Source organism: Bombina bombina, chromosome 4, assembly GCF_027579735.1.
Source record: "Bombina bombina isolate aBomBom1 chromosome 4, aBomBom1.pri, whole genome shotgun sequence".
In the NCBI taxonomy this organism is placed as follows: Eukaryota; Metazoa; Chordata; class Amphibia; order Anura; family Bombinatoridae; genus Bombina; species Bombina bombina.
In genome coordinates this window covers 384,044,321-384,116,409 of record NC_069502.1, presented here as the reverse complement: position 1 = coordinate 384,116,409, position 72,089 = coordinate 384,044,321, and positions in this window count along the sequence as shown.

Genomic DNA, 72,089 nt, shown 5'->3' with positions numbered 1-72,089 from the left:
TATTTAATAGCTACCTAGTTAAAATAATTACAAAATTACCTGTAAAATAAATCCTAACCTAAGTTACAATTAAACCTAACACTACACTATCAATAAATTAATTAAATAAACTACCTACAATTACCTACAATTAACCTAACACTACACTATCAATAAATTAATTAAATACAATTCCTACAAATAACAACAATTAAATAAACTAGCTAAAGTACAAAAAATAAAAAAGAACTAAGTTACAAAAAATAAAAAAATATTTACAAACATAAGAAAAATATTACAACAATTTTAAACTAATTACACCTACTCTAAGCCCCCTAATAAAATAACTGAAAAGGGCATTCAGCTCTTTTAAGAAAAGCCCAAACCCTAATCTAAAAGAAAAACCCACCCAAAAAAAGTTTAAAAAAACACTAACTCCCGAAGATCCACTTACAGTTTTTGAAGTCCAGACATCCAGGCGGCGAGAAGTCTTCATCCAGGCGGTGAGGTCTTCATCCAGGCGACGTATTCTATCTTCATCCTGGCGGCATCTTCTATCTTCATCCTAGCAGCATCTTCTTTCTTCATCCCGGCAGCGCGGGTCCATCCTGAAGACATCCGGTGCTGAGCATCCTCTTCATATATATATATATATATATATATATATGTGTGTATATATTTATATAGATATATATCGGTATAGATGTATATTTTACAAAAATATAATCAGCTATATATAGAAATATATATTTAAAAATAAAAAAATAAAAAATTTCAACGTGAATGTAAAATATTCATAACTACCTTTGGCTTTAGCGCAGTTGGTCAATTGTGGTGTTGAGTTAGCTTGCAAGCAATGTGTTAGGCTTTTTTTGAGAAGCCCGCCTCATTGAAGTCTACCAGAGAAGAAGTTAACATGGTCGTGATATCCGAAGTCTTAAAGTTAGCAAGCACTGGACTTTTACATGCGCGACAACTTTTTTATTTTCAACTTGTAATACATGTGCTAACCCGCATGCGTTAAAAGTTTACTTTTAGAGCAACTAGCATGTGAACCAATGTAAACGTTAGTGTGCAACTTGTAATCTAGCCCTTAGTGAGTTTGATATCTTTGAATCAATACAAACCTATGCCTTATCTTTTCCTTGTCTGTGCCAGTTTAGAACTCTCTGTAGAACTATTGAGTTATAGCAGTGGTTCCCAAACTTTATCAGCTCCTGGCGCTCTTGATGTTTCAAGATTTTTTCAAGCACCCCAAGTCAAACCATAGTTCTATAATCTATATTACATACCTGACAGTTGCAGTGTGGAGTTGGTGGTTTGGTGCGATTAGTATTAAACGCAAAGTACCTTATATGAGGCTAGCAGAGCATTGTTTGGTATTGACAAATGCTGAGAAAAAGTACCTTGTTGTTGTTTTAATTTTTACCTTTTTTACGATATTTCCACTTCTTCACACACCTGCCACTAGTTTGTGGTAAATCCTCTTCATTTTCAGCTCTAGTGTGCTTATTAAATAGAAACTTGTCCATTTTTAAGCGTATAATAACTAACTATGTACTCACAGATAAAGTCATATATTCATGTGATAACATTGTGCATCGTACGCATATACTCTTGTGAATCTGGGTACATTTGGGTCTCTTCTCAAAACGATACGGTCTCACCAGTGGTCTTGTCAGTGGCATATAATTTATGAGCACTTTTATGGTTGCAAAAGATTAATATTTTGCAGCACCCCTGTAGGCCAGGGTGCCGCGGCGCACAGTTTGGGAACCACTGATTTATAGGGGCCTATCTATCAAGCTCCGAAAGGAGCTTGACGGCCCGTGTTTCTGGCAAGTCTTTAGAATCGCCAGAAACAGCAGTTATGAAGCAGCGGTCACAAAGACCGCTGCTCCATAACCTGTCCGCCTGCTCTGAGCAGGCGGACAGACATCACCGGAAATCAACCCGACGGAGTACGATCGGGTTGATTGACACCCCCCTGCTGGCGGCCCATTGGCTGCGAGTCTGCAGGGGGCGGCGTTGCACCAGCAGCTCTTGTGAGCTGCTGGTGCAATGCTGAATAGGAGAGCGTATTGTTCTCAGTGTTCAGCGAGGTCTGGTGGACCTGATCCGCACTGTCGGATCAGGTCCGCCAGACCTTGATAAATAGAGGCCATAGTATTTAGTGATGTAATACCCGCCCCCAATTGCCTGAACATGTTTTTCTTGTTTACCTGCGTTTTGTTCTGACTGCAAATGAAGGAGTCAATACGCAACTGCAATTGATGTAGATAGGAAGCAGAAAGCCTTATGGAAACAATTTGGAACATGTATAAAAAATTTCATAGAACAGACATTTTGATATATTGAATAGAGCGTCACCAGGTAATTTCTTTATCTGAGCACAGCCAGTATTTTTTGAAGTAGTGGCTTGTAATTTTAATCACACAATAATAATAAAACATAAATATATATCTCAAAAGAACATCACACCATTTTATATTCAATTAGAATTAAGTTGCAATATGTTTATTTATGTAAAAATGCATTCTTGCATAATTATGACAGATTATGTGATAACTTTTCTTCTGCTTGTGATCAATCCCTAATAATATACAAGTTGATGGGTCATGTGCCCACCCATATACCACTCCCTTATTCTTTATGTGGAATTTGAAAAGCATGCTTATCAATAACAAATTCACTTTTATGTTCTTTTAAAACAAACTGGGTAGTTTATAGATAGGTGCTGAAAAACAAATCTGTGCTTGCATTAAAAATTAATGCCTGAAAATTGTTTAGAGCATTATGTATTTTCAACAGAAATACACTCATTCATTGATTTCTTCTGTTGTTAAAAATATTTTATACCTGCATTTCTTACATTAAACTAATGAACCTCAGATTTACTTAAGTATCCAAAGCTTTTTTTGTGCATGAATATTATAATTCATTTGCTATGTAGATCTCTATGGATTTCTAGTGATCTCTTGCTTATGATCCAGCACTGAAGGCTCACAGCAAGTGCTCAAGACCTAGTGATCAAGAAAACGTCTTTAAGCAGAGCATTTGTGATGGTACTCAGGGAATAAAGCTGAGTTTGTCTTTAATACATCAATCTAGCACTCAAATGGCTAACAAGATTATTAATATAATCAGTAAAAGTAATAGAACGTTGTCAGCCATATGCCAGAGAGAAATCTCAGATTAGATAGTTGGCCACTGCAGCCCCCTTTATGCAGACACTTAAATGTTTGCTTCAAACAACAAATCCTTGGTTGCTAGGTAGAAATAACTAGTTTCAGTGTGCAGGGTCTTGAGTCTTGCACAAGAATATAATATATATACTGTGCGTACATGTGTATATATATATATATATATATATATATATATATATATATATATATATATATATATATATATATATATATATATATACAGGGAGTGCAGAATTATTAGGCAAGTTGTATTTTTGAGGATTAATTTTATTATTGAACAACAACCATGTTCTCAATGAACCCAAAAAACTCATTAATATCAAAGCTGAATATTTTTGGAAGTAGTTTTTAGTTTGTTTTTAGTTTTAGCTATTTTAGGGGGATATCTGTGTGTGCAGGTGACTATTACTGTGCATAATTATTAGGCAACTTAACAAAAAACAAATATATACCCATTTCAATTATTTATTTTTACCAGTGAAACCAATATAACATCTCAACATTCACAAATATACATTTCTGACATTCAAAAACAAAACAAAAACAAATCAGTGACCAATATCGCCACCTTTCTTTGCAAGGACATTCAAAAGCCTGCCATCCATGGATTCTGTCAGTGTTTTGATCTGTTCACTATCAACATTGCGTGCAGCAGCAACCACAGCCTCCCAGACACTGTTCAGAGAGGTGTACTGTTTTCCCTCCTTGTAAATCTCACATTTGATGATGAACCACAGGTTCTCAATGGGGTTCAGATCAGGTGAAGGATGCAGACTTCTTCCTGTACCACTGCTTGAAGAAGGTGTCTTCCAGAAACTGGCAGTAGGACTGGGAGTTGAGCTTGACTCCATCCTCAACCCGAAAAGGCCCCACAAGCTCATCTTTGATGATACCAGCCCAAACCAGTACTCCACCTCCACCTTGCTGGCGTCTGAGTCGGACTGGAGCTCTCTGCCCTTTACCAATCCAGCCACGGGCCCATCCATCTGGCCCATCAAGACTCACTCTCATTTCATCAGTCCATAAAACCTTAGAAAAATCAGTCTTGAGATATTTCTTGGCCCAGTCGACGTTTCAGCTTGTGTGTCTTGTTCAGTGGTGGTCGTCTTTCAGCCTTTCTTACCTTGGCCATGTCTCTGAGTATTGCACACCTTGTGCTTTTGGGCACTCCAGTGATGTTGCAGCTCTGAAATATGGCCAAACTGGTGGCAAGTGGCATCTTGGCAGCTGCACGCTTGACTTTTCTCAGTTCATGGGCAGTTATTTTGAGCCTTGGTTTTTCCACACGCTTCTTGCGACCCTGTTGACTATTTTGAATGAAACGCTTGATTGTTCGATGATCACGCTTCAGAATCTTTGCAATTTTAAGAGTGCTGCATCCCTCTGCAAGATATCTCACTATTTTTTACTTTTCTGAGCCTGTCAAGTCCTTCTTTTGACCCATTTTGCCAAAGGAAAGGAAGTTGCCTAATAATTATGCACACCTGATATAGGGTGTTGATGTCATTAGACCACACCCCTTCTCATTACAGAGATGCACATCACCTAATATGCTTAATTGGTAGTAGGCTTTCGAGCCTATACAGCTTGGAGTAAGACAACATGCATAAAGAGGATGATGTGGTCAAAATACTCATTTGCCTAATAATTCTGCACTCCCTGTACATACATTCAGTTTTCCACAACCTCAGGTGATTTGGGATGTTAACTTCTCATCTGGGGTTAAGAAAAAACTATTGCAAAAAGATACTGCAGCAGAACTTAGGTCACTAGCAAACTAATGGCTAGATTTGGAGTTTTGTCGGTAACGACCCGAAAAACTAACGCCGGCTTTTTTCTGGCCGCACCATAAAAATAACTCTGGTATTGAGAGACCACATAAAGGCTGCGTTAGGCTCCAAAAAAGGAGCGTAGAGCATTTTTAACGCAGCTTCAACTCTTGATACCAGAGTTGCTTACGGACGCGGCCAGCCTCAAAAACGTGCTCGTGCACGATTCCCCCATAGGAAACAATGGGGCTGTTTGAGCTGAAAAAAAAACAAACACCTGCAAAAAAGCTGCGTTCAGCTCCTAACGCAGCCCCATTGTTTGCTATGCGGTAACCCTTCCTACGTCTGCACTTAACACTCCAACATGTACCCCAAGTCTAAACACCCCTAACCTTACACTTATTAACCCCTAATCTGCCGCCCCCGCTATCGCTGACCCCTGCATATTATTATTAACCCCTAATCTGCCGCTCCGTAAACCGCTGCTACTTACATTATCCTTATGTACCCCTAATCTGCTGCCCTAACATCGCCGACCCCTATATTATATTTATTAACCCCTAATCTGCCCCCCACAACGTCGCCTCCACCTGCCTACACTTATTAACCCCTAATCTGCCGACCGGGCCTGAGCGCTACTATAATAAAGTTATTAACCCCTAATCCGCCTCACTAACCCTATCATAAATAGTATTAACCCCTAATCTGCCCTCCCTAACATCGCCGACACCTAACTTCAAACATTAACCCCTAATCTGCCGACTGGAGCTCACCGCTATTCTAATAAATGTATTAACCCCTAAAGCTAAGTCTAACCCTAACACTAACACCCCCCTAAGTTAAATAGAATTTAAATCTAACGAAATTAATTAACTCTTATTAAATAAATTATTCCTATTTAAAGCTAAATACTTACCTGTAAAATAAATCCTAATATAGCTACAATATAAATTATAATTATATTATAGCTATTTTAGGATTTATATTTATTTTACAGGTAACTTTGTATTTATTTTAACCAGGTACAATAGCTATTAAATAGTTAAGAACTATTTAATAGCTAAAATAGTTAAAATAATTACAAATTTACCTGTAAAAGAAATCCTAACCTAAGTTACAATTAAACCTAACACTAGACTATCAATAAATTAATTAAATAAACTACCTACAATTACCTACAATTAACCTAACACTACACTATCAATAAATTAATTAAATACAATTGCTACAAATAAATACAATTAAATAAACTAGCTAAAGTACAAAAAATAAAAAAGAACTAAGTTACAAAAAATAAAAAAATATTTACAAACATAAGAAAAATATTACAACAATTTTAAACTAATTACACCTACTCTAAGCCCCCTAATAAAATAACAAAGCCCCCCAAAATAAAAAAATGCCCTACCCTATTCTAAATTACTAAAGTTCAAAGCTCTTTTACCTTACCAGCCCTGAACAGGGCCCTTTGCGGGGCATGCCCCAAGAAATACAGCTCTTTTGCCTGTAAAAAAAACATACAATACCCAAGCCCCCCAACATTACAACCCACCACCCACATACCCCTAATCTAACCCAAACCCCCCTTAAATAAACCTAACACTAAGCCCCTGAAGATCATCCTACCTTGTCTTCACCTCACCGGGTATCACACCGATCCGTCCAGAAGAGCTCCTCCGATGTCCTGATCCAAGCCCAAGCGGGGGGCTGAAGAGGTCCATGATCCGGCTGAAGTCTTCATCCAAGCGGGGCAGAAGAGGTCTTCCATCCGATTGAAGTCTTCATCCAAGCGGCATCCATCCGGAGCGAAGCGGCAGCATCCTGAAGACCTCCACAGCGGAACATCCATCCTGGCCGACGACTGAACGACGAATGACGGTTCCTTTAAATGACGTCATCCAAGATGGCGTCCCTCGAATTCCGATTGGCTGATAGGATTCTATCAGCCAATCGGAATTAAGGTAGGAATATTCTGATTGGCTGATGGAATCAGCCAATCAGAATCAAGTTCAATCCGATTGGCTGATCCGATCAGCCAATCAGATTGAGCTCGCATTCTATTGACTGTTCCGATCAGCCAATAGAATGCAAGCTCAATCTGATTGGCTGATTGGATCAGCCAATCGGATTGAACTTGATTTTGATTGGCTGATTCCATCAGCCAATCAGAATATTCCTACCTTAATTCCGATTGGCTGATAGAATCCTATCAGCCAATCGGAATTCGAGGGACGCCATCTTGGATGACGTCATTTAAAGGAACCGTCATTCGTCGTTAAGTCGTCGGCCAGGATGGATGTTCCGCGGTGGAGGTCTTCAGGATGCTGCCGCTTCGCTCCGGATGGATGCCGCTTGGATGAAGACTTCAATCGGATGGAAGACCTCTTCTGCCCCGCTTGGATGAAGACTTCAGCCGGATCATGGACCTCTTCAGCCCCCTGCTTGGGCTTGGATCAGGACATCGGAGGAGCTCTTCTGGACGGATCGGTGTGATAGCCGGTGAGGTGAAGACAAGGTAGGATGATCTTCAGGGGCTTAGTGTTAAGTTTATTTAAGGGGGGTTTGGGTTAGATTAGGGGTATGTGGGTGGTGGGTTGTAATGTTGGGGGGCTTGGGTATTGTATGTTTTTTTTTACAGGCAAAAGAGCTGTATTTCTTGGGGCATGCCCTGCAAAGGGCCCTGTTCAGGGCTGGTAAGGTAAAAGAGCTTTGAACTTTAGTAATTTAGAATAGGGTAGGGCATTTTTTTATTTTGGGGGGCTTTGTTATTTTATTAGGGGGCTTAGAGTAGGTGTAATTAGTTTAAAATTGTTGTAATATTTTTCTTATGTTTGTAAATATTTTTTTATTTTTTGTAACTTAGTTCTTTTTTATTTTTTGTACTTTAGCTAGTTTATTTAATTGTATTTATTTGTAGCAATTGTATTTAATTAATTTATTGATAGTGTAGTGTTAGGTTAATTGTAGGTAATTGTAGGTAGTTTATTTAATTAATTTATTGATAGTCTAGTGTTAGGTTTAATTGTAACTTAGGTTAGGATTTCTTTTACAGGTAAATTTGTAATTATTTTAACTATTTTAGCTATTAAATAGTTCTTAACTATTTAATAGCTATTGTACCTGGTTAAAATAAATACAAAGTTACCTGTAAAATAAATATAAATCCTAAAATAGCTATAATATAATTATAATTTATATTGTAGCTATATTAGGATTTATTTTACAGGTAAGTATTTAGCTTTAAATAGGAATAATTTATTTAATAAGAGTTAATTAATTTCGTTAGATTTAAATTCTATTTAACTTAGGGGGGTGTTAGGGTTAGACTTAGCTTTAGGGGTTAATACATTTATTAGAATAGCGGTGAGCTCCAGTCGGCAGATTAGGGGTTAATGTTTGAAGTTAGGTGTCGGCGATGTTAGGGAGGGCAGATTAGGGGTTAATACTATTTATGATAGGGTTAGTGAGGCGGATTAGGGGTTAATAACTTTATTATAGTAGCGCTCAGGTCCGGTCGGCAGATTAGGGGTTAATAAGTGTAGGCAGGTGGAGGCGACGTTGAGGGGGGCAGATTAGGGGTTAATAAATATAATATAAGGGTCGGCTGTGTTAGGGGCAGCAGATTAGGGGTACATAAGGATAACGTAGGTGGCGGCGCTTTGAGGTCGGCAGATTAGGGGTTAATAAGTGTAGGTAGGTGGAGGCGACGTTGTGGGGGGCAGGTTAGGGGTTAATAAATATAATACAGGGGTCGGCGGTGTTAGGGGCAGCAGATTAGGGGTACATAAGGATAACGTAGGTGGCGGTCGGCAGATTAGGGGTTAAAAAAAATTATTCGAGTGTCGGCGATGTGGGGGGACCTCGGTTTAGGGGTACATAGGTAGTTTATGGGTGTTAGTGTACTTTAGAGTACAGTAGTTAAGAGCTTTATAAACCGGCGTTAGCCCAGAAAGCTCTTAACTACTGACTTTTTTCCTGCGGCTGGAGTTTTGTCGTTAGATTTCTAACGCTCACTTCAGACACTACTCTAAATACCGGAGTTAGAAAGATCCCATTGAAAAGATAGGATACGCAATTGACGTAAGGGGATCTGCGGTATGGAAAAGTCGCAGATGAAAAGTGAGCGTTAGACCCTATTTTGATTGACTCCAAATACCGGCGGTAGCCTAAAACCAGCGTTAGGAGCCTCTAACGCTGGTTTTCACGGCTAACGCCAAACTCCAAATCTAGGTCTAAAGAAATTGATTAAAAAAAAAAAAACTGTAATAGCTGCTAATACATAACAGTAAATCTTGTTTGCAAAATATGGAATCAAAATGCAGAGAATGTTCATCCTTACAAGTGCCCTGTGCTAGAAACAAATGAAGTAGATTTTTTTAATAATGGTCAAAACTATAAATGCGACAATAAACATCAACCAACAAACAGAGCAAGTATTTTCTAGGTATAGCTAAATATGCACTCAAAAGAATGAATAAAGTATAATCAGAAAACATTGCATGTAACTAACTGCTTTGTCAGAAGCTATTGTATTTTCTTGGTTGTAACACTTAGAACATACGGCCCCCTACACTAGTTTTTGTGGCCTCAGGAAAAGCAAACTCAAAAGTACCCGGTGGGGAGAAGTGCAACAGATAAATGGGACCCCACAACTCTACCTTTATCTGGTCTTGTGCCACGGGATGTTTTTAGTAAATATATTATTAATTTTGTGTTTCATAGCCATAAATTTATATGCTCTCCTTAAAGGGACAGTCTACTCCAGAATAGTTTTTTTTTTAAAAGATAGATAATCCCTTTATTACCCATTCCCCTGTTTTGCATAACCAACACGGTTATATTAATCTACTTTTTACCTCTCTGATTACCTTGTATCTATGGGGGATATTTATCAAGCCGTCAACCGCAAATTCGCTGGAATTCTGCAGCGAAATTGTTGCAACCTTGATCCGACCTAGTTATCAAAGCATACAGATCGGCAAAAGTTTAAATTTGTGACATAACATACGATCCGTCGGTCTCAATCCGAAGCAGATCGATGCTTACATCATTACAGATGTTCTGAATACACATTCAGCTCTATCTGACACTTTTACCCATTTATGAAATTTCTAACAGGTACGCTCGCGGCTATTCCGGCCCAGCATACCTGGTTTTCAATCCGCCACCCTGGAGGCTGCAGATGCCATAGGAATCAATGGGAGTCTGAAAGCAGCGAAAGCTTATGTTTCGATGCTGCCAGATATCCCATTGATTTATATGGTTTAAAACAAGTAACGTTTACACCTAACACCCTAACATAAGCCTCGAGTCTAAATACCCCTAATCTGCCGTCTCCAACATTGCCGCCACCTACATAATGTTATTAACCTCTATTCCGCCACTCCCGGACCCCGACGCAACCTAAATAAAGTTATTAACCCCTATCCCGCCGCTCCCCGATCCCGCCGGCACTAAATAAACATATTAACCCCTAACCCTCTGGTCTCCCACATCACTACCACTAACTAAACCTATTAACCCCTAAACCGACAGCCCCCCACATCGCCATAAACTAAATTAAGCTATTAACCCCTAAACCTAACAACCCGCTAACTTTAAATTAAAATTACAACATCCCTATTTTCAAATAAATGTAAACTTACCTGTAGAATTAAAATAAACTAATTTTAAACTATCAATTAACCTACCCTAACTATTATACTACAATTAAATTAAACTAGCAATTAAATAAACTAAATTACAAATTAAAAAAACCCTAACCCTACTCAAATTATTTACATCTACTATTAAACCTTATTAAAAATTACTAAATTACCAAAACAAATAAACGCTAAGTTACAAAAAATAAAAAACACTACATTACGGAAAAAAATCAAGCACATTATCAAAAATAAAAAATAATTACACCTAATCTAATAGCCCTATCAAAATAAAAAAGCCCCCTCAAGTAAAAAAACCCTAGCCTACAATAAACTACCAATTGCCCTTAAAAGGGCCTTTTGTGGGGCATTGCCCTAAATAATTTAGCTCTTTTACCTGTAAAAAAAAAAAAAAAAACACCCTCCAACAGTTGTATTTTTTTTACAGGTAAAATATTAGGTGTAATTCTTTTTAATTTTTGATAATATGTTTTTTTTTCTCATAATTTAGTGTTTTTTATTTTTTGGAACTTAGCGTTTATTTTTTTTTGGTAATTTAGTAATTTGTATTAAGGTTTAATAGTAGATATAAATAATTTTAGAAGGGTTAGGTTTTTTTAATATGTAATTTAGTTTATTTAATTGGTAGTTTAATTTAATTGTAGTATAATAGTTAGGGTAGGTTAATTAATAGTTTAAAATAGTTTATTTTAATTCTACAGGTAAGTTTACATTTATTTGAAGATAGGGATGTTGTAATTTTAATTTAAAGTTAGCGGGTTGTTAGGTTTAGGGGTTAATAGCTTAATTTAGTTTATGGTGATGTGGAGGCCTGGCGGTTTAGGGGTTAATAGGTTTAGTTAGTGGTAGTGATGTGGGAGGTCAGAGGTTTTGGGGTTAATAGGTTTATTTAGGTTGCGGCTGTGGTCCGGGAGCGGCAGGATAGGGGTTAATAACTTGAATTAGGTTGCAAAGGGGTCCGGGAGCGGTGGAAGAGGGGTTAATAACTTTATTTAGGTTGCGGCGGGGTCTGGGAGCGCCGGGATAGGGGTTAAACATTTTAGTATAGTGGCGGCGTTTAGTGACAGGGTATAAATAAAGTTGGTAAAAAGCCAAATAGACGCAAGATCGATGACTGCTAGTTAACAACAGTCCAATGTTCATTGCCCCGTACTTGGTACGCGTCTTTTTTATATAAATATGCAGATCGTATTCAGGTCCGTGGCCGCAATGTTAGGCGAGCATATTGGTGCCGTCGAATGCAGCACAGTTGACAGCTTGATATATATCCCCCTATGCCTTTGCAGACTGCCCTCTTGTTTCAGTTCTTTTGACAGACTTGCATTTCGCCAATCAGTGCCCTCTCATTTGTAACTCCACGAGCGTGGTCACAATGTTATCTGTATGGCACACATGAACTAACTCCCTGTAGCTGTGAAAACTGCCAAATGCATTGAAATAAGGGGCAGCCTTCAAGGGCTTATAAATTAGCATATGAGCCTAACTAGGTTTAGCTTTCAACAAATAATACCAAGAGAACAAAGTAAATTTGATGATAAAAGTGAATTGAAAAGTTGTTTAAAATTGCATTCCCTATATGAATCATGAAAGTTTATTTTTTACTAGACTGTCCCTTTAAGTGTCTATAGTGGTTGGGAGGAGCTGCTGAGGGGTAAAATGACTGCAGATGAAGATCCCGAGCAAGAGATCCCAGGAGGATTAGATACAACTGCTGCATCTTTTAAAAGGCTATTATATAAGCATAAAATGTCTTTAGTATTTGTATTTTGTATTTAGTAGGAATCTATGTTTAAAACATTACATATTGCAATTATAAGGACAACACGTAGCTCTTCTGTTGTAGCGAGACACATCTACTAGATAATTAAATAAATCATTTTTTTTAGTTTTTGCAATACATATAATCAAATGCTTCTGGTCCCTTGCTGAAAGTTCTGATGATCCAATCAGTAGTGCTAGTCACACAATTAAGCTGAGTGACTAGTGCTGCTGATTGGGTCAGCAGCAGTTTCCACTCAGGACTGTCAGTTTTGTGTGGGTACCAAGGAGTTCTACTACTATGTGCTCAATTCCTTTGTTTGAATAAAACATAGAGCTTCAAAGATTCACAATTTTTACATTTACATGCTCAAACAAGTTTGGTTAAAATTGCACTGAAAAAAGATGCCTACTCCCCAAATCAATTATATGCATCAATAGACATGTGCTGTGTCATTTAGATTTATAAAATTTTCTAGGATTTAAAACATGTTTCTGGTTTCTTAATATGTATTTATAATTTGTTCACTTGCTTTAAAGTAAATATTTATGCATGCTCACCTTGGGACAAGATTCTGCACGGGCCCTTTCACATCAGCACCTGGACCTCTCCCATCCCTCATGATTGCATCAGCCAATAGGATTTTTTCTACCTTAATTACGATTGGCTAATAGAATTCTATCAGCCAATCGGAATTCAAGGGACGCCATCTTGGATGATGTCATTTAAAGGAACCTTCATTATTCATTTGGACGTCGATGGAAGAGGATGCTCCGCATCGGATGTCTTGAAGATGGAGCCGCTCCGTGCCGGATGGATGAAGATAGAAAATGCCACCTGGATAAGGACTTCTGCCCATCTGGAGGACCTCTTCTGGCCGGCTTGGATGAAGACTTCTGCCTGTCTGGAGGACCACTTCGCCCGGCTTCGTTGAGGACTTCGGCCCGGCTGGGTGAAGACATCTCAAGGTAGGGTGATCTTCAAGGGGTTAGTGTTAGCTTTTATTAAGGGGGTATTGGGTAGGTTTTAGAGTAGGGTTGGGTGTGTGGGTGGTGGGTTTTAATGTTGGGGGGTATTGTACTTTTTTTTTCAGGTAAAAGAGCTGATTACTTTGGGGCAATGCCCCGCAAAAGGCCCTTTTAAGGGCTATTTGTAATTTAGTATAGGGTAGGGCTTTTTATTATTTTGGGGGGCTTTTTTATTATTAGTGGGATTAGATTAGGTGTAATTAGTTTAAAAAACTTGTAATTATTTTATTATTTTCTGTAATTTAGTGGGGGGGGTTTCGTACTTTAGATAATTGTATTTAATTGTATTTAATTGTAGTTAGTTTAGGGAATTAATTTAATTATAGTGTAGTGTTAGATGTAATTGTAACATAGGTTAGGTTTTATTTTACTGGTAAATTTGTCTTTATTTTAACTAGGTAGCTATTAAATAGTTAATAACTATTTAATAACTATTGTACCTAGTTAAAATAAATACAAAGTTGCATGTAAAATAAAAATAAATCCTAAGCTAGCTACAATGTAACTATGAGTTATATTGTAGCTAGCTTAGGGTTTATTTTATAGGTAAGTATTTTGTTTTAAATAAGAATAATTTATTTAATTGTAGGTTTTTATTTAAATTATCTTTAAGTTAGGGGGTGTTAGGGATAGGGTTAGACTTAGATTTAGGGGTTAATAACTTTAATATAGTGGCGGCGATGTTGGGGGCAGCAGATTAGGGATTAATAAATGTAGGTAGGTGTCGGCGATGTTAGGGCAGGCAGATTAAGGGTTAATAATATTTAACTAGTGTTTGCAATGCGGGAATGCAGCGGTTTAGGGGTTAATATATTTATTATAGTGGTGGCGATGTCCGGTTCGGCAGATTAGGGGTTAAAAACATTTATTTAGTGTTTGCGATGTGGAGGGGGCCTCGGTTTAGGGTTCAATAGGTAGTTTATGGGTGTTAGTGTACTTTTTAGCAGTTTAGTTAAGAGTTTTATACTACAGCGTTAGCCCATAAAACTCTTAACTACTGACTATTAAATGCGATATCAGTCTGGACAGGAGAGGCTGTACCGCTCACTTTTTTGAAGACTCATAATACCGGCGTTAGGCAAATCCCATTGAAAAAAGAGGATACGCAATTGACGTAAGTGGATTTGCGGTATTTTTGAGTCTGGCCAAAAAATTGAGCGGTACACCTGTACCTGCAAGATTCGTAATACCAGCATCAGGAAAACATAATTTATGTAAGAACTTACCTGATAAATTCATTTCTTTCATATTGGCAAGAGTCCATGAGCTAGTGACATATGGGATATACATTCCTACCAGGAGGGGCAAAGTTTCCCAAACCTCAAAATGCCTATGAATACACCCCTCACCACACCCACAATTCAGTTTAACGAATAGCCAAGAAGTGGGGTGATAAGAAAGGAGCGAAAGCATCAAACAAGGAATTGGAATAATTGTGCTTTATACAAAAAAATCATAACCACCACAAAAAAGGGTGGGCCTCATGGCCTCTTGCCAATATGAAAGAAATTAATTTATCAGGTAAGTTCTTACATAAATTATGTTTTCTTTCATGTAATTGGCAAGAGTCCATGAGCTAGTGACGTATGGGATAGCAGATACCCAAGATGTGGAACTTCCACGCAAGAGTCACTAGAGAGGGAGGGATAAAATAAAGACAGCCAATTCCGCTGAAAAAATAATCCACAACCCAAATCAAAAAGTTTTAATCTTATAATGAAAAAAAATGAAATTATAAGCAGAAGAATCAAACTGAAACAGCTGCCTGAAGTACTTTTCTACCAAAAACTGCTTCAGAAGAAGAAAAAACATAAAAATGGTAGAATTTAGTAAACGTATGCAAATCTGATCAACAGAAGCTTCATTCCTAAAAGCCCAGGAAGTAGAAACTGACCTAGTAGAATGAGCCATAATCCTTTGAGGCGGGGATTTACCCGACTCCACATAAGCATGATCAATCAAAGACATTAACCAAGACGCCAAAGAAATGGCAGAAGCCTTCTGACCTTTCCTTGAACCAGAAAAGATAACAAATAGACTAGAAGTCTTTCTGAAATCTTTAGTAGCTTCAACATAATATTTCAAAGCTCTTACTACATCCAAAGAATGTAAAGATCTCTCCAGAGAATTCTTAGGATTAGGAGACAATGAAGGGACAAAAATTTCTCTACTAATGTTGTTAGAATTCACAACTTTAGGTAAAAAATTAAATGAAGTCCGCAACACTGCCTTATCCTGATGAAAAATCAGAAAATGAGATTCACAAGAAAGAGCAGATAACTCAGAAACTCTTCTAGCAGAAGAGATGGCCAAAAGGAACAAAACTTTCCAAGAAAGTAATTTAATATCCAGAGAATGCATAGGTTCAAACGGAGGAGCCTGTAAAGCCCTCAGAACCAAATTAAGACTCCAAGGAGGAGAGATTGACTTAATGACAGGCTTAATACGAACCAAAGTCTGTACAAAACAATGAATATCAGGATGATTAGCAATTTTTCTGTGAAAAAGAACAGAAAGAGCAGAGATTTGTCCTTTCAAGGAACTTGCAGACAAACCTTTTTCCAAACTATCCTAAAGAAACTGTAAAATTCTAGGAATTCTAAAAGAATGCCAAAAGAATTTATGAGAAGAACACCAAGAAATGTAAGACTTCCAAACTCGGTAATAAATCTTTCTAGACACAGATTTACAAGCCTGTAACATAGTATTAATCACTGAATCAGAGAAACCTCTATGACTAAGTATTAAGCGTTCAATCTCCATATCTTCAAATTTAATGATTTGAGATCCTGATGGAAAAATGGGCCTTGAGATAGAAGGTCTGGCCTTAACGAAATTGTCCAAGGTTGGCAACTGGCCATCCGAACGAGATCCGCATACCAAAACCTGTGTGGCCATGCTGGAGCCACCAGCAGTACAAACGAACGCTCCATTAGGATTTTGGAAATCACTTTTGTAAGAAGAACTAGAGGCGGAAAGATATAAGCAGGTTGATAATTCCAAGGAAGTGACAACGCGTCCACCACTTCCGCCTGAGGATCCCTGGATCTGGACAGATACCTGGGAAGTTTCTTGTTTAGATGAGAAGCCATCAGATCTTTTTCTGGAAGTCCCCAGATTTGAACAATCTGAAAGAGACCATTCGCCCAGATGTAACGTCTGGCGACTGAGATAATCCGCTTCCCAATTGTCTATACCTGGGATGTGAACCGCAGATATTAGACAGGAGCTGGATTCCGCCCCTACAAGTATCCGAGATACTTCTTTCATAGCCTGAGGACTGTGAGTCCTACCTTGATGATTGACATACGCCACGGTTGTGACATTGTCTGTCTGAAAACAAATAAACGATTCTCTCTTCAGAAGAGGTCAGAACTGAAGAGCTCTGAAAATCGCACGGAGTTCCAAAATGTTGATTGGTAATCTCGCCTCCTAAGATTCCCAAACCCCCTGCGCTGTCAGAGATCCCCATACAGCTCCCCAACCTGAAATACTTGCATCTGTTGAGATCACAGTCCAGGTTGGACGAACAAAAGAGGCCCCTTGAATTAAACGATGGTGATCCAACCACCAAGTCAGAGAAGATTGAACATTGGGATTTAAGGATATTAATTGTAATATCTTTGTACAATCCCTGCACCATTGGTTCAGCATACAAAACTGGAGAGGTCTCATTTGAAAACGAGCAAAAGGGATCGCGTCCGATGCAGCAGTCATGAGACCTAGAATTTCCATGCACAAAGCTACCGAAGGGAATGATTGAGACTGAAGGTTTTGACAAGCTGAAACCAATTTCAGACGTCTCTTTTCTGTTAGAGACAAAGTCATGGACACTGAATCTATTTGGAAACCGAAAAAGGTTACCCTTGTCTGAGGAATCAAGGAACTCTTTGGTAAATTGATCCTCCAACCATGTCTTTGAAGAAACAACACAAGTTGATTCGTATGAGATTCTGCAGAATGTAAAGACTGAGCAAGTACCAAGATATCGTCCAAATAAGGAAATACCGCAATACCCTGTTCTCTGATTACAGAGAGAAGGGCACCGAGAACCTTTGAAAAGATCCTTGGAGCTGTTGCTAGGCCAAAAGGAAGAGCAACAAACTGGTAATGCTCGTCTAGAAAAGAGAATCTCAGGAACTGATAGTGGTCTGGATGAATTGGAATATGAAGATATGCATCCTGTAAGTCTATTGTAGACATATAATGCCCTTGCTGAACAAAAGGCAGAATAGTCCTTATAGTCACCATTTTGAATGTTGGTATCCTTACATAGCGATTCAATATTTTTAGATCCAGAACTGGTCTGAAAGAATTCTCCTTCTTTGGTACAATGAACAGATTTGAGTAAAATCCCAGACCCCGTTCCAGATCTGGAACTGGCACAATTACCCCAGTTGACTCCAGGTCTGAAACACATTTCAGAAATGCCTGAGCCTTTACTGGGTTTACTGGAATGCGTGAGAGGAAAAATCTTCTCACAGGCGGTCTTACCTTGAAATCTATTCTGTACCCTTGAGAAACAATTTTCTGAATCCAAAGACTTTGAATCGAATTGGTCCAAACATCTTTGAAAAATTGTAACCTGCCCCCTAACAGCTGTGCTGGAATGAGTGCCGCACCTTCATGCGGATTTGGGAGCTGGTTTTGACTTTCTAAAAGGCTTGGATTTATTCCAGACTGGAGAAGGTTTCCAAACGGAAACTGTTCCTTTAGGGGAAGGGTCAGGCTTCTGACGAAAGGAACGAAAATGATTAGCAGCCCTATATTAACCTTTAGATTTTTTGTCCTAAGGCAAAAAGGCTCCCTTCCCCCCAGTAACAGTTGAAATTATTGAATCCAACTGAGAACCAAATAATTGATTACCTTGGAAAGAAAGAGAAAGCAACGTTGACTTAGAAGTCATATCTGCATTCCAAGACTTAAGCCATAAAGCTCTTCTAGCTAAAATAGCTAAAGACATATACCTGACATCAATCCTAATGATATCAAAAATGGCATCACACACAAAGTTATTAGCATGTTGAAGAAGTTTAACAATGCTATAAGCATTTTGGTCTGACACTTGTTGCACTAAAGCCTCCAACCAGAAGGTGGAAGCTGCAGCAACATCAGCCAAAGAAATAGCAGGTCTAAGAAGATTACCTGAACATAAATAAGCCTTCCTTAGAAAGGATTCAAGCTTCCTATCTAAAGGATCTTTAAAAGAAGTACTATCTGCCGTAGGAATAGTAGTACGTTTAGCAAAAGTAGAGATAGCCCCATCAACTTTGGGTTTTTTTTCCAAAAACTCTAATCTATCAGATGGCAAAGGGTACAATTTCTTAAACCTTGGAGAAGGAGTAAATGAAGTACCCAGACTATTCCATTCCCTAGAAATTACTTCTGAAATAGCATCAGGAACTGGAAAAACTTCTGGAATAACTACATGAGGTTTAAAAACTGAATTTAAACGCTTATTAGTTTTAATATCAAGAGGACTAGACTCCTCCATATCTAATGCAATCAACACTTCTTTAAGTAAAGAACGAATAAACTCCATCTTAAACAAATATGAAGATTTATCCGTGTCAATATCTGAGGCAGAATCTTCTGAACCAGAAAGATCCTCATCAGAGATAGATAAGTCAGAATGATGGCGGTCATTTAAAAATTCATCTGAAATATGAGAATTTTTAAAAGACCTTTTACGTTTACTAGAAGGAGGAATAACAGACAGAGCCTTCCGAATAGAATTAGAAACAAATTCTCTTACATTAACAGGAACATCCTGAACATTAGATGTTGAAGGAACAACAACAGGTAATGGATTATTACTAATGGAAATATTATCCGCGTTAGATAGTTTATCATGACAACTAACAGAAACTACAGCCGGAGGAACAGTTACCAAAAGTTTACAACAAATGTACTTAGCTTTGGTAGAACCAACATCAGGCAGCGTCTTTCCAGAAGTAGATTCTGATCCAGGGTCAGGTAGTGACATCTTGCAATATGTAATAGAAAAAAACAACATATAAAGCAAAATTATCAAATTCCTTAAATGACAGTTTCAGGAATGGGAAAAAATGCAAAACAAAACAAGCCTCTAGCAACCAGAAGCAACTAAAAGGTGAGACTGAAATAATGTGAAAAAAACTGGCGCCAAGTATGACGCCCACATTTTTTGGCGCCAAGTATCACGCCCACGATATTTTTGCGCCAAAAAAGTATTGCGCCAAAAATGACGCAATAAATTGTAGCATTTTCTGCACCCGCGAGCCTAACAGCCCGCAATTTAGAAGAAAAAAGTCAATTAAAAATTTTAAGGTAAGAAAAATATTTATTCATATACATTTTCCCAAAAAATGAAACTGACAGTCTGAAAGAAGGAACACTGATTATCCTGAATTATGGCAAATATAAGTTTAAAACATATATTTAGAACTTTACATATAAAGTGCCCAACCATAGCTTAGAGTGTCATGAATAAAATAAGACTTACTTACCCTAAGACACTCATCTATATATAGTAGATAGCCAAACCAGTACTGAAACGAGAATCAGTAGAGGTAATGGTATATAAGAGTATATCGTCGATCTGAAAAGGGAGGTAGGAGAAGAAATCTCTACGACCGATAACAGAGAACCTATGAAATAGATCCCCTAGAGGAAGACCATGGTATTCAAATAGGCAATACTCTCTTCACATCCCTCTGACATTCACTGCACTCTGAGAGGAAAACCGGGCTTCAGCTTGCTGCGAAGCGCTTATCAACGTAGAAATCTAGAACAAACTTACTTCACCACCTCCATGGGAGGCAAAGTTTGTAAAACTGAATTGTGGGTGTGGTGAGGGGTATATTTATAGGCATTTTGAGGTTTGGGAAACTTTGCCCCTCCTGGTAGGAATGTATATCCCATACGTCACTAGCTCATGGACTCTTGCCAATTACATGAAAGAAAAAAGCAGCGTTGGGACCTCTCAACGCTGCTTTTTAAGGCTAACGCAAGACTCGTAATCTCGCCACGAAGTAGTACAAGGCAGATACTACTAGAATAAATGTAATAATAAAATACAAAGTATAACAATAAAAACAGATTAAAATATGCAAAGCATTTCTCAGCTTCAAGCTGTTTCCTCAGGTATACAGTATATATATACTTTTTATAAAGCAGACTCCTGGCCTCATGGACCAAGTGCAAATGACTTGCACTCTTTATTATTAAAGAGACATTATAATTTGGAATTCCATGTGTTCCATGCAATATGATTTGTAATAACATTACAGTACTGTGATGGAAGAATAGTATGCCATTGAACTAAGTTAACTTAATTATTAGTTGTTGAGGAAGTTTCTCATATGAAGCAACAACAGGTTGATATCAAGGTATAATTTGTCCATAAATATGCACTTTCTATATTTATTCACATAATTATCATTTTACCTTACATACTATATTGTCAGGATAAATTATTTGCAATTATGTTACATATTTAACGTTCGATAACCTTTTCAATTTATTTACTATAATGTATCTTTAATAATATTAATATCTTGGATATTCATTTTTAAAGAAAACATCACCTGAGTATAAACATTTGACATTAATCTTGTATCATCTAAATTAAATGTGTTCTGAAAAAGATTTGACATGAAACTTATGTTGTCATATTATTTAAATGTCTTAATTAAAAAACATAATACACATAGAAAAAAGCAACGAACAACCAGCTCAATATCTTGTTAGCCTGTTCTATAGCACTTAACCACCTGGGTGCAGCCTCTTTTTAGCCCAGTAATGCTTTTCACAGAGTAAAAATTTCCTGTAGTATATCAGTCTGATCCAGCCTATTACGGTTAGTCCAGTGCCTAAATATCAGGCAGTTCCTCTCTGAACAAAGAACACAGCAACCCCAGACAATCGTTTCGGCCTTCATTGGGCCTCGTCAGTGAGGTGTAGCCATATTCCTTTAAGATACTGATTTTCAAACCTGTCCACTTTTTGAGGATTTCTGAAATGGAGCACAGGTGAAACAATCAGATGATTACTAAACATGATTAATTTACATGCTCTCATCCAAAGTAATCCAGAAAACGTGGACTGTTGGGGAGGCCGGAGGACAGGTTTGAAAACAAGTGCTCTAAGCACACAGAGCAAGGAGTTAGATAAAAAAAACTTGACAGTATTTTCGTGTTGTCATTTTCTTCATCTACATGTCTTAGTAAAAAAAAATTGACATGATTCCTGTGTGGATTATTTTTACCTATGTTACACATACATTTTAAACAATTTCAGTCATATCACTTTTCTGCCTTTGATTAAAGACCTTTTTATTAATGTTTCAAACATGTTGTTGTGATTGCCTAGTAAGTTATGAGTTAAAAAAAGGCTTATCTACAAGTAATGATACTTATTTGCTCTTAACAAGCGTTCAATTAAATAGATTAATAAAAAAAAGATCTCCAGTATATGGTTGAAAATAAAGGTTGTAGGGTTAATTGAATCATTTCATCTTAACAATGGTTTAATAATATATATGTGGAAGAATCTGTTGATTATCATATATGGTTTTAAGCAATGGTTAATACAATAATTAAATAATTAACTTTTAACAATTGTTTAATACTATATATTGTATGGTTAGAAACTTCATATCCACCATATATTGCAGTGAACAATTGTTGAGATGTCAAGATTCAATCATTGAATTCCCCATTGTTTATCACCATATTTTGTTTTACAACTATTGCTTGCAAACAATGTGTAAATAAACACTCATTAAAGGGACAGTCAACACCAGAATTTTTGTTGTTTTAAACAGTAGATAATCCCTTTATTACCCATTCTCTAGTTTTGCATAACCAACACAGTTATATTAATATACTTTTTTCCTCTGTGATTACCTTGTATCTAAGCATCTTCTGACAGCCCCCTGATCACATGACATTTTATTTATTATCTATTGACTTTCATTTTAGCCAACAATCCACGGGCGTGATCACAATGTTATCTATATGGTTTACATGAACTAGCTCTCCCCTGTTGTGAAAAGCAAATAAAAAAGCATGTGATAAAAAGCAGCCTTCAAGGGCTTAAAAATTATCATAGGAGCCTTCCTAGGTTTAGCTTTCAACTAAGAATACCGAGTGAACAAAGGAAAATTGGTGATAAAAGTACATTGGAAAGTTGATTAAAATTACATGCCCTATTTGAAACATAAAAGTTTTTTTTGGACTTGACTGTCCCTTTAAGAGCACAAAAGGCTCATTACTTGCATGCTAGCCTATTTTTAAAGTCATACATCGCTAGACAATCACAAGAACATCAGGCCCATTTATCAAGCTCCGTACAGAGCTTGAAGGGCCGTGTTTCTGGCGAGTCTTCAGACTCGTCAGAAACACAACTTATGAAGCAGAGGTCACAAAGACCGCTGCTCCATAACCCTGTCCGCCTGCTCTGAGCAGGCGGACAGGAATCGCCGGAAATCAACCCAATCGAATACGATCGGGTTGATTGACACCTCCCTGCTGGCCGCGAGTCAGCAGGGGGTGGCGTTGCACCAGCAGCTCTTGTGAGCTGCTGGTGCAATGTTAAATGTGGAGAGCGTATTGCTCTCCGCATTTAGCGAGGTCTTGCGGACCTGATCCGCAGTGTCGGATCAGGTCCGCAAGCCCTTTGATAAATAGGCCTGCATGTGTTAAACATGTATCAATGAAAGAGAACATTTTTCACACTTATGAGTGTTGCACGTATTTCATTTTTTTCATAAGATATACTGTTTAGTTTATATAATAAACATTTAGAAGAAAGTATATTTTATAGAATACATTAAAGATAGATAATGTAGTACATAATTTATTAGAACATTATTTTAGGACATTTATTTCAAGGAACATAATGAAATGTGCATATATGCTTTTCACATTTTAATCATATTTTTTAAATATCCTTCAATTATCAAAATAGATTTGCAGGAAAATGTATTACTGTTCAAACACCACACATTTATATAGAGCAACTGGTGGGTTCTATAATGAAAAATGAGCCATCAATAACTAATAAGACTAATAAATCTCTAAGTAGTTGTATTTGAAACTATAACACAGGGTATGCATAGAATACATGTGTATGCCACTGATACAGCTTTTATTAGAGTAATTGCAGATAATACAAACAATCTATTGCAAATAAATGGACACTTGCACACGTTTAATATTTTGAAACATATTTATTTTTATTGGTGTTTCAAGTAGGACTACAAAACATGCATTACAAACTCCAAATATCAAACAATCCTCATTAAAAAAATAAAAAATAATAATAATTATCATGATGTACAGTACAATAAACAAATAAAACACAGACAACAAAAAATGTTTACAAGAATATGAGGACTATCATGGACCTTTACATAAAAAAAGTTTAACTCAAATATCTCATGAGGGTTGTACTGGTAAAACAGGCCACTTTTTGCACATGAAAGGTAATAAATACCCCTTGGACCCAAGTCTAATTTTTTTTTTACTTGTATATATACTTTTGAGCCCTTCCCAGTCAAACGCCTTGACGTCTGAAATATCCATTTGAAACAATGTGTTTATTTTTATATAAATATTTTTAAAAATATCTGCATATATTCATATATATAGAAAGATAATAGATAGATAGATGATAGATATGTATAGAATCAAAACCAAGAATAAAGTCCCAGCACTGTTTAATCCAAAATACTCCTTTATTGAGTTAAAAAGGAAGCCAGCAAATAGCAGCAATGTTAGGTTTGATGTCCCTTTAATGTCATAAGGGATCATGGAACCCCCCCAGACATCAGGATATATATAAAGTATATATGTGTGTATGTGTGTATACACAGCACACACAAAAATGTGTTTTTTTTTCTGTGTTAAATGTTGGGAAAAAAAAGTATTAAATTCACATTTTGTTTGGGGGGGGGTTCTTGCACTTGGGCCCTGTGGTTTCTAGTTACGCCTCTGCATAAATTACTAGAGATACAGACACCAACATAGATAAATAGACTGCAACTACTATTGATGTATACAAAAAAGTAATTGGGCTTATTCTACTACAAGATGTTTCACAAACATCTTTAATTGCAAGGACTATTTTCCTTTGTGTGTTGACATGTATTTCCCTTGCAAACCTCATACCAGCTATCTCTAGAAGAACTAAAAGGAATTCCAATCAGAGAGAAAGCAGGAAGCTTCAAGGATATGACTCTTTCTTGCTTGATGAGCACATTTTTTATTTCATGAAACACTGAACTTTTTTACAACAAGTCAACAACTTAAAAATAACTAGACTAGACACACATGAACACCTATTGTTTAGGACTCAATTTAACAAGCCATTCTCTCCCCTTTGACTACAGGTTCGCACAAGCTTTCTGTGACAAACTAGTGTGACTGTTGCAAGGTTGTTTAACCCTCTACTTAACAATATCTTAATACAATTCAGAGATAAACTCACTTTAATACAACTAAATTAAGCTATGAGGTAAGGTAAAAGCCAAGTAATAATGGTCTTGATAATCCACAATGTGAAGTGTAATTAAAACATGCAATAGCACGTATTGCATTAAAACTAAGTATACAGTCAGTATAACAATAAAAACCTGACATGATTCAAACTAATTTAAATGTGACTTCTTTCTCAGAGGTTATATAATTTAAACATTTATTATATTCTATAACGACTGTATGCAATGCTTATACCAATTTTATATATATATATATATATATATATATATATATATATATATATATATATATATATATATATATACAGGGAGTGCAGAATTATTAGGCAAGTTGTATTTTTGAGGATTAATTTTATTATTGAACAACAACCATGTTCTCAATGAACCCAAAAAACTCATTAATATCAAAGCTGAATATTTTTGGAAGTAGTTTTTAGTTTGTTTTTAGTTATAGCTATTTTAGGGGGATATCTGTGTGTGCAGGTGACTATTACTGTGCATAATTATTAGGCAACTTGACAAAAAACAAATATATACCCATTTCAATTATTTATTTTTACCAGTGAAACCAATATAACATCTCAACATTCACAAATATACATTTCTGACATTCAAAAACAAAACAAAAACAAATCAGTGACCAATATAGCCACCTTTCTTTGCAAGGACACTCAAAAGCCTGCCATCCATGGATTCTGTCAGTGTTTTGATCTGTTCACCATCAACATTGCGTGCAGCAGCAACCACAGCCTCCCAGACACTGTTCAGAGAGGTGTACTGTTTTCCCTCCTTGTAAATCTCACATTTGATGATGGACCACAGGTTCTCAATGGGGTTCAGATCAGGTGAACAAGGAGGCCATGTCATTAGATTTTCTTCTTTTATACCCTTTCTTGCCATCCACGCTGTGGATTACTTGGACGTGTGTGATGGAGCATTGTCCTGCATGAAAATCATGTTTTTCTTGAAGGATGCAGACTTCTTCCTGTACCACTGCTTGAAGAAGGTGTCTTCCAGAAACTGGCAGTAGGACTGGGAGTTGAGCTTGACTCCATCCTCAACCCGAAAAGGCCCCACAAGCTCATCTTTGATGATACCAGCCCAAACCAGTACTCCACCTCCACCTTGCTGGCGTTTGAGTCGGACTGGAGCTCTCTGCCCTTTACCAATCCAGCCACGGGCCCATCCATCTGGCCCATCAAGACTCACTCTCATTTCATCAGTCCATAAAACCTTAGAAAAATCAGTCTTGAGATATTTCTTGGCCCAGTCTTGACGTTTCAGCTTGTGTGTCTAGTTCAGTGGTGGTCGTCTTTCAGCCTTTCTTACCTTGGCCATGTCTCTGAGTATTGCACACCTTGTGCTTTTGGGCACTCCAGTGATGCTACAGCTCTGAAATATGGCCAAACTGGTGGCAAGTGGCATCTTGGCAGCTGCACGCTTGACTTTTCTCAGTTCATGGGCAGTTATTTTGTGCCTTGGTTTTTCCACACGCTTCTTGCGACCCTGTTGACTATTTTGAATGAAACGCTTGATTGTTCGATGATCACGCTTCAGAATCTTTGCAATTTTAAGAGTGCTGCATCCCTCTGCAAGATATCTCACTATTTTTGACTTTTCTGAGCCTGTCAAGTCCTTCTTTTGACCCATTTTGCCAAAGGAAAGGAAGTTGCCTAATAATTATGCACACCTGATATAGGGTGTTGATGTCATTAGACCACACCCCTTCTCATTACAGAGATGCACATCACATAATATGCTTAATTGGTAGTAGGCTTTCGAGCCTATACAGCTTGGAGTAAGACAACATGCATAAAGAGGATGATGTGGTCAACATACTCATTTGCCTAATAATTCTGCACTCCCTGTATATATATATATATATATATATATATATATATATATATATATATATATATATATATATATAGTAAAGACAGCTTATTTTCCAGTTGTATATGGTTGCTTTTTAAGGTTTTACACTAAAGATGAAGGGGGATATTTATCAAAGTGTCAACTGATAACACGCTGGAATCCTGTGTCGTATTTTACGGAAGATGGATCCACAAACCGTCAAGATTGTCAAATGTTGAAATGTGTGACGAAATAACATAATTTATGTAAGAACTTACCTGATAAATTAATTTCTTTCATATTTGCAAGAGACCATGAGCTAGTGACGTATGGGATATACATTCCTACCAGGAGGGGCAAAGTTTCCCAAACCTCAAAATGCCTATAAATACACCCCTCACCACACCCACAATTCAGTTTAACAAATAGCCAAGAAGTGGGGTGATAAGAAAAGAACGAAAGCATCAAAAATAAGGAATTGGAATAATTGTGCTTTATATAAAAAAAAATCATAACCACCACAAAAAAGGGTGGGCCTCATGGACTCTTGCTAATATGAAAGAAATTAATTTATCAGGTAAGTTCTTACATAAATTATGTTTTCTTTCATGTAATTAGCAAGAGTCCATGAGCTAGTGACGTATGGGATAATGAATACCCAAGATGTGGAACTTCCACGCAAGAGTCACGAGAAAGGGAGGAATAAAATAAAGACAGCCAATTCCGCTGAAAAATAATAATAATCCACAACCCAAAACAAAAGTTTTTAATCTCAAAATAATGAAATTATAAGCAGAAGAAAACTGCTCCAGAAGAAGAAAACACATCAAAATGGTAGAATTTAGTAAAAGTATGCAAAGAAGACCAAGTTGCTGCTTTGCAAATCTGATCAACAGAAGCTTCATTCCTAAACGCCCAGGAAGTAGAAACTGACCTAGTAGAATGAGCCGTAATTCTTTGAGGCGGGGAATTACCCGACTCTATATAAGCATGATGAATCAAAGACTTTAACCAAGACGCCAAAGAAATGGCGGAGGCCTTCTGACCTTTTCTGGACCCAGAAAAGATAACAAATACACTAGAAGTCTTTCTAAAATCATTAGTAGCTTCAACATAATATTTTGAAGCTCTTACTACATCCAAAGAATGTAAAGATCTCTCCTTTGAATTCTTAGGATTAGGACATAATGAAGGAACAACAATCTCTCTACTAATGTTGTTAGAATTCACAACCTTAGGTAAAAATTGAAATAAGGTTCGCAACACTGCCTTATCCTGATGAAAAATCAGAAAAGGAGATTCACAAGAAAGAGCAGATAACTCAGAAACTCTTCTAGCAGAAGAGATGGCCAAAAGGAACAGAACTTTCCAAGAAAGTAATTTAATGTCCAGAGAATGCATAGGTTCAAACGGAGGAGTTTGTAAAGCCCTCAGAACCAAATTAAGACTCCAAGGAGGAGAAATTGACTTAATGACAGGTTTGATACGAACCAAAGCCTGTACAAAACAATGAATATCAGGAAGAATAGCAATCTTTCTGATTGTTCGATGATCACGCTTCAGAATCTTTGCAATTTTAAGAGTGCTGCATCCCTCTGCAAGATATCTCACTATTTTTGACTTTTCTGAGCCTGCCAAGTCCTTCTTTTGACCCATTTTGCCAAAGGAAAGGAAGTTGCCTAATAATTATGCACACCTGATATAGGGTGTTGATGTCATTAGACCACACCCCTTCTCATTACAGAGATGCACATCACCTAATATGCTTAATTGGTAGTAGGCTTTCGAGCCTATACAGCTTGGAGTAAGACAACATGCATAAAGAGGATGATGTGGTCAAAATACTCATTTGCCTAATAATTCTGCACTCCCTGTATATATATATATATATATATATATATATATATATATATATATATATATATATATATAGTAAAGACAGCTTATTTTCCAGTTGTATATGGTTGCTTTTTACTGTTTTACACTAAAGATGAAGGGGGATATTTATCAAAGTGTCAACTGATAACACGCTGGAATCCTGTGTCGTATTTTACGGAAGATGGATCCACAAACCGTCAAGATTGTCAAATGTTGAAATGTGTGACGAAATAACATAATTTATGTAAGAACTTACCTGATAAATTAATTTCTTTCATATTTGCAAGAGACCATGAGCTAGTGACGTATGGGATATACATTCCTACCAGGAGGGGCAAAGTTTCCCAAACCTCAAAATGCCTATAAATACACCCCTCACCACACCCACAATTCAGTTTAACAAATAGCCAAGAAGTGGGGTGATAAGAAAAGAACAAAAGCATCAAAAATAAGGAATTGGAATAATTGTGCTTTATATAAAAAAAAATCATAACCACCACAAAAAAGGGTGGGCCTCATGGACTCTTGCTAATATGAAAGAAATGAATTTATCAGGTAAGTTCTTACATAAATTATGTTTTCTTTCATGTAATTAGCAAGAGTCCATGAGCTAGTGACGTATGGGATAATGAATACCCAAGATGTGGAACTTCCACGCAAGAGTCACGAGAAAGGGAGGAATAAAATAAAGACAGCCAATTCCGCTGAAAAATAATAATAATCCACAACCCAAAACAAAAGTTTTTAATCTCAAAATAATGAAATTATAAGCAGAAGAAAACTGCTCCAGAAGAAGAAAACACATCAAAATGGTAGAATTTAGTAAAAGTATGCAAAGAAGACCAAGTTGCTGCTTTGCAAATCTGATCAACAGAAGCTTCATTCCTAAACGCCCAGGAAGTAGAAACTGACCTAGTAGAATGAGCCGTAATTCTTTGAGGCGGGGAATTACCCGACTCTATATAAGCATGATGAATCAAAGACTTTAACCAAGACGCCAAAGAAATGGCGGAGGCCTTCTGACCTTTTCTGGACCCAGAAAATATAACAAATAGACTAGAAGTCTTTCTAAAATCCTTAGTAGCTTCAACATAATATTTCAAAGCTCTTACTACATCCAAAGAATGTAAAGATCTCTCCTTTGAATTCTTAGGATTAGGACATAATGAAGGAACAACAATCTCTCTACTAATGGTGTTAGAATTCACAACCTTAGGTAAAAATTGAAATAAGGTTCGCAACACTGCCTTATCCTGATGAAAAATCAGAAAAGGAGATTCACAAGAAAGAGCAGATAACTCAGAAACTCTTCTAGCAGAAGAGATGGCCAAAAGGAACAGAACTTTCCAAGAAAGTAATTTAATGTCCAGAGAATGCATAGGTTCAAACGGAGGAGCTTGTAAAGCCCTCAGAACCAAATTAAGACTCCAAGGAGGAGAAATTGACTTAATGACAGGTTTGATACGAACCAAAGCCTGTACAAAACAATGAATATCAGGAAGAATAGCAATCTTTCTGTGAAAAAGAACAGAAAGAGCAGATATTTGTCCTTTCAAGGAACTTGCAGACAAACCTTTATCCAAACCATCCTGAAGAAACTGTAAAATTCTAGGAATTCTGAACGAATGACAGGAGAATTTATGAGAAGAACACCAAGAAATGTAAGCCTTCCAGACTCGATAATAAATCTTCCTAGACACAGATTTACGAACCTGTAACATAGTATTAATTACTGAGTCAGAGAAACCTCTATGACTAAGAATCAAGCGTTCAATTTCCATACCTTCAAATTTAATGATTTGAGATCCTGATGGAAAAAAGGGCCTTGAGATAGAAGGTCTGGTCTTAACGGAAGAGTCCAAGGTTGGCAACTGGCCATCCGAATGAGATTCGCATACTAAAACCTGTGAGGCCATGCTGGAGCCACCAGCAGCAAAAACGAACGTTCCATTAGAATTTTGGAAATCACTTTTGGAAGAAGAACTAGAGGCGGAAAGATATAGGCAGGATGATAATTCCAAGGAAGCGACAACGCATCCACTGCCTCCGCCTGAGGGTCCCTGGATCTGGACAGATACCTGGGAAGTTTCTTGTTTAGATGAGAGGCCATCAGATCTATTTCTGGAAGACCCCAGATTTGAACAATCTGAAGAAATACCTCTGGGTGAAGGGACCATTCGCCCGGATGTAACGTCTGGCGACTGAGATAATCCGCTTCCCAATTGTCTACACCTGGGATGTGAACCGCAGAAATTAGACAGGAGCTGGATTCTGCCCATACAAGTATCCGAGATACTTCTTTCATAGCCTGAGGACTGTGAGTCCCACCCTGATGATTGACATATGCCACGGTTGTGACATTGTCTGTCTGAAAGCAAATAAACGATTCTCTCTTCAGAAGAGGCCAGGACTGAAGAGCTCTGAAAATCGCACAGAGTTCCAAAATGTTGATTGGTAATCTCGCCTCCTGAGATTCCCAAACCCCCTGCGCTTTCAGAGATCCCCATACAGCTCCCCAACCTGACAGACTCGCATCTGTTGAGATCACAGTCCAGGTTGGGCGAACAAAGGAAGCCCCTTGAACTAAACGATGGTGATCTATCCACCACGTCAGAGAGTGTCGTACATTGGGATTTAAGGATATTAATTGTGATATCTTTGTATAATCCCTGCACCATTGGTTCAGCATACAAAGCTGAAGAGGTCGCATGTGAAAACGAGCAAAGGGGATCGCGTCCGATGCAGCAGTCATGAGACCTAGAATTTCCATGCACAAAGCTACCGAAGGGAATGATAGAGACTGAAGGTTTTGACAGGCTGAAACCAATTTCAGACGTCTCTTTTCTGTTATAGACAAGGTCATGGACACTGAATCTATCTGAAAACCCAAAAAGGTTACCTTTGTCTGAGGAATCAACGAACTCTTTGGTAAATTGATCCTCCAACCATGTTTTTGAAGAAACAACACAAGTTGATTCGTGTGAGATTCTGCAGAATGTAAAGACTGAGCAAGTACCAAGATATCGTCCAAATAAGGAAATACCGCAATACCCTGTTCTCTGATTACAGAGAGAAGGGCACCGAGAACCTTTGAAAAGATCCTTGGAGCTGTTGCTAGGCCAAACGGAAGGGCCACAAACTGGTAATGCTTGTCTAGAAAAGAGAATCTCAGAAACTGAAAGGGATCTGGATGAATCGGAATATGAAGATATGCATCCTGTAAATCTATTGTGGACATATAATGCCCTTGCTGAACAAAAGGCAGAACAGTCCTTATAGTTACCATTTTGAATGTTGGTATCCTTACATAACGATTCAATATCTTTAAATCCAGAACTGGTCTGAAGGAATTCTCCTTCTTTGGTACAATGAATAGATTTGAGTAAAACCCCAGACCCGGTTCCAGAACTGGAACAGGCACAATTACCCCGGCTGACTCTAGATCTGAAACACATTTCAGAAATGCCTGAGCTTTCACTGGGTTTATTGGAATGCGAGAGAGAAAAAAATCTCTTCGCAGGTGGCCTTACCTTGAAACCTATTCTGTACCCTTGAGAAACAATGTTCTGAATCCAAAGACTGTGAATCGAATTGATCCAAATGTCTTTGAAAAATCGTAACCTGCCCCATACCAGCTAAGCTGGAATGAGGGCCGCACCTTCATGTGGACTTGGGAGCTGGTTTTGACTTTCTAAAAGGCTTGGTTTTATTCCAGATTGGAGAAGGTTTCCAGACAGAAACCGTTCCTTTAGGGGAAGGGTCAGGCTTCTGTTCCTTATTCTGACAAAAGGAACGAAAACGATTAGCAGCCCTGTATTTACCTTTAGATTTTTTTGTCCTGAGGCAAAAATGTTCCTTTCCCCCCAGTAACAGTGGAAATAATAGAATCCAACTGGGAACCAAATAATTTATTACCTTGGAAAGAAAGAGCAAGCAAAGTTGATTTGGAAGACATATCTGCATTCCAAGTTTTAAGCCATAAAGCTCTTCTAGCTAAAATAGCTAAATACATATACCTGACATCAACTCTAATGATATTAAAGATGGCATCACAAATAAAGTTATTAGCATGTTGAAGAAGTTTAACAATGCTATGAGTATTATGGTCTGATACTTGTTGTGCTAAAGCCTCCAACCAAAGAGTGGAAGCGGCGGCAACATCAGCCAAAGAAAAAGCAGGTCTAAGAAGATTACCTGAACATAAATAAGCTTTCCTCACAAAGGATTCAATCTTCCTATCTAAAGGATCCTTAAAGGAAGTACTATCTGCCGTAGGAATCGCAGTACGTTTAGCAAGAGTAGAGATAGCACCATCAACTTTAGGGATTTTGTCCCAAAACTCTAATCTATCAGATGGCACAGGATACAATTTCTTAAACCTTTGAGAAGGAGTAAATGAAGTACCCAAATTATTCCATTCCCTAGAAATTACTTCAGAAATAGCATCAGGGACAGGAAAAACTTCTGGAATAACCATAGGGGGTTTAAAAAACGAATTTAAACGCTTAGTAGATTTAGTATCAAGAGGACTAGAATCCTCCATTTCTAAAGCGATTAAAACTTCTTTAAGTAAAGAGCGAATAAATTCCATTTTAAATAAATATGAAGATTTATCAGTGTCAATATCTGAGACAGAATCCTCTGAACCAGAAAAATCCTCATCAGAAACAGACAAATCAGAATTATGACGGTCATTTAAAATTTCATCTGAAAAATGAAAAGTTTTAGAAGACCTTTTACATTTATTGGAAGGAGGAATAACAGACATAGCCTTCCTAATAGATTTAGAAACAAATTCTCTTATATTAACAGGAACATCCTGAGTATTAGATGTTGAGGGAACAGCAACAGGTAATGGTATATTACTAATGGAAATACTATCTGCATTAGAAAGTTTATCATGACATTCATCACAAACTACAGCCGGAGGAACAGTTACCAAAAGTTTACAACAAATACACTTAACTTTGGTAGAACCAGCATCAGGCAGCGTTTTTCCAGAAGTAGATTCTGATCCAGGGTCAATCTGAGACATCTTGCAATACGTAATAGAAAAAACAACATATAAAGCAAAATTATCAAATTCCTTAAATGACAGTTTCAGGAATGGGAAAGAATGCCAATGAACAAGCCTCTAGCAACCAGAAGCAATGAAAAAATGCGTCATGAAATAATGTGTAAAAAAGGTGGAGACAAAAATAACGCTCACATTTTTTAGCGCCAAAAAAGACGCCCACATTATTGGCGCCTAAAAATTTTTGCCGCCAAGAATAACGCCACATCCGGAACCCGACATTTTTGGCGCAAAACATCAAAAAAATGACATAATCACGAACAACTTCCGGCGTCAAGAATGACACCGGAAATGACCACAGAAATTGTTTGCACCAAAAAAATCTGCGCCAAGAATGACGCAATAAATTGAAGCATTTTCAGCCACCGCGAGCCTAACAGCCCACAGGGAAAAAAGTCAATTTGAAAACATTTTTAAGGTAAGAAAAAAATTGAATATTCATATGCATTAACCCAAATATGAAACTGACTGTCTGAAATAAGGAATATTGATCATCCTGAATCAAGGCAAATATAAGTTTAAAGACATATATTTAGAACTTTACATATAAAGTGCCCAACCATAGCTTAGAGTGTCACAAAAAATAAGACTTACTTACCCCAGGACACTCATCTACATATAGTAGATAGCCAAACCAGTACTGAAACGAGAATCAGTAGAGGTCATGGTATATAAGAGTATATCGTCGATCTGAAAAGGGAGGTAAGAGATTAATCTCTACGACCGATAACAGAGAACCTATGAAATAGATCCCGTAGAAGGAGACCATTGAATTCAAATAGGCAATACTCTCTTCACATCCCTCTGAAATTCACTGCACTCTGAGAGGAAAACCGGGCTCCAGCCTGCTGCGAAGCACATATCAACGAAGAATCTAGCACAAACTTACCTCACCACCTCCACGGGAGGCAAAGTTTGTAAAAACTGAATTGTGGGTGTGGTGAGGGGTATATTTATAGGCATTTTGAGGTTTGGGAAACTTTGCCCCTCCTGGTAGGAATGTATATCCCATACGTCACTAGCTCATGGACTCTTGCTAATTACATGAAAGAAATACGATTTTCGATGCTGCAAGAGAATGAAGTATATTACATAATAAAAATAAATTAGAAACTTTATTAAAATTGTATACCCTTTCTAAATCAAACAATATTATTGCTCCACTTTTGGTGCAGTAGTAGATATAAGGATAAAAACGAAAAAATACATTACTACTTATGGATTATGTTACAACTTTGTCTCTCATTACAAAGCAAGAGGACAATATTATTTCTCCAAATTTGAAGCAAAGTTTTGCCCCAAACTTGTCGCACTAATAGATATAGAGATAAATATGAAATAAATACATAACATAATATAGCTAACTTCCTTTTTATTTAAAAAAAAAAAAAATCTATTTTCAACCCAGTTTAAGCTAAGTAATAAAAGTCCCACTCTCCACTTCACCCCAAATTTGATACAACTCTTTTCGCACCAATTATGACACAAACTCCTAAACAACCCACACACTAGTGAATTTTTCAACCACTTTTGATTGGAATATGCATAATCACATGATTTTTGACATCAGACAATCTGATTAAAATATACATTTTAAACTATCGCTAACTAATCAAATTGCTTGATACTTGTGTCATTGATCACTCATCAGAACTTGTAAGTGCCATTTGTTACATTGTGTATTATACTTTGAAAGTATGTATATGTGAAATTAGTATTAAAGATAAACATTGATGCTGACATTAAAGACACACAGTGTAATATTTTAGACAATGATTTTATAATTAGAATTGATGTTTGATTCAATATAATCTTAAACTGATAGCTCAAAGGGATAGCCCACCTAACATTAAACTGTCATAATTCAGATACCGCAGAAATTAAAATCACCTCTTTACTGTCATGCTATTTTCAGTGTATTTCTTCCTTCTCTTGAATTTCTTTTTCAGTAAGAAATGTCATCTTATATGCCAGCCCATTTTATAACACCTGTGTAGGGTTGGTTTTTAAAATTAGATTGCAATCAGGAGGGGTTACACAGCTATAGAGAGAAAACTGGCCCAGCTCTTAAAATATCAATTGATTGCAAATAAATACATATGATACCCTGATTACATGTTATATTTGTAATTATTTCTGCTCAGAATAATAATAAATTTACACTATATGCATATAGTGGTATAAATAAAGAGATATGAAAGACAACATTGTTTAGAGCAAAAAAAGGAATTTAGGGACATGTAAATATGTTTGCAAAAGATTTCTGATATAACACACACACATACTATATATATATATATATATATATATATATATATATATATATATATATATATATATATATATATATGTGTGTGTATATATATATATATATATATATATATACATACAAGTTTGTGCAAAGATATATGTACAAATTCTAACATTAATAATCATTTATAAAAAAAAAAAATGAGATAAAAGCATACCATGACTTCTAGAAATACAAATACACTTTAATTATGTGAAAGTATCATATAACAGATTTTTTTTGTATAAGAAATAAATATAAATATTTAAAAATATTGTTTGTTGAGGTAAAAATCTAGCTATTTCTTGGACATTAACAGATGAAAAATAAAAGAAAAGCTTTATTGAAATGTGCTTGTTCATGGACATTAATGAAATGGTATAAATAAAGTTGGAAAAAAACAGAATAAACGTGACATCGATAACTGTTATGTTAACAACAGTCCGATGCTCATCGCACCATACTTGACGCGCGTGTTTTTGACAGGTTTTTTTATAAATAAGGGCATCGTATGTGGATCCGCGTCTGCGATGTCTGTCGAGGGTATTGACACCGTCGAATGCACCGAGATTGACGCTTTAATAAATATCCCCCAAAGAGTCAATTTATGTTAATGCAACCCATCTCGATTATTGGAGCAACTTACTTTTCTCAGTAAGAGTATTTGCAATATATTTGCAATATATATATTTATTTTGAAGCTCCTATGAAAGTTAAATGTTAAGCTGAAGAATATAACTTACATTGCTTTATTTCAGATAACTTTCTTTATTTTTACAGCTGCAAGAGTACCTATTTATCTTAGAAAACCAATAATGTGGCAGCCTTCCAGCGCTATATTTACTGCATAATGTGTCCGATTATTACACTAAAATACATTTTAGAATGAAAATTATTGATCTAAACAAATTATAACAATGTGCAGTACTGATTATCTGTAAATAGCCTACACTACAATCTTGACATATTTAACATGAATACAATTTATTGTCAAAATAATATTATGGCCTCTATGTATCAAGCCATCTACTTACCTGCATTCGCTGGCCCAATACGCTTGCCTAAGCTCGCCTAACATCTCCGCCGCGGACCTGAATACGTTCGCCAAAGTTATAAAAAAAGCTGTCAAGAAGCCACGCACCAAGTACGGTGCGATGAGCAGCGGACTGTTGTTAACTGACAGTCATCGATCTCGCTGCTCATCGGCTTCTTGGCAGCTTTCTTGCTAGCCTGTCACTAAACACCCACACTAAACTATACTGTTATACCCCCTAAACCGCCACTCCGTGAGCCCCCCACACCTAAATAAACGTATTACCCCCTAAACCGCCGCTCCAGGACCCCGCCGCCACTATAATAAAAATATTAACCCCTAAACCGCCGCTCCCGGACCCCGCCGCAACTATAATAAATATATTAACCCCTAAACCGCCACTCCCGGACCCCGCCGCAACTTTAATAAACTTATTACCCCCTAAACCGCCGCTCCCAGACCCCGCCGCCACTATAATAAACTTATTACCCCCTAAACTGCCGCTCCCGGACCCCGCCACCACCTACATTATACCTATTAACCCCTAATCTGCCGCCACCTATACCGCCGCCACCTACATAAAGTTATTAACCCCTATTCTGCCGATCCCGGACCCCGCTGCAAATAAATTAATTGTTTAACCCCTAAACCGCCACACCCGGAGCCCATCGCCACCTACATTACATTTATTAACCCCTATCCTGCCCCCCTACACCACCGCCACCTACATTACATTGATTAACCCCTAATCTACCCCCCTACACCGCCACCACTATATTAAATGAATTAACTCCTAAACCTAAGTCTAACCCTAACACCCCCCTAACTTAAATATAATTAAAATACATCTAAATAACATTACTGTTATTAACTAAAGTATTCCTATTTAAAACTAAATACTTACCTATAAAATAAACCCTAAGATAGCTACAATATAATTAATAATTACATTGTAGATATTTTAGGATTTATTTTTATTTTACAGGCAACTGTGTATTTATTTTAACTAGGTACAATAGCTATTAAATAGTTATTAACTATTTAATAGCTACCTAGCTAAAATAATTACAAAATTACCTGTAAAATAAATCCTAACCTAAGTTACAATTACACCTAACACTACACTATCATTAAATAAATTAAATTAATTAACTACAATTACCTAACATTAAATAAAATTAACTAAAAATAACTATTGTAAAAAAAAAAAAATCTAAATTACAGAAACTAAAAAAATATTACAAGAAGTTTAATCTAATTACACTTAATCTAAGCCCCCTAATAAAATAAAAAAGCCCCCCAAAATAATAAAATTCCCTACCCTAAACTAAATTACAAAAGTAATCAGCTCTTTTACCAGCCCTTAAAAGGGCTTTTTGCGGGGCATTGCCCCAAAGTAATCAGCTCTTTTACCTGTAAAAAAAAAAGCAATACAATAATCCCCCCCCAACATTACAACCCACCACCCACACACTCCTACTCTAAAACCTACCCGATCCCCCCTTAAATAAACCTAACACTACCCCATTGAAGATCACACTACCTTGAGCCGTCTTCACCCAACCGGGCCGAACTCTTCATCCGATGCGGGCACAAGTGGTCCTCCAGCCAGGCAGAAGTCTTCATCCGATCGGCGCAGAAGGGGTCCTCCATCCGGCAGAAATCTTCATCCAAGCGGCATCTTCTATCTTCAGCGTTCCGGCGATGAGCGGCTCCATCTTGACTTTATCATTCGACTTTAAATGACGTCATGCAAGATGGTGTCCCTCGAATTCCGACTGGCTATTGGAATATGTTCCAATCACATCACACTAAGGAGCGTTACCAAATTCGGGACCTGATAAGATGCCAGGATAAGGGTATTATTTATCTAATCGAGTGTACATGTGGTCTGCAGTATATTGGCCAAACAACAAGACCCTTAAAAGATAGAATAAGGGAACATATACTGCTGATAGAGAAACTTAGCACTGATACCATCTTGTATAAGCACTTCTCGACTGTACATTAAGGGAACATCAAAGATCTTAAATATACAGGAATCCAAAAGATCAGTAAAAATTGGAGAGGCGGCAATTACGAGATAAAACTTCTTACTATAGAATCAAAATGGATATTTTTGTTAGATTGCCTACATCCGAAAGGACTTAACAATAAAGAAGATCTTATCCATTTACTTTAGAATCAGAAACTCTTAATAGCCAAACCCATTCTACATGTTTAGTCTTACTAGTACTTTGGGATATTTGGTTATGCCGCAGACATCTAGCCCTGCTACATGTAAATGTTTCAGCTCAAATCCCACTGACTATTAGGAATCAGCTTCTATACTTGCTTTAGATGACTCTCTCTCTAAAATACACATCTCCCTCCCTCTTTGATAACCACCAAACTGTTCATGAAGCACTTTAAGACCATCCCTATATCTGTTGGTCACCACAACAAGCAGTCTCCCTTCAATAATCCAAGACCATCTAACTTCTTTAGGCATGAGTCCTTTATTATATCTATAGTTTTATGGATAATGACACCAACTCGCATGATCGCCCCCTTCCCCCCTCTTGCTAATTCCATCAGTAGGTGTTGTTTCAAGTTTAGGGATTCTTCATCCACTATGCTATTTATTAAATGTTAGGCTTTGTACCCTACTTTATGTCATTATTCGTAGGGATAAATATATGGCGGGGGGCGTGTCCTAGCCGCAGCCTTGAGGAGTCGAAAAATTGAGGAGCTCTCTTTATAAATTCATAATTTGCCGGTTATCTCTTCTCTATCCAGCTACAACTACTCCTAAATTGTGAGAATAACGGAGAAACAGCTAAAGATCTAATTGACACCAAATATTATCTTTCTTATACCAGCAAAAACAACAACTTGAGTCTCCACAGATTGGCGACTGCGGCCTCATACTTCTTTTACATTCAACCATCCCCCCCCCCGGTTCGTTAGCGGCCGGGTAAAGCAGACTCACGCTAGTGAGAATCATATTTACTCCCTGGAACTTTGTACCCTGACATGGAGAGGGATTTCCATTTGCAGATGCATCTAATGCTTGAAGAACTGGAACAACGGATGCTTCGCAATTTTGATGATTTACACCATACCCTACGAGCAGCCAGTGGTGGGGACACACGTGAGTTATCTGAGATGACCGATGAGACAGGCATTGCTAATCAGCAGCGGAAATCTAACCCGAGCAGACAACACCTCTTAGTAGAGCTCGCATATGATCCTAGGTCTAACATGGTAATAGGGGAGCTAGTATCCCCGCAGATGGCCTTATCTACACGAGGCCATGCAGCACTTCAAGACGGAGCCAGCACTCACCTTCCTTCTACAGATACCAGTGTTCCTCAGAGTAACAGCGTGGTGGTGAAACCGGAGAACATCCAATCTACAAGCAACACTCCGATCTGTTATAACACCGGAGCCGCTCACTTCACCCATATCTGTCAGACAGAAAATACAGCTGATCCTCCCTTAACCGTCTCCCGATGAGGTGCGGCCGACCCCCAGGGAGGCGTTAGGGAATTGGAGAGAAAGTCTGCCTTGGTGTACAAAGTGGAGTGGTATTCGGAGATCCAACAGAAAGGGTAATTTGGAGATCTTTGTCACACATAGCCCACACTTACCTTCATCTAAAGCTTTGATTAATGCAGAACTGTTGACTCTTTGCTCATCAAACGGAGTGATTGCCTTTTGCACAGGTAACTGGGTTGACAAAGACCAGCCACTCAGGAGAGGAATGGGTTAATCATGAGAGCTCACTTCCCTGATCACAGTAGTGGACATCTCTGCCTCACTTTAAGGTCTATTTTTCTTTTTTTCTCTTTTTTGTACATATTTGATTTTGAGTCTTCCCTGTCTATATAGATCCCTATTTAGCACTACTAAGCCTGAAGTACTCAATCCATTACCCACGCGGACGCTCTCTACTTCTGTTTTTACACAATTTTTCATACAGCCCCAGTTTTGATTGTACTTGGACGGTAATAGTATAACATCATTCACTATTCTATACCCAAATCTACTTGAGGGGCATAGTTCTTTCACCTCTGTTGTACAAGCTTTAATGATGGCTTTCCAGTCCAGTATATAAGGGGGATATATGTTTTTTTTTACATTGGGATGTGATGTCATGTTGTACCTAAAAGGTGACCATTAGGCTGTAATGTTAGATTTATCATATTGGTTGTTTCTACTAGTTGCCTATATTTATGCTTTTCACGCCTTTCTAATAAACTTGTTAGATAGATACTGTAGGTGCCCCACAAGGGATATAGGAAACAGTTACTCTATAGAGCTGGGATACTAACCACCCATCCCTTAATTGATAGTTTCATGCTCAATTTATCTCTATTGGAACCTGTATTGTACATGCACCCTGATTTGCTCAATGCTACAGGTATTTGTACTCTGGTCGTCATACCTACCTGCATATCTATGGTTGCCCCACCCCCCCTTGTAATTCTTACTACTGATATCCCATCCTCTATTACCCACCCCTCCACAACTACATGTTAATATCCTAATGGAGCTATATTATTCCCCCTAAACAAATTTACTCAGCATCCTCTCCATGTCTTAGCTTACTCACTAGCCCAACTAGACACTATATTACATTACCTACCTCCCCTCTCCCTTATACGAGTGGCTGTTGCCCACTGAATCCCCCTCCCCAATCCCCCCTAAAGGAAAAAAAAGAGGTTCCATTTAAAATTAAAAGGTTAGCTACTGATTGTATAAGTCTTCTATTCTGACGTATATTTATAAATATCTCTGTGGATTATTATGACCGTCTATGTAAAACATTATACTAGAGGCTCTCAGTATAAATTCTTAATCTTTATGTTATCTAATCACATATGCAATGTACTTTATGTGGATTCAAATGACAGATTCTACTGACAATGCTGTGGATATTTTGACTATTGTTTTTTTGTTCATAACTAAACTATAACTTTGTTCTTCTTTGTAACTTTGAAACCTCAATAAAAACATAAAATATATATATATATATATATATATATATATATATATATATATATATATATATATATATATGGCATTCCCTATAGGTATATTCATATATTATGTTTACTCATCCATTATTGGTGGACTCTTACATATTTTCAATGCCCCAACCCACCAGGGGTTATTTTAAGATGGATTTTCTAATGTTTAGTTATGTATATCTATGTATTGTCCTCCTAATATCACCAAGTATCATGTTGATGAATTATTGATCCACTATTCTAAGCAAATTGTATATTAATTATAAATTTTATATACTTTTATATCTGTTATCAGATTCATCAGGATAACCGGAAGGTCTATTACATATCAGTTAATTTTACCAATAGGTTGAACTGTCACAAATTTATTCACTCTGGTGCATAAATCACTCTTTTTAGTACACAATGTATATGGAAACATCTATATTCTTGTCGGTAGACATTGTAAATGATAAGACTGCCGAACACTCTTATGACATTTGATATATATTTTTACATTTTTTTCATTATGACATGACCATTGCCATCTCGGATACCGGAAGTGATATTATAACCTTACTTCCGGTTTATTATGACTTATATTGGTTGATCATAAGTTCATTCCATATTGATCTAAAAGAATGGGTAATAACCATTCAAGTAACCACATATTAAGATATAAACCCTCTTATAAGTCTCCTTTTTTGTTCCCCCTAAAAACTGGAAGTGACGTTAATACCGGTCAGCCGAAATTAGAAATGTATTTACACTTCACAACATTCAGTAATTGTCTATTTGTCTAGTGATTTGTTTATTTATTTAGTGTTCATCTTTATTCCATTCAAGACCTCTTTTATATAGATTATTTCCCTCCCAGGCTCATCTTTGACAATCTAGCAACCGGAATATTCCCCATATACAAGATATCCATATAGTTTTGTTAAGATAGCAGTATGCTACACATGCAGTTCGCCATACCCTCAATTGTCTATCCTATAAGACCCCTCCCCCCCCCTTTTTTTTTTTCACTCCCCCCCACCTGGAACTGCATTTAGTAGGGGGTCTTAAGAAACACACGGTACACTATGCCCCATGGATAAATTCCTTAAATCACCAACTCACTCCCCACATCCATCTCCAAATATGGCCACTAAATCAAGAGAGAGGAAGAATAAAAACCTCACAGAAACACCCACTGAAATTCACTCATCTTCTACTACCACACCTAAAATCACTGAATGTGTCGACATGCAAGGTTTAGTAGCAAGTATAGCGGACGCCCTCACCCCAAAATTTGAATCTTTAAGAGATGAGATCAAGCAAGATCTACTACATCTCACTAATGAAGTCAAACAGTTCGCAACTAGATTACAAGAGGTAGAAAAAAGACTGTCAGATTTAGAAGACACACAAGATCTTCTTAAACCTAGAGTGGAAGGCAATAGTCTTGCAGTTAACAAACTATTAAATAAAATAGAAGATTTGGAAAATCGCTCCCATAGGAATAACCTGCGCATTATAGGTCTTCCTGAGAGCAGGGAACACGAAGATTTAATTAAATTTGTCTCCACTACACTACCACACTTAATGGATATCCCAATCTCCCCACCCATTATGGTTGAAAGAGCACACAGAGTGGGGAGTTTTAACCAAAATGGAGGCTCGAATTTTAAAGCTAGACCCATTTTGGCTAAATTCTTGAACTTTCAAGACAAGGTTACTTTCCTCCGTCAATTCAGGAAAAAACAGCCAATTATGATTGATGGCTTTAAAATTCTTCTCTTTCAAGACTTCTCATATGAGACATCTCTCAAGAGAAAAGAGCTCTCTCCACTCTGTACCAAATTAATCAATCAGGGTGCACAAGCCACCATAATCTATCCGGCTAGATTAAACATTTCGGCTCAAAACCAAACCTTCCTTTTTGATAAAGTAAGAGAAGCAGAAAGCTCTCAGATAGTTAGAGAGATCCTTGCAGACACCAATTTAAAAAAGAATTAATTCTAACTGGTTGACTGCTTAAACTGATAATGAATTGAATTACCTAAAAATGGCTTGGTTTTCCCTTGACTCTCGGGATAGGGGTTCAATGGGAAGTAATTTGTGGATGGGGGGTAGGAACTCACGAATGAGGGGGGAGGTGAGGGGGGGATGGAATGTGAGAGGTCTTTTTTTTTTGTTTGATTGTTTTTGTTTTTTTTATTTTGTTTTCTCTACTTAAAAAATCATGAGTAGCTCAGCTACACTAAAAATTATATCCTGGAATGTAGGGGGTATAACATCGCCCATTAAAAGAAAATCTATTATAACATACCTAAGAAAATTAAAAACTGATATTGCTTTACTTCAGGAAACACACTTAAATCTTGAAGAAGCAAAAAAATTAAGATCTGCCTGGGTAGAAAGTGTCATTAAATTAGATATACAAATTCTCAGTTTTTTGTTTCAAAAATACTGTTTTAACACAGCTATCCTTTTAACAGGAATTTGCATATCTAATTTGCATAGCTTACCCAGAATTCTCTTTTGCATTGGTAACATTGTATATTAGTTATTTCTGGGGGGAAAGCAAGCGGGGATTCTTGACTAGATGTGCTAATTTCCTATGCAAATATTTACATTGATTTAATTTTGAGACATGGAGGGTTTTAATTTCAGTTTTTTATCTACCCCCATAATTTTAATGAATTTTGGTTTAACCTTGAAAATAGCTTTATCAATGCAGCAACCAGAAATCTATCTCCTACTGATGAGTTCCAAATAGAACGAAACAGGCTGTCTAGGAGTGATTTCTGATTTGCTGCTATTATCCTGTGAAAAGGATAGCTGTGTTAAAACAGTATTTTTGAAGCAAAAAAACTGAGAATTTGAATATCTAATTTGCATAGCTTATCCAGAATTCTCTTTTGCATTGGTAACATTGTATATGAGTTATTTCTGGGGGAAAAGCAAGCAGGGATTCTTGCCTAGATGTGCTAATTTCCTATGCAAATATTTACATTGATTTTTATATATATATATATATATATATATATATATATATATATATATATATATATATATATATATATATATAACCTAAAGGTGTAGCAACACCCTTATTTGAATGGACTGTTGTCCTAAATATATCCAAAATATGTTATATATAATAAAGCTTCAGGTGTAGCAAAGATATTTTATTTATATAGTTAAGCAACAAAAGAAGCAACCCCCTATTTGAAAAAAAGCTACAGATATAGTAAAATCTTATTTGAATGATATATATATTTAATATACAGGAGTAGCAACACCTTAGTTGGCCTGACTTATTATATATATATATATATATATATATATATATATATATATATATAAAACCAACAGGTGTAACGACACCCTTATTTGAATGTATAAACAATATTTTATTTATTTTATTTATAAAATTGTGCCACAGAAGTATGGGGGAATGTGATTAGGATGTCAGGTGTCTGGGGAAACACTCAGACAAAACTAAAAAATCTGTGGCGCTGAAAAGACAGCTGAACTAGTCACTATATGGCTGCTCTTATTAAATCCCAAATGAATATAAGGGGTATGACAGATATATACAAATTTTATGGGTTACAATTAATAGATGTGTAGACTCAAATATCTACAGACCCTATAAAAAATGGAGGTGTGCCACAGAAGTAGCAACACTGTATTTGAACAAACTGTTTATATATATATATAACCTACCGGTGTAACGACACCCTTATTTGAATGGACTGCTGTCCTAAATATATTGAAAATATGTTATTTCTAATAAAGCTACAGGATATATAATAAAGCTACCGAAGTAGCAAAAATGGATTTTGAAAACTGCTTTTATCTATATATAAATAATTCTACAGTTGTAGTGACAGCCAATATTCTATAGTTGTAGTGACAGCCAATTTGTATGTTCTACTGTCCTATATATAAATATAATAAATATACCATTGTAGCAACACCCTATTTGCCAAACATATACAAATTAAGCTACAAGTGCATAAACATTTATTTTGATGAACTGATGTCCTAAATATATTTAATAAATATATATGTAATCTAAAGTAATAATAGGAGAACCTATTTGGACAGACTACTGTCCTTAATATATTATATTTTTTAAATAATTATATAAATCTCTATATAATATAAATAAGCTTCAGATGTAGCAACACCTATTTGCTATGTCTTTCTTATATTAATTAAACTACAGTTGAAATATCAACCAATTTGAGAAAACTACTTTCTTTATATTTATTTTTTAAATAGTATACCTTTTACTATATATCTATATATCTATTATTTAACTGAGCTACTTATGTAGCAACAGACTATTTTTTTAAAGTACTATAGCTTTAATAAAAGCTTTATAAAATTAATTAGCTTCCTTTTCTTTAGCTTTCAAAAAAGCTTTTGAGGTGAAATGTCATATCGTTTTTGTTTGTTTTTTATCACAACTAAAGCTTTGAAAAAAGCTGTTAAAAATAAAAAACAACAGGCTTCTTTATAGCTTTTATAAAAGCTTTTAGGATGGAATAGCTAATAATGCTAAAGAATTAAACAAAAGACAATGTTCCGCTATTAAACAATGTGATCTCTCTCTACAGCAACTCTCCTCACAGAGTGCTTTTTCCTAACTGCGTCAGATAATCTAAAAACTTTATATTTGAACTGACTAAACAGCGCAAGCAAATGTGTGGTTAGTTGCAAGCGACACACGCAATTTGCCGCGGGCGAGAGGCGTGGCTTTCCACAAACATGCAGTGTTTGATGACACTGATGTATATGTACATTTCTATGCCCGTATAAAATTTTCGGAAGTTGCGATCGGCAATTTTCGTAACTCCGCCCACACATTATTTATACAGTAACAATGCATAGTTAAAGTATAAATAATGCACACACTGACACTAAAATAATAAGCAGTTATATAAATCATGTACAAACTTATACATAAAGTTCCTTTCGATACATATGGCTAAATGCTAAATTATTTAAAGTGTCAGTATGTATATTACATATATATATATATATATATATATATATATATATATATATATATATATATATATATATATATATATTTATATTACAACTGCTTATTATTGTAGTGTCAGTGTCTACATTATTTATACAGTTACTATGCATTGTGACTGTATCAATAATGTGTAGACTGAGCCGCCTCCAAATAATAAACCTGACACTTCTAAACCAATATTTCCGCCATCCCAAAAAAATCTCAAGTAAAATAAAATTAATAACCCCTAATCCGAGAACCCCCACATCGCAATCTACGTAATTTTTTTTATTAACACTAAACCGCAAAGGCACCCATACTAACGCCATAACCCCAAATAATAATACAATTAATTACCCCTAATCTGACAACCACCCACATCGCAATTTACCTAATACACTTATTAACCATTAAACCGCCAAACACAAAGATCATAATGTAATTTATAAATTAACTCCTAATCCGCCATTTAAATAAAACATACATAAACTAATTAACATATTAAATAGTAAACCCGCAAAAAACCCACAATGCAAAATTCTAATTTAAACAGTTAACCTCTAAGCTGCCAACCCACACCCAGAACGCAGTATTTTTTCTAACAACTTCCCCCCTAACCTAACACCCCCATAAATTAACCCTAATTAAATTATAAAATTTTCAAATAATTAAAATCCTAATTTAATTAAATTAGATAACTAAAATGACAAAAAATAAAAAATTCTAAGTTTACAAAAAATAAAAAAGCTGAGATTACTGAAAACAAACAAACTGCATTATAAAAAATAAAAAATAAATATTCCTAATCTAATACCCCTTTTAAAAAGCTAATCTAAACTACCAATAGCCCTTAAAATGCCTTTTGTGGGGCATTGCCCTAAGTTAAACAGCTCTTTTACCTAAAAAAATTACTAAGCCCCCCTCTAACATTAAAACTCCCCACCCACCAAAACCCCAAAATAAAAAAAAAAGTAACACTAATAAACCTAAGCTACCCATTGCCCCTAAAGGGCATTCAGCTCTTTTTTTACTGCCCTTAAAAAGGGCATTCAGCTCTTTTTCACATTTAATTATGTTTTTTTGGGCAATTTGAAAAAGAGCTGAATGCCCTTTTAAGGGCAGTAAAATAGAGCTGAATGCCCTTTTAAGGGCAATGCCCATACAAATGCCCCTTTTAGGGGCAATTAGTAGTTTAGGTTTATTAGTGTAAGTTTTTTTTTATTTTGGGGGGTTTGGTGGGTGGGGGGGTTTTAATGTTAGAGGGGGGCTTAGTATATTTTTTATGTAAAATAGCTGATTTCATTAGGGCAATGCCCTACAAAAAGCCCTTTTAGAATAGGGGATGTTTTTATTTTGGGGGGCTTTTTTATTTTCATAGGGATTAGGTTTAATTTTTTTATTTTTGATAATGTGGTTTATTATTTTTTATAATGTTAGACTTTTTTATTTTCTGTAATGTTAGACTTTTTTTTATTTTCTGTAATTTTAGATTAGTTGAATCTTAATTTTCTATATTTTTAAGTACTGTTAGGATTTTTTATTTTAATTGTAATGTAGTATTTAAAAAAAAATGTAATTAAGGGGTTAATTTAGGAGGTGTTAGGTTAGGGGGCTTAGTCATTAAACTTTTTTTTGCATTGTGGGGGTTGGCGGTTTAGGAGTTAATAGGTAAATTAGGTTTAATGCGTTGTGGGGGGTTGCGGACTAGGGGTTAATAGATGTTTTAGGTAGTTTACGATCTTGGTTTTTGCGTATTTAGGGGTTAATAGTATTTTTTTTCTTAATACTTTGTGCGGGCGGAATTATATCAATTAATGTTTTGTTTCCCCTGCTGTGCATACATCTTCAATCAGTATTGGACCTACTCAACAGAGGGCCCTGGTGCAAAACATTTTTGGGCTCCCAAAGGGTAACTCTTTAGTAAACGATATTAATAATATACATGCTGCTCTGTATAATGATTGTGAGGAAAGATAGATAGATATATAATAGATAGTGGCCATGGTGCCACTGCACCTGCTGCACCAATGGTAGTTCCACCCCTTCAATTGCACGTAATTATCATATTTTTTTAATATTTTCTGTTTAACATTTATTATACTGGTACTACATAGTATACAGCTCAGTAACCTTGACTTAAAAAATACTTGAAAAGTGGTGACTTCCAGGTGAGTTCTAAGTGATGTGGCTCTTACTGAATAACACATAATGCCCCCAGAGCCTGTAATGCAATAAAAGAATACACCTTATACCAAGAAACCTGAGAGCTCTTATACCTGCACCCATTCTCATTTTGTACACCTCACCATAAACATGTGGACATTTTAAAGAGCACATTAATGAGCAATGTTGTCATTATTCTTGAGCATTGTATTATCTATCTTCTATTTAGAATGTAATACTTTCATTCCTAACATAATATTTATAATATGGCATTTTGTCACAAATATTCTCACTTGGTTAGTCATGTCAGTGACATACAGTAATCAGACAAATATCATATTCTGATTGGGTACAATTTTTTGTAAATGTTGTCATTCAGTTACAACAGAGGTAATCATTTCATGACATCATAAACAAATTTCAGTTGAATCATTTAGTTTTGTTTTGATGTGTCTGTGTGTTGACCTACTGAGTCGTCTATTACTGTCCCCACATAGCACTTAATTTATTATCTTAACACTTTACGAAATAATTGACAGACACGTAACTTGCGGTATAAAATTCTGGCCACAGCCTGTTTATTAATTTAACATCAACTTCAATAACGCAATAAATAAAAGAAAGTGCAATAACACCCAACAAATCCCCAACTCTTTATGCGCTAGCATCATTTACACGTGCCTTTAACCCCAACCCCAGGGTTAGTCCTTCATCACTGCCAGACCAGGCCGTCTTTCTGCTCAACTAGACCTCGCAAGGCGCTAAGTCCGTTCCATCCACCTTATACCAGCTCCAAGGGACCCCGTGCCCAAGAAGCAAATTACCTAGCTCTCCCCACCCCTTGGGAGAGGCTAAACACCAGCCATTTTATGCCTTGGTCTGACAATTGATGATGCTAGCACACCGCCCCCACAGACAGTGACTACTCAACCAACCATAAGAACTTCTAAATTAAATTGGGGAGGGAGGGAGGGAGGGAAACTTCGGGAGCTCCTTCCGCGACCAGGTAAGTTTCTTTACTGGCCCTGCCTCGCCCTACGCTGACCTGTACTTCCTTCCTGGGGTGACTCCACTCACCGACTGGGCCTTCTCCTCCCATCCGGTCAACGGGCCTCTCCCACTACGTGCCTCCGCTTACGGGGCCCACCATGACCTACTGAGTCGTCTATTACCGGCCCCACATAGCACTTAATTTATTATCTTAACACTTTACAAAATAATTGACAGACACGTAACTTGTGGTATAAAATTCTGGCCACAGCCTGTTTATTAATTTAACATCAACTTCAATAACGCAATAAATAAAAGAAAGTGCAATAACACCCAACAAATCCCCAACTCTTTATGCGCTAGCATCATTTATACGTGCCTTTAACCCCACCCCAGGGTTAGTCCTTCATCACTGCCAGACCAGGCCGTCTTTCTGCTCAACTGGACCTCGCAAGGCGCTAAGTCCGTTCCATCCACCTTATACCAGCTCCAAGGGACCCCGTGCCCAAGAAGCAAATTACCTAGCTCTCCCCACCCCTTGGGAGAGGCTAAACACCAGCCATTTTATGCCTTGGTCTGACAATTGATGATGCTACCACACCGCCACAAACTGGGAAGTCACCACTTCGCCAGTTCTGCCACCCTTCACATTAGCAATTGGAGTTTCTCACGAATGGCCAGAATGAAAAGCCGTATTCCAAATTCGTTTAAATGAACTCCGTCTTGTAAATAAAATTCGCCCTTTTCCCACGTCCTCTAGGTCCTCATGATGGATCACTGAACCGTTAGTTTTCCTCATGAAGGCCGCAATCAATTTGTTCACCTTCCGCCTGCTGTTATCTAACCTACTTTGATCCCAGGCCCCTCTCCAATGTAATTGTGGCACCATTGTGGACCACACGATCCGCAATCCCGGAAATAAATCCCGTAAACGTGATAAATCACTCTTAAACCTCCTGACTAGCTCTTTTTGTGGTAGGGAACCAAGATCGTTGCCCCCGGCATGTATTACTAGAACGTTGGGACGAGGAAAATGCCTTGCATAACCCACAATGGCAGACGCGACCTGTTCCCATCGCATTCTCCGAATACCAAACCACCACAACACCGCTTTTTTCTTTTGAAATCCTAGCTGCAGGCCCTCCTCCTTGGACCCTGCTTCCCTTTGTGCCCAATAAATAAAAGAGTGGCCCACCAACCAAACCTGCAGCGGATCTGAAAAAAGAGGGACGGAAAAACATGTTGCATGAGTTTTTTAAGGCAACAAATGAGGACGTACCTATGCCCGGAAACAATTGGATGACCACCTCCCCACCCCTTTTACTACCTCCTCCCCCAAACCCAAAGCGGCTGCTTCGGTTGCTGCGCCTATCCTAAAGGAATGTGAGTTGAATTCCTTTGGATTGCATCCCACGACACCCAAAGCCCTAGCCAACATGAGAGTCCGTCAAACCCACGTCATCAATACCCAAGCCGCCTTGAGCCTTCTTCGAGCAACTTATCAGCTCTGAAATCCTAAATGCTCCGAAAAAGGCCAAAGCAAAGGCCGTCTGAAAAAGGCTTGTCTCATAAGCTGAATTACACACCCCTTTCAGTACTTTCCAAAGGTGTGACAAAAGAATGAAAGAAATCGGTCGGTGACTATCCGCCCCGCTCCCTTGCCTCCTCAAACCCTTCATAATTTGCCGAATACAAAACATTTTTGTGATGTCAACAACCCCCAATAACTTAAATCGGAAGGCCAGAGCAGTCAGCCGTTTATCAATGGCAGAGGGAGACAACCCACACCCTTTCCACTGCCAGATCATTCTCAACAAAAGGTCTTGAAACCTGTGGTCACCCTCAACCATATTCTGCTGACCCAGCAACGACTCCCACTCTTTCCAAAACTTTGTATAGACTCTCCAAGAATTCGGAGCCAATGAAGATCTCACCAATTCGGCCAATCCTCCGAGCCAAGGCTCCACAAGTGTTCCGGCACTTCTTTCCCCACTTTGTCTGCCAATGGAGCCAGTGCCCGAAATCGCTGCCACTGAAAATGAGAGAGTGCATCAGCGACAGAGTTCTGGACCCCAGGTACATGTTTTGCTTTGACCCCGATATTTAACCTCATACACTGCAGTACAAACACCCTCAACAACCGAATCACCGGAGGAGAAGATGAGGACAAACTATTAATTGCCGCCACCACACCCATGTTGTCGGTGAGGAACAGGATCGACTTGTCCGTAGTTCCTCCTTCCAAACAAACAAGGCCACCAGAATGGGAAAGAATTCTAGAAATACCAAATTCATTATAACCTCACTCTCAATCCACTCCTCTGGCCAAGCTGCTGCGCACCACTCCTTGCCAAATATTGCACCAAAGCCTCTGCTCCCTGCCGCATCCGTCATCAGCCCAAGTTCCTCACACGAGACTCTGGATGGCTGAATCAAAGCGGACCCATTGAAATCTCTAAGAAAAACTTTCCATACTTTCAGATCTTTCTTCATGGACAAAGTTAGCCGAATGAAATGATGTGGCTGCTTAACGCCCACTGTTGCCAGTGATAACCTGCGACAAAAAACCCTACCCACTGGGATGATACGGCATGCAAAGTTTAACTTGCCGATCAAGGACTGCATATTCACTAGCTGCACTTTTGAAGCTGCTAAGAAACGCAAGATCACCTCAATCAGATCTTGCACTTTGTCAACCGGAAGCCTGCATTCCATCAATTCCGAGTCGATTGTAATGCCCAGAAAACTCAGGACCATCACTGGCCCCTCGGATTTTTCCATTGCAATGGGCACCCCAAATTCCTCCGCCACCCGGTAAAAAGTATCTCTTAACACTTCACAAACCACCGAACCTGAGGGACCCACGAATAAAAAATCGTCTAGGTAGTGTACCACAGACGAAAAAACCAGCCTGTATCTTGACAACCCACTCCAAAAAAGTGCTAAAACTCTCAAAGAGTGCACACGATATGGAGCACCCCATGGGTAAGCACAGGTCAACAAACACCTTCCCCTCAAAACAACAACCAAGTAACTTGTGTGAAGTCGGGTGCACCGGAAGTAAACGAAAAGCCAACTCAATGTCTACTTTTGCCATCAACGCACCCCCACCCGCCGCTTTGACCAGAGCAACGCCGAATCAAAAGAGGCATATTTTACCGATGCCAGTTCCGGTGGGATCCCATCATTAACCGACCTACCCTTTGGGAAGGACAAGTGATGGATCAGCCTAAATTTTCCAGGATCCTTCTTTGGAACTACTCCCAACGGAGATAGCCGTAGTCCTGGAAAAGGCAAGGAATCAAAGGTCCTGCCATCCTGCCCAACCCCACTTCCTTAAAAAGCTTGTCCTTAACCACTTGAGGCCACTCCCTAGCCAATTTCAAATTCCCTGCAAAATGATCAGAACCCCCAACAGAGGGGATGATGAAACCAAACATAAAACCATGTAGCAGCTTTGCCGCCTTTTCCCGACAGCCCAACTACTGGCGTAATGACCTAGCCAGGGCTCCATCTTTTCCACCCTGATTGGGGACACCCCCTTCTTTAGGGATCTCGGGCTCTCCCACTAATTTTTTCCTCTCCTGAAAACACTTTGCGAAGGCACCTCCACACCCTGAGCAATCGTGCCGGAACTTACAGGAAGCTCCCCATTTACACTGTCCCTCATTGTATGCAAAGCAAAACCCCTTTTTGCCCGTGGCTTGTGAAGTAGTTGCGGCTGGACTGCCGGCTCCTGGCCGAAAGGACTGCCCTGCTCTCAGTGGGGTCATAATTTTGAGCCAAAGCCCCATGTCCCGGTCATCCCACCCTCATTGTAGGTTTTACCGCTAGTCTCTGACGAAAATGTTCGTCGTATGACCACCATGCCAAACCACCATATGTGCGCTGGGCTGCAGCGATTTCATCCAAATAACAGAACATTGGAGCTCCATGTTCCAGGAAACCTCTCTGCCATAACACTAGCGTAAATTACAAATGCCTGAAACCAGTTAGAAAAAGTTTTGGGGAGCTTCCTATACCACTTCTTTCTCTCATCCTCTTCCTTCCTAACGATGTCCTTTTTAGACTCATCGGACACTTCAAATGACTGCTCCAAAGGGAGCAAGGAAAACAATTCTATATATTCTCTGGCGTAGATCTTTGATCTGACATCCTTCATCAGATGTAGACCTAACGGACCGATCGAACACAGGCATGACCGAGCCATAGCCGTGTCTACCACTCGGAGCTCCAAGAGTTCAGCAGCCGCCTGCTGCGCAACTGCAGGAACCGTAGTCATTACTGACACCTCACTGCCTACTGCGCCGGCCTTATTAGGCCCCACGTAAGTATTAGCCACAACTGCCCTAGGCTCTTCTAGCCCCGGAGGGACCCAAGCCTTTTCTTGCGGCGGTTGTGTTTTCGCGGGAACAGCCGAAGCCTCGACTGACCGTAGCAGCGCCCTCAGCCCTTCCACCAATTGTATACACAAGTTATCCCCACTGCGCCCACCACCCCTCAACTGCAAAGGAGACAAGTTCTTACCTGCTACCGCCGTCACTGCCGTTGCTTCCGATTGATGTACTCCCACACTCTGAGATGTTCCACCACTGGGTCTCGTGCTAATGACCCACCACTCTCTCGAGGAACCTGTAATACAGGGAGTGCAGAATTATTAGGCAAGTTGTATTTTTGAGGATTAATTTTATTATTGAACAACAACCATGTTCTCAATGAACCCAAAAAACTCATTAATATCAAAGCTGAATATTTTTGAAGTAGTTTTTAGTTTGTTTTTAGTTTTAGCTATTTTAGGGGGATATCTGTGTGTGCAGGTGACTATTACTGTGGATAATTATTAGGCAACTTAACAAAAAACAAATATATACCCATTTCAATTATTTATTTTTACCAGTGAAACCAATATAACATCTCAACATTCACAAATATACATTTCTGACATTCAAAAACAAAACAAAAAACAAATCAGTGACCAATATAGCCACCTTTCTTTGCAAGGACACTCAAGCCTGCCATCCATGGATTCTGTCAGTGTTTTTGATCTGTTCACCATCAACATTGCGTGCAGCAGCAACCACAGCCTCCCAGACACTGTTCAGAGAGGTGTACTGTTTTCCCTCCTTGTAAATCTCACATTTGATGATGGACCACAGGTTCTCAATGGGGTTCAGATCAGGTGAACAAGGAGGCCATGTCATTAGATTTTCTTCTTTTATACCCTTTCTTGCCAGCCACGCTGTGGAGTACTTGGACGCGTGTGATGGAGCATTGTCCTGCATGAAAATCATGTTTTTCTTGAAGGATGCAGACTTCTTCCTGTACCACTGCTTGAAGAAGGTGTCTTCCAGAAACTGGCAGTAGGACTGGAGTTGAGCTTGACTCCATCCTCAACCCGAACAGGCCCCACAAGCTCATCTTTGATGATACCAGCCCAAACCAGTACTCCACCTCCACCTTGCTGGCGTCTGAATCAGACTAGAGCTCTCTGCCCTTTACCAATCAGCCACGGGCCCATCCATCTGGCCCATCAAGACTCACTCTCATTTCATCAGTCCATAAAACCTTAGAAAAATCAGTCTTGAGATATTTCTTGGCCCAGTCTTGACGTTTCAGCTTGTGTGTCTTGTTCAGTGGTGGTCGTCTTTCAGCCTTTCTTACCTTGGCCATGTCTCTGAGTATTGCACACCTTGTGCTTTTGGGCACACCAGTGATGTTGCAGCTCTGAAATATGGCCCAAACTGGTGGCAAGTGGCATCTTGGCAGCTGCACGCTTGACTTTTCTCAGTTCATGGGCAGTTATTTTGCGCCTTGGTTTTTCCACACGCTTCTTGCGACCCTGTTGACTATTTTGAATGAAACGCTTGATTGTTCCATGATCACGCTTCAGAAGCTTTGCAATTTTAAGAGTGCTGCATCCCTCTGCAAGATTTCTCACTATTTTTTACTTTTCTGAGCCTGTCAAGTCCTTCTTTTGACCCATTTTGCCAAAGGAAAGGAAGTTGCCTAATAATTATGCACACCTGATATAGGGTATTGATGTCATTAGACCACACCCCTTCTCATTACAGAGATGCACATCACCTAATATGCTTAATTGGTAGTAGGCTTTTGAGCCTATACAGCTTGGAGTAAGACAACATGCATAAAGAGGATGATGTGGTCAAAATACTCATTTGCCTAATAATTCTGCACTCCCTGTACATTAATTGAATGATCCCTGGATAACAGTACCGTATTTTCCATTGATACCATATCCGTGCTCCTACCTTGTTCCCTTACTATTCCCCCCCTCACAAGAGTGTTTCTTGCCAAATAGCCACTTTTCTTACCCTTATTCCCCACTGAGTGATTGCCTTTTTTAAGTATTGCTCTCGCCCCTCCCACCCTTTGCCCCAATTGGAATTTTAATCGCACCTCCACCCCTGCTCACAGCCCTCCTTGGTGTATAGCGAGCCCCTCCCGCTCACCTGTCCCCCTACCCCTTTGTGTGCCCACACCTACCAATCTCATAACCGGGGTGTGTTCAGTATCCGCTTCTTCCCCTGTATCCAATCTGATAGTGTCCGTCCATGAATCTGCTAGGCGGAAAGGCTCCTCCCCGCCGCCGTCACGACTCCTATTACTTTGTAATCTGGGACAGCATAATACCTGCTATAGACATATGCTGGTTAGTACTCCCTTCAGACCTTCCCCCACAAGCATGTCCCACATGAACCACACCCCATAGTTCCCCCTTGGTCCTTATGGCCCCCCCTAATGCCCCTGCACACTGGTTATACGCTTATCCCCCCTGGTGTCCGGTGAAGGTGGGACCATATCTTCCCCTTCTGATGAGCTAGGAATGATTCTATCAGTAATGGGTCAATACACACATAGGGGGGCCCTTTTTTACTGGTGCCCCTGCCCCACCGTGTTACTCTTAAGGGGCCTGCCTGCTTTATGCAACGGCCGGCTTGTTGCCGCGCCCTTTTCATTTGCTCTCCCTCTGGCCTTGTCTGCAATAACTTGTATGTACCTCCTACTTGTGTTGATGTCCACTCCTATCCTCTCGGGAAACAATGGTGGACTAATCCCCCCTCCACCCCCCTCCCCCCCCCCCTCGACAGCGCCTGCCGATGCGCCGCCCTCATTGCTACTCCCAACATTCGACTGATCTCCTCCCCCCCTCCTTTGAATATTTGCGCCAAAGTTTCCCTTAACTGCTCCTCGCCTGCGCCGTTCTCTCCCTGTGCCATTACCCGCTCCAGTTAGTGCCCCTAGCCTCACCCGCACCTAAGGCGATACCACCCGACAACACATTATCTCCCGGTATTGATAATAATGGTGCCTTTTTTCTTGTGACGTACCTCCAACAGGCCTTCGGCCTTGTGTCTCCACTGCCACCTCCACCACTAACCGCTGTGCGCCATCCGCTGCCCCGGCCTCTTGTGACCCCGCTGCTACTCCGGATCTCTTACCCGGCCTCGCCTTCTCCCTGCTTGGGCTCCGTCTGCGTCGCGTCCCTTGAGGCCTCTGCTCAGGACTGAGCCGTGTTCGCCGCACCGGTCTTGCTTTTGGAGCTGTCGCCGACCTCTCCTCCAAGACCTCTTCGTCATTCCCCCAGCAGACTTGCGATCCGGTCCTGCATCCACGATGACCCTCTCTCATCCGCCACGGCCGAATCCTCGCCAACATCTCCTCGATATCCATGATCCACGATCTTCGTTACTTCTTCCAGAGAAAACTTCGGGAGCTCCTTCCGCGACCAGGTAAGTTTCTTTACTGGCCCTGCCTCGCCCTGCGCTGACCTGTACTTCCTTCCTGGGGTGACTCCACCCACCGACTGAGCCTTCTCCTCCCATCCGGTCAACGGGGCCCTCCCACTACATGCCTCCGCTTACAGGGCCCACCAGTGCTGTGCGTGCATATGTATGTGTGGTGTGTGTGTGTGTGAATGTGTGTCTATGTGTGTGTATGGACTATGTGTAGGTGTGTACGTCGGTGTGTTTCTGTGTGTGTGTATATGTGTATATGTCTGTGTGTGTGTATATGTGTATGTGTCTGTGTGTATCTGTGTATGTATGTGTAGGTGTGTATGTGTGTGTGTCTGTGTGTATCTGTGTATGTATGTGTAGGTGTGTGTCAGTGTGTGTCTGTGTGTATCTGTGTATATATGTGTAGGTGTGTATGTGTATGTGTTTGTGTCTGTGTGTATCTGTGTATGTATGTGTAGGTGTGTGTCAGTGTGTGTATGTGTGTCTGTGTGTGTATTTATTTGTGTGTGTTTGTGTATCTGTGTATGTATGTGTAGGTGTGTGTGTGTGTCAGTGTGTATCTGTGTATGTATGTGTGTGTGTCTATGTGTGTGTGTGTGTTGGTGTGTATGTGTGTATCTGTGTGTGTATATGTGTGATATTGTGTATGTGTGTGTCTTTAACCCCTTAATGACAACTGACGTACCAGCTACGTCATGCATTAACAAGCAGTTAATGACAATGGACGTACCTGGATCACAATCGCTTCCAGCAGCTCTGAGGGTATTGCAGTGATGCCTCAATATGGAGGCATCCTGCAATACCCCTTTACAAGCCTCCGATGCAGAGAGAGCCACTCTGTGGCCCTCTCTGCACCGGTAGTGATGGTGCCGTTGTCCGGGTGGGAGGTGAGCGTGCGTGCGCGTGCACGAGACGAGACGCAGCGCGCACGTGAACATAGTGTGCGTGCACGGCGTGTGCACGAGGCGCGCTTGCACGAGGCGCGCGTGCACGTGCACGTGCACGCACGCGCATTAGCCACACTGACACCAATGAGGGCAAAAAGCCAGGGAAAGATAAAAAAAAAAATTTCAAACATAAATGGATCTGGGAGGTGGAGGGGGGTGGGGTTATTGTGGTGGTATTGTGGAGGGGCTGCTACACTACAGAAAGAGTTAATTGAAAAATAAAATAAAAATACTTTGTTTTTTGGGGGCTAAAGTGGGTACTGGCAGACAGCTGCCAGTACCCAAGATGGCGGGTAATTAGGTAGGGGAGAGGGTTTAGAGAGCTGGAGGGGGGATCAGGGAGGTTGGGGCTAAGGCAGGGGTCCATCCCAGCGAAAAGATTTTATTATTTTTATTTAAAAAAAACAAACTCTTATTTAGTACTGGCAGACTTTCTGCCAGTACTTAAGATGGCGGTTAACAATTGTGGGGTGGGGGAGGGAAGAGAGCTGTTTGGGAGGGATCAGGGGGTGGGATGTGTAAGGTGGGAGGCTGATCTCTAAAATTAACCCTACAAGCTCCCTAAAAGCTACCTAATTTAACCCCTTCACTGCTGGGCATAATTCATGTGTGGTGCGCAGCAGCATTTAGCGGCCTTCTAATTACCAAAAAGCAACGCCAAAGCCATATAAGTCTGCTATTTCTGAACAAAGGGTATCCCAGAGAAGCTTTTACAACAATTTCTGCCATAATAGCACAAGCTGTTTGTAAATTATTTCAGTGAGAAACCTAAAATTGTGAAAAATGTAAAGTTTTTTTTTATTTGCTCGCATTTGGCGGTGAAATGGTGGCATAAAATATACCAAAAATGGGCCTAGATCAATACTTGGGGTTGTCTACTACACTACACTAAAGCTAAAATTAACCCTACAAGCTCCCTACAAGCTCCCCTAATGAACCCCTTCACTCCTGGGCATAAAACACGTGTGGTGCGCAGCGGCATTTAGCTGCCTTCTAATTACCAAAAAGCAACCCCAAAGCCATATAAGTCTGTTATTTCTAAAAAAAGGGGATCCCAGAGAAGCATTTACAACCATTTTGTGCCATAATTGCAGAAGCTGTTTGTAAATAATTTCAGTGGGAAACCTAAAGTTTGTGCCCAAAAATTTGTGAAATAGTTAACTTTTTTTTTTTTATCGCATTTGGCGGGTGAAATGGTGGCATGAAATATACCAAAATGGGCCTAGATCAATACTTTGGGTTGTCTTCTAAAAAAAAATATATACATGTCAAGGGATATTCAGGTATTCCTGACAGACATCAGTGTTCCAATGTAACTAGCGCAAATTTTGAAAAAAAGTGGTTTGGAAATAGCAAAGTGCTACTTGTATTTATTGCTCCATAAATTGCAAAAAAAAAGCAAAGAACGTGTAAACATTGGGTAATTCTAAACTCAGGACAAAATTTAGAAACTATTTAGCATGGGTGTTTTTTGGTGATTGTAGATGTGTAACAGATTTTGGGGTCAAAGTTAGAAAAAGCGTGTTTTTTTCCATTTTCATCTTTTTTTTTTTTAGTAAATTATAAGATATGATGAAAATAATGGTATCTTTAGAAAGTCCATTTTATGGCGAGAAAAACGGTATATAATATGTGTGGGTACAGTAAATGAGTAAGAGGAAAATTACAGCTAAACACAAACACTGCAGAAATGTAAAAATAGCCATTGTCAATAAGGGTAAGAAAATTGAAAAAATGGTCCGGTCATTAAGGGGTTTAAAGCTAAAATTAACCCTGTAAGCTACATAATTAACCCCCCTTCACTGCTAGCCATAATACACGTGTGAAATGCAGCAGCATTTGGCGGCCTTCTTATTACCAAAAAGCAAACCCCAAAGCCATATATGTCTGCTATTTCTGAACAAAGGGGATCCCAGAGAAGCATTTACAACCATTTGTGCCATAATTGCACAAGCTGTTTGTAAATGATTTCAGTGAGAAACCTAAAATTGTGAAAAATTTAACGTTTTTTTTAATTTGATCGCATTTGGCGGTGAAATGGTGGCATGAAATATACCAAAATTGGCCTAGATCAATACTTGGGGTTGTCTACTACACTACACTAAAGCTAAAAGTATCCCTAAAAGCTCCCTACATGTTCCATAATTAACCCCTTCACTGCTGGGCATAATACACGTGTAGTGCGCAGTGGCATTTAGCAGCCTTCTAATTACTAAAAAGCAACGCCAAAGCCTTATATGTCTGCTATTTCTGAACAAAGGGGATCCCAGAAGAAGCATTTACAACCATTTAAGCCATAAATTGCACAAGCTGTTTGTAAATAATTTCAGTGAGAAACCAAAAGTTTGTGAAAAAATTAGTAAAAAAAGTGAACGATTTTTTTGTATTTAATCGCATTTGGCGGTGAAATGGTGGCATGAAATATACCAAAATGGGCCTAGATGAATACTTTGGGATGTCTACTAAAAAAAATATATACATGTCAATGGATATTCAGAGATTCCTGAAAGATATTAGTGTTCTAATGTAACTAGCGCTAATTTTGAAAAATAATGGTTTGGAAATAGCAAAGTGCTATTTGTATTTATGGCCCTATAACTTACAAAAAAAGCCAAAGAACATGTAAACATTGGGTATTTCTAAACTCAGGACAATATTTAGAAACTATTTAGCACAGTGTTTTTTGGTGGTTGTAGATGTGTAACAGATTTTGGGGGTCAAAGTTAGAAAAAGTGTGTTTTTTTTTTTCAAATTTTTCCTCATATTTTATAATTTTTTTTATAGTAAATTATAAGATATGATGAAAAATAATGGTATCTTTAGAAAGTCCATTTAATGACGAAGAAAAACGTTATATAATATGTGTGGGTACAGTAAATGAGTAAGAGGAAAATTACAGCCTAAACACAAACACTGCAGAAATGTAAAAATAGCCTTGGTCCCAAACGGACAGAAAATGGAAAAGTGCTGTGGTCATTAAGGGGTTAAGGTGTAATTACACTTTGAGCCATACCATGGTAGTATGTTTTAAAAAGATCACTCTCAACTTTTATTTAGTGTGTATGTGCAGTGTGTGTTTTTATGGTGGTTAGGTGTGTTTTAAAATGTTAAGAATTTAATCTGCTTACTTTGCACTGTTAACAATTGCTTAAAATACAACTTTACTCCACCTTATCAAAATATAAACCTTGTTTGTCAGAGGCATTTCCAGCAGGACTGGCATAAACAGCATGGTTTCATGCCAGTGCAGTGTCTGGATGAAATGCAGCATTACAAGCTACACAGCAATAGGTACCATTTTAATAAATAAAGCTTTGGTAAACACATGAATTTATACCAGAGAGAATTCCGGCCTGGCTCTGGAGAGTGCTCCTCTTTTAGAAACAAAGTGCTCGTCTACTACAGTGTGGTTGGTATTTTTGAAAGTAGCAGTGTAATACACAAACCACTGATGATGTCAGCTTGTTATTGACTTTCCAAGTCTGAATGACTGAGCAAAGGAGAGGGGGTTGGGTGAAATCAATCTATTGCAGGCTGTGTGACCAGCCAAGCGAAAATGAGCTTCAAGGTTGTGGAGGGGGGATGGGAAACACTGAGCCTGCATGTTAAGGAGGCTTTTCAGAGCATCAGTTCTGCTTAGCAGCCGCAAATGCTCCACAGAGGCCTAGAGAACTGAAACTAAGAGGAAGCGGTGTCTTGTTTTCAAACATCCAGCACACAGCAGGAAGACATTGTTTATCTGTTAATTCAAGAACAGCACAGCTGTATCAAATATATGACATTTATCATGAAATATACTCATTTATATTGTGTATAAAAACAATGAACAGCTGGTAAAATACCTGCATTTTTAAATCTGATTTGATTTTTTTTAAAAACCTCACATATTCCGGTTATGCAATTTGTCTAATTTTTGCAGTGTCTGCATTTGCAACAAATATTCCAAAAGAAGAATATTTCCCAGTTTGTATGGATTTGTTTTAACGCTTCACACTGGATGCTAAATTTATAATATTTATTGTTTTTTTGTTGTTTGTTTGTTTGTTTGTTTATTATATTATTAATTATAGGAGTTATATTTAAATGCACTTGGAAATTTGCTACCCACACAAACTCCCACCAATCAACAATTCTTGTCATTAATCGCATATATTTCTCACAACTGAAGGCCAGGGATGTGTGGCTAGGGTAATACATCCGTACTAGACATCAAGGGATCATTCATTTATAATAAAAATTAATGAGTAAACGATTTGCAGTTTATATGATGGCCGGGAAGGCATCATGCCACAGTACAATGGTTCAAAATCTGCCTGCCCCCATGAGGCCATGTTTTTATTGGACAGTTATGAGTTACACAAGCAATAAAGTGTGCAGGGAGGAGCATGTATTGTGCCTCTAAACAGCACTTCATGTTCCTACAGCATGTGTAACGCATATCTCACCAGCCAAAACATGGCTGAGGTAGCAACCCCATGTCCTAATACTCTAGCTAGACTATGTCCTGGTGCATTGACACTTGAAATTATAAAATATATGAGGCACTGGAAGACTTTGCATGGAGAATATGGTATGTGGTTATTGATATATTATGTCCCCTTAGATGTTGAATTTGGTCAGATTTAAGCTTCATGTTCTTTCCTCTGGTTAATGATAAAAAGTTGACCAATTATGCCCCACAAATAAAGTGTATAAATGTAAGCATTTTTATTTTTTTAATAATAAAACTGCGTAAAGCCGCATTTTACGTGCTCTGGTATCTACTGAGTGGAGCGGCAATATTGCGCTTGCACTCAACTCGTAATCTACTACACAGTTCTGGTGTGTATGATTAACCAGAACTGTGTAGTAAAACACCCTGTACTGTAGTATTGTACAAATCAGAGCTAGCTTACTGAGTCTGTTCCTTGGCAAGCACAAATTGCAATACAACACTGTGTCATTGACTACACAAATATATAGCGCTAAACAGATTTCAGTAATACAGCAAATTATCAAAGACGGAAAGTGTACCAAACTAACAATATACTAATTATGCCACATAACCTACCACACAATGATGTGGCATTCTTATTGACTATAGAGCTAACATATTGAAAATAAAAATAAAATTTCAAGGATTTCTTAACGCTTTAGAGCAGTTTGGTCTAGCACACTTTCAGGGCAGCGTGCAAGTGAACAGGGGTTTGTGGGTGCACCTCATAGAAGTCTCTAGGGAAAGGGACTAGGGGCCTGATGATTTAAACCACGCAATTTCAGATGTGGTCTTTCTTACCGGCCCTCGCAGGGGCTGCCCCTGGTGAAATTATCAATATATAGGGGCAGTCCTTGGAGGGGCGAGATGTCTCCTATTGAAAGTAATGGAGTGTGCTGGAAAGGCAAAACCCTCACGAGGAGCGAAGTTAGCAGTGAGCAGGGGGCGCACTTTAAAATGAAATCCTGCCGCCAATATAAATCACATTACGTTTGCTTTCTGATATAGCATCTTACAATAACCTATATTTTTGTATTCATGTGTTTGTCTATAAGTGTTTTAAGTATTTTGAGTATTTTTTATGAAAAAAACAATTACACTTTGCATTCTGCACTTTTAAAGTACGAATTTCTTGCTTTTTTTTGCACATCCAGTGTACTTAACTTACGATTTACCGCTGTGCATAGATTATATGATTTATTCCTGTGTAATTTACATTAAAAAAATAAGTTTTTGATAAAATACGATTTTTGATAAACAATTTCTTTATGATATTTGAGGCACCTTAACACTATATTATTATTTTTTTGTGTATTTATGAGTGAATGGTTGAATTATTCATTTTGTTATGATGTTTAAAATACTGAATTTTCTTGCTGCACTTTTCATACGACAATACAGTATACACTCCTTAGCGAGACACCTTTTTTCAGGGTAATAAGAGGCCTTTAGATCTTTCCACCAGGAAATATAAGTAACTGACGAGACTTCTTTAATAATCTCGCCAGCCCAGAGAGATTTAGATCATTGCTCCCTTAAAGTAGCTCCACTATCTGACCCTCCTAGATGTTAGTGCGCCTGAGGCAAGCGCTATTGATTTAACTTGGGTGAAGTTAGTGCTCAATTTGCTAATACTTTTGTTCTCCACCTTGTGATCTAGCCCATTAATGTTGATAACAATATCTCCTATCTATTAGTATTATTATATAATTATAATGTTAGTTGTTTGTCTTAAGGGAAGTAGAATCATATTATGAAATGCACAGCAATGAAAATCATACAAAAACTGCTCATCTACCTTATATATTTAATTATGGAGGGTATGAGCTACAAAGCAGCCTTTATAACCTATACTTACAAAAATTCCTACACACAAAAAACATCTCTAATATAAAAGGGAGTACACTTCTTTCATATGAGGGGTCTCATTACACTTTATTACACTCCCCTATGGGCCCAGCTGTTTAGAGATCGCTTCATAAGAGCCGACTACAACAGTGAAACTCTCGGCAGGGCCCCTCTACCCACGTGACCCGCTACAAAGCTATCCCTGTACACCGACTATGTTTACAGCGCTTCGGAATCTGTTGGCGCTCCTACAAATACCTGATAATAATAACCTGATAATAATAATAATAGATATATTAATGATAAAAAATAAGACTCTTGTTTCTCTGGAGTGTTTGGTGTATACTTTATTCTTAAGGATCTAGATGGTAGATGTGATTATCTTTGGATGAATATTTGAAAAGTCTGAACCATTTTCATTAGATTGTGAAATAGTTGGAGAGTATTATACAATGCAGGAATACATAATTGTATATTGTTTGCATCTTACTTGCATCTAATAAAAAGTATCACACAACGGAAATTGCATACAGTAGTTGCCAACAGTCCCTGATTTCCAGGGACAAGTCCCTGGATTTTGGTGTATGTCCCTGGATTTTTTTTTTGTCCCTGGAAATGTCCCTGAAATCTCTTTTGCACAACATTTGTTGTTTGCATATATATATATATATATATATATATATATATATATATATATATATATACATACACACACATACAATATATATATACATATAGATAGATAGATGATAAATAGATATAGTGTATATTTAAATATAATTCATTCCCTACATGGAATATTGTTATTATTATTGAATGGGTTCACATATTATTTGGTCTCTCTAATTTTGATGCTGTGTTGTAAAAATAACCATATGCCCAGAAATATGTTCCAGAGACTGGGTAGGTGTAAGAGCTTGGTGCTGTAATCTGTATAATAAACTATGGATAAGTCTAAATTATACTATTTACTTTCAAATGGGTGTGTTTTGATTGCAGAACTGAGTGGGCGGAGCAGTGAACAGTAGGTCCGTCAATACTCCAGTAACCCCGCTTGCTTGCTCTGCTGCAAAGTGTCCCTGGAATTTTTTTTTTAAATGTTGGCAACTATGATAATTGCTCAAATATCATTGTTTGCCAAGGACTCAAATACGTCTACTTTTCTAACTCCAGAGTGAAACCTAAATTTTGAATTTAACAGAAACATTTATCATTATTGTTAAAGTCATACTTGGTCCTTTTGTGTCATGATCAAAGCAATATAAATGAAATGAACGTTAAAATGATATAATGTATATGAAAGTGTACTGTTTACACATGTTAGTTTCCCCTGCTTGGGAAAAAAAAGGGTTATTTAAAGCTGTACAAATTGAATTTTAAACTAACAGAAAATACATGTATGTGCACTGGCTGATATGGACAACACCTCCAAAAGCATACAAAAAAACACCCACACACATACTGTGTGTGTATATATATATATATATATATATATATACAGTATCTCACAAAAGTGAGTACACCCGTCACATTTTTGTAAATATTTTATTATATCTTTTCATGTGACAACACTGAAGAAACTGGCACTTTGCTACAATGTAAAGTAGTGAGTGTACAGCCTGTATGTATAACAGTGTAAATTTGCTGTCCCCTCAAAATAACTCTAAACACAGTCACTAATGTCTAAACCATTGGCAGCAAAAGTGGAAATGTTCAAATTGGGCCCAAAGTGTCAATATTTTGTGTGGCCACCATTATTTTCCAGCACTGCCTTAACCCTCTTGGGCATAGAGTTCACCAGAGCTTCACAGGTTACCACTGGAGTCCTCTTCCACTCCCTCCATGATGACATCAAGGAGCTGGTGGATGTTAGAGACCTTGGTCTCCCCCACCTTCCATTTGAGGATGCCCCACATCTGCTCAATAGGGTTTAGGTCTGAAGACATCCTTGGCCAGTCCATCACCTTTACCCTCAGCTTCTTTAGCAAGCAGTGGTCATCTTGAAAGTGTGTTTGGGTGTTTATATCATGTTGGAATACTGCCCTGCAGCCCAGTCTCCAACAGGGAGGGGATCATGCTCTGTTTCAGTATGTCACAGTACATTTTGGCATTCATGGTTCCCTCAATGAACTGTAGCTCCCCAGTGCCGGCAGCACTCATGCAGGCCCAGACCATGACACTCCCACCACCATGCTTGACTGTAGGCAAGACACCACTTGTCTTTGTACTCCTCTCCCTGGTTGCCGCCACAACACGCTTGACACCATCTTAACCAAATAAGTTTATCTTAGTCTCATCGGACCACAGGACATGCTTCCAGTAATCCATGTCCTTAGTCTGCTTGTCTTCAGCAAACTGTTTGCATGCTTTCTTGTGGATGATCTTTATGAAGAGGCTTCCTCTGGAAAGACAGGCATGCAGACCAATTTGATGCAGTGTGCGACCGTACAGTCCTGAGCACTGACAGGCTGACCCCCAACCCCTTCAACCTCTGCAGCAATGCTGGCAGCACTCATACATCTATTTCCCAAAGACCACCTCTGGATATGATGCTGAGCATGTGACACCTCAACTTCTTTGGTCGACCATTGCGAGGCCTGTTCTGAGTGGAACTTGTCCTGTGAAACCGCTGTATGGTCTTGCCCACCGGGTTTCAGGTCTTGGCAATCTTCTTTTAGCCTAGGTCATCTTATGTAGAGAAACAATTCTTTTTTTTAGATCCTCAAAGAGCTCTTTGCCATTGAAGTGCCATGTTGAATTTCCAGTGACCAGTATGAGAAAGTGTGGAGAGCGATAACACCAAATTTACCACACCTGCTCCCATTCACACCTGAGAACTCTTTAACACTAACGAGTCACATGACACCGGGGAGGGAAAATGGCTAATTGGGCCCAATTTGGACATTTCCACACTTAGAGGTATACTCACTCTTTGTTGCCAACGGTTTAGACATTAAATGGCTGAGTTAATTTTGAGGGGACAGCAAATTTACACTGTTATACCAGGTTGTACACTCACTACTTTACATTGTAGCAAAGTGTCATTTCTTCAATGTTGTCACATGAAAAGATATATAAAATATTTACAAAAATGTGACGGGTGTACTCACTTTTGTGAGCTACTGTATATATATATATATATATATATTATATATATATATACAGTATATTGGTTTATATATATCTACGTGTGTGTTTTTTTGTGTACGCTTTTGGAGGTGTTGTCCATATATATTATTTCCCCACCTCCTCATACCTGTTTTTTAAAATCTTATCTTTTAGATTCAACAAATAATTTTTATTCCCATTTAAATCTACATATTGGCAACTGTCAAGAATTTTGTTGTTGGCAGACAGAAAAAAGTAGCCTTAGTTTCTAGATGTGTGGGTTTTTTTTTTTTTTAATGAAGTGTCAGCTGGTGGCCTGAACTTATAACCTTGCTCATGGAAATCAGGAGAGCCTAATCCTTGGACTACAGAAGCTTGGTGGCTTATCAATGTTGTCTACATTCCAATAGCATTCCAATGAACAAGACAGAAACACAGGCACCTCTTGTTGCAGTACTATACATTTTTACAACAAATTAAAGGGATACTAAAAAACCTTGTAATTACAAAATATGTCTGTTGTCTTGCTAGAGAATAACAGATTAGTCAAATCTAAACCATGCTTTAAAATAAATTAGCATCTTGTTTCTGGCAATTGTTTTTTAATAGCCCAAACTCCACCGGCCTTTTGCTTTATCTGCCTTATTTGGAGGAGTCAATCTGTGCTTAAAGAACCATTAAACACATAGTAGAATTATACAATATATAATGCCATACTAAAAAGACAATGTAAAAGCACCTTGTTTGACTTCTCAAATGAGTAGTAGTTTTTTTTTAATAACAAATGTCAAACAGCTAAATTACGAGTTAATGCGCGCTATAGGGAAATTAACGAACGCAACATAGCGCAGCCATTACAAGTTTTGAAACAGCTAGCTTTGTGAGTGCAATATGGCTGCGTTGAGCTCCATACCGGCACAAAATACAAGCGCTGTTTTGACGTGCTCATGCACGCTTTCCTTATAGACATCAATGGGGAAAAAATAAAGTTATGTTTAAACCTAACACCCTAGCATAAACCCTGAGTCTAAACACCCCTAATCTGCTGCCCCCAACATCGCCGACACCTACATAATGTTATTAACCCCTAATCTGCCATCCTCCGATATCGCCACCCACCTAAATAAAGCTATTAACCCCCTAATCTGCCGCCCCAACATCGCCGACACTATACTAAAGTTATTAACCCCTATTGCCCCTGCACCCCCACCATTGGCCCACACTATAATAAATCTATAACCCCTATCTACCGCTCCCCAACATCGCTGCCAATAAATAAAGTTATTAACCCCTAAACCTCTTGCCTCCTACATCACTGCCACTAAATAACCTATTAACCCCTAAACCGCCAGCCCCCCACATTGCAACAACCTAAATTAAGACTATATATTAACCCCTAAACCTAGCCCTAACCCTAACCGTAACCCTAAACCTAACCCTAACACCTAACCCCCTAAACTTTAACATAATTAAAATAGACCTAAATAAAATTTACAATTATAACTAAATAATACCTATTTAAAACTAAATACATACTTACCTGTGAAATAAAACCTAAGCTAGCTACAATATAACTAATGGATGAAGATAGAAGAGGACGCCCTGGATGAAGACTTCTTGTCGCCTGGATGAAGATCGTTCGGATCTTCGGGGGTTAGTGATAGGTTTTTTTTAAGTTTTTTTTGGGGGGTTTTTTTTTTTTGTTTAGGGTTTGGACTTTTCATAAAAGAACATATGCAATGCAAAAGAGCAAAATGCCCTTTTAAGGGCAAAGCCCATACAAATGCTCCTTTTCAGGGCAATGGTTAACTTAGGGTTTTTTTAGATAGTTTTTTTTTTTATTTTGGGGGGTGGGGGGTTTGTAATGTTAGTGGGACTTTGTATTTTTTTTTTACAGGTAAAAGAGCTGTTTAACTTAGGGCAATGCCCTACAAAAGGCCCTAGTAAGGGCTATTGGTAGTTTATTGTAGATTAGATGTTTTATTTTGGGCTGGTTTTTTATTAAATGGGTATTAGAATAGGAACAATTTTTATTATTTTTGATAATTTGTTTGTTATTTTGTGTAATATATTTTTTTTGTTTTGGGTGGGTTTAGGGATTAGGGCTTGGGCATTTCATAAAAGAGCTGAATGCCTTTTAAGGGCAGTGCCCATACAAATGCCCTTTTCAGGGCAATGGGTAGATTAGTTTTACTTTAGTTTTATTTTGTGGGTATTGGGGGGTGGGGGGTTTGTATACTGTTAGGGGTGTTTGTTTTGTTTTGTAGCAAGAAGAGCTGTTAACTTTAGGGCAATACTCTACAAAAGCCCTTTTAAGGGTCCTTGGTAGTTTATATAGATTAGGGTTTTTTTTTTTTTGTTTGTTTTTTTTTAAAGGGTATTAGAATAGGAATCATTTTTATTGTTTAAGATAATTTTTGAATTCAATGATCCTCTTCTACAGGGTCTATTTCATAGGTTCTCTGTTATCGGCTCGTAGAGATTCATCTCTTACCTCCCTTTTCAGATCGACGATATACTCTTATATATACATTACCTCTACTGATTCTTGTTTCAGTACTGGTTTGGCTTTCTACTACATGTAGATGAGTGTCCTGGCGTAAGTAACGCTCTTATTTTCTGTGACACTCTAAGCTATGGTTGGGCACTTTTATATAAAGTTCTAAATATATGTATTCAAACATTTAATTGCCTTGACTAGGATGTTCAACATTCCTTATTTCAGACAGTCAGTTTCATATTTGGATAATGCATATGAATAAATCCATTTTTTTCTTACCTTAAAATTTGACTTTTTTTCCCTGTGGGCTGTTAGGCTCACGGGGGCTGAAAATGCTTCATTTTATTGCGTCATTCTTGGCGCTGACTTTTTTGGCGCAATTTTTTTTTCTGTTTCCGGCGTCATACGTGTCGCCGTGAAGTTGCGTCATTTTGACGTTTTTTTTGTGCCAAAAGTGTCGGCGTTCCGGATGCGGCGTCATTTTTGGTGCCAAAAGCATTTTAGGCGACAAATAATGTGTGCGTCTTTTTTGGCGCTAAAAAATATGGGCGTCGCTATTGTCTCCACATTATTTTAAGTCTCATTATTTATTGCTTCTGGTTGCTAGAAGCTTGTTCACTGGCATTTTTTCCCATTCTTGAAACTGTATTTAAGGAATTTGATCAATTTTGCTTTATATGTTGTTTTTTCTATTACATATTGCAAGATGTCCCAGATTGACACTGAGTCAGAAGATACTTCTGGAAAAACGCTGCCTGGTGCTGGATCTACCAAAGTTAAGTGTATCTGCTGTAAACTTGTGGTATCTATTCCTCCAGCTGTTGTTTGTAATGAATGTCATGACAAACTTGTTTAATGAGATAATATTTCCTTTAGTAATGTTACATTACCTGTTGCTGTTCCATCAACATCTAATACTCAGAGTGTTCCTGTTAAACATAAGAGATTTTGTTTCCAAATCCATTAAGAAGGCTATGTCTGTTATTCCTCCTTCTAGTAAACGTAAAAGGTTCTTTCTTAAAACTTCTCATTTTTCCGATGAATATTAAATGAACCTCATCATTCTGATTCTGATAATGGTTCCTCTGGTTCAGAGGATTCTGTCTCAGAGGTTGATGCTGATAAATCTTCATATTTTATTCAAATGGAATTTATTCGTTCTTTACTTAAAGAAGTCTTAATTGCATTAGAAATAGAGGATTCTGGTCTCTTGATACTAATCTACTACAACGTTTAAATAAGGTTTTTAAATCTCCTGTAGTTATTC